This window comes from Lissotriton helveticus, chromosome 8, assembly GCF_964261635.1.
Source record: "Lissotriton helveticus chromosome 8, aLisHel1.1, whole genome shotgun sequence".
NCBI lineage: Eukaryota > Metazoa > Chordata > Amphibia > Caudata > Salamandridae > Lissotriton > Lissotriton helveticus.
In genome coordinates this window covers 585790819-585862907 of record NC_136069.1, presented here as the reverse complement: position 1 = coordinate 585862907, position 72089 = coordinate 585790819, and positions in this window count along the sequence as shown.

Genomic DNA, 72089 nt, shown 5'->3' with positions numbered 1-72089 from the left:
CTTAACCTCTCGCGGCCCCGCTGCGCGGGTGCCGCTCGCAGTGAGGATTCCTGCTCGCATTTGTTTCCTGACGCTACAGGAGTAGCTCACCGCCTAATCTTGCTCCAGCCCCTGGGGAAGAGGACCCACACCATCTGCGTGGCCGCAGAGGAGGCGCGAGGCGCGGCTCCGGGACTGCGAGGCTCAGCGTTAGTCACATCAGCTGTTGCCTCTTCCCGTGGAGCCGCGCCCCCTCCCAGTGCCCCGCCCCCATCAGGACTGCTCTTAACCTCTCGCGGCCCCGCTGCGCGGGTGCCGCTCGCAGTGAGGATTCCTGCTCGCATTTGTTTCCTGACGCTACAGGAGTAGCTCACCGCCTAATCTTGCTCCAGCCCCTGGGGAAGAGGACCCACACCATCTGCGTGGCCGCAGAGGAGGCGCGAGGCGCGGCTCCGGGACTGCGAGGCTCAGCGTTAGTCACATCAGCTGTTGCCTCTTCCCGTGGAGCCGCGCCCCCTCCCAGTGCCTCGCCCCCTTTCAACCCGCAGTCTTCATAACCAGGACCACAAACGCGCATCGCGGGACGCGCGCGGGTCGGAGCCCGGGGCGAAGCCCGGGCCAAGGGCGGGCCCGTTGTTGCCCGTTAGTGCCCGGTAGAGACCGGACCGGGCCACTCCTCTTTCATCTTTGAACCCGCATTCAGGTAATCACCATGCCAGCAAAAACAAGAAGTTCCACCAAGCCCAAATCCAAACACGCTCAAGAAGTAGCTCAAGTAACAGGCCCCATCGATTTATTCATCACACGGGTCAACGAGACAATAAATCAGAGTATAGCCCTGATGGAAAAGAGAGTATCACTTGATCTTATGAGTGCTAATGCGAAGCGCTCCTCTCTAGGCGCTATTGCAAATGTCACCAGCCCGATTCAACTAAACACGCAAAATTGTTCTCTTCCGGTGTCTCTGTCAGTACCAGACATAAACTTAGTTCCGTCGGTAGTAAACCTTTCTGTTACACAGTCCGAATCAGACCTCTCCATCATGTTTGATGATTTGGAAACAACCCCTGACCTAGCTATCTGTCATACACAAGGGGATGCCCAATCATCCGGTAACCAGTTTCAACAAGGGGAAAGGGAAGGAGCAATTCTTCACATGCATTCAGCAACCATCGAAGAAGTTCCAACTAATGCTCCTCGTCTAGAACAGGCGTTAACTCTCGGTAACCCTACAGTGTCTCCTACCTTACCATTATCCTTAGTAACTAATCAGCCTCATAAGGCAGTTTCCAATGATCATTTAGAAAATCAATGCAAAACCTGTAGAGTCACCTCACAAGTTCTCACTACAATAAAAGATTTGTTATTCCAACACCTAAAGCCCATTCAATTGAGTATTAGGAATCTCGAAGCTCAGCTTACCATCATCTCGGCTACCATCCTAGACTCAAACACCCGTATAGTAACAAAGGGTCAGCATAACATGTCACAGCCACCTAAAAAACAGCCACAAGCAAACACACAGAAAACAGTTAATCACACAAACCTTCCGACATTAGCACAGAAAAAATATCCACAAAACACTTCATTACTTACATCTGTTACCAAAACGCATCAACTCCAGAAAGAGAAACCTCCGGCTATAATACCTAAGCAAACAGTAAACGCAGATTCAGACATGATAGATACCCCAGATCCAGCGACAAACACTGATAGTAATAGCGCCAGCTCAGGAAAAAGGTCCGAAGTCCCCCTACCTAAATCACTGCCCCCTCAAACGACCCCGAAAACCATACCCAAAAAACCTACAGTAGTCAGACGTCCTGCTCACTTGCCTCCGGAAGCCACTCCTTACACAATAGTTCTCACAGGTGTACCAGAGCTAACAGATGACACGACCGAAACTGCATGGTCTCTTAAAAACAAAGCCATGCAGTGGTTAAGCATCAATAGGCCTCTCGAATCACATTTATCTGGAGGGATCACAACAGCCCGTAGGGTAGTCTGGATTGGTAAAACAACAAAGACAACCCGCGGAGACTGCATTATTGTAACGTGCAGAGACCCCTCAACAGTGGAGTACATCTGTGCCTGGCCCCAGCTTGATAAAAAAGGGGGGATTGACGCTCGTCATCTCTCCTTCTTTTATCCGCCAGCAAAACACCAACGTAACCCCATACCCTGGTCATGGCACGAGACGCCCAAAGAACCATGGAACCAGGAGCCATGGTACCAAGTGCCATGGAGACACTCGGAACACTCATATGACTATGTAGGAAGGGGTGGACCGAGAGAAATGCCCAGAGAACGTCAGAGGCCCTACTGGCAAGAAAGACCCTTCCAAACATATGAAGGATGGCAGGGCTTCCCAACACAAAACCGTTTCGATTCCCTGGAAATGGTCGATTGACCATTCAAGGACACAGTTAGACATCCTAAAATCGATGTCACATTCCAATTTCTGAATTTTAATCACTACTCAACATTCCAAGAGTCATCGCTAGGGAGCTATGAAATCATATCGCAGGAACATCACAATATTTCCCTTACCAAAACTGGAAAACCTCCCCATATCAGTCAGGGATTACCTAATGTCTCACAAGAGGCCCTAACTACCATCTGCTCAACAGAACCTGTCAATAACACGGGACTCTGTCTACAGCAACTGGTAGCTTTTAATAAGAACCCAAAAAAAACTTCACACACCGTCACGGAACCCTCAACCCTGACTTTGGCCATTGCTTATTGGAATGTCGCAGGCCTCATTACAAAAATAACCTCATCTATGTGGCTTGACACAGCAAAAAGCCACCAAATTCTGTGCCTACAAGAGACTTGGTGCATAACTCCCCTGCATATAGCGGGCTATAAAACCTTTTTCACTCAAGCAGTACCTAGTAGGATGGGCAGACCAAAAGGCGGGCTTACGACCTTTATTTCAAATACCCTACCACTTACAGTGAAATTGTTAAAGGAAACACCTTTCTTTCAAATCTTACAAATCACTCAGTTAACAACAATGAAAGGTGACCTATACATATATATTAACTACTATAACAATTCAGGTAATGTGGAATGCTGCTCACACCTAGATGAACTAGTTGCATACTTACTCTTATTTCAAAAAACACACAATAAAGTAACAATTTATTTCATCTGGGGTGGAGACTTTAATCTCACGCTGTGTCCAAAGCATAAAAATGGGAACTGTGGGCTTCATAACGAACATGGAAACCCCATCCCTCACTTTGAGCACACGCCAGGGGGCAATAAGCTAAATGAAATCCTCTATACCCTGGACCTTGACTTTGTTAACGAACTAGTCAACCCGGAGCAGGCCTTCGCACCCACCTTTCATGGGCGAGGCTTCATGTCAACCATCGACTATATTTTAGCTTCAAACTCTTGTAGAGGGCAAATAAGTGATTATAAAATTGGGACCAACCCAATCAGCGACCACTATCCACACAGTATGGAAATCAACATGAAACAAGCTGGGGTACCCTCTTTAAAGGCCAGTTCTTTAGACCAACAATCGCTTGCCATGAAGAAGCTGAATGGGTATGCAATTAAATGGACAAAGATCGATCCGGAGGAGATGACGCAGAGGCTCCTTGCAAAAACACAACCCTGGCTAGCCAACTGCCTGTCCCCCGAGGCATCCCCAGTATCAATAGTCACCTCTTTCCAAAACATCCAGGAAGTAATAAGGGATGAGCTATTCATTAACTCAAAAAACAAGCGAAAACTCCCTACCTCGAGATGGTTCGACACCGCATGCCGGAAGGCACTTACGTCTCTCAAAGAATCCTTACGACAGCAACCGAGAGACCCTCAAAAAATCTCCAAATTAAGGAAAATTTACAACAGTGCCCGGAAAAACCGTAAAAAACAGATAAAGCACGATCTATGGCTTCGACTACATGATAGCGCACTAAGGAAAGACAGTATTGTTTTTTGGCAGACCATAAGATCACCTCTCCTGGCCAACATCAGTGACCCTGACCATCTTGATGTGGCAATAACCGAGGATGCCTGGGTCTCCCATTTTTCTAAAATCTTCGGTATATCATCGGATGCCACACCAACAACCCAAGCACAGGAAGTTGAACGAGAAAAGACCAACATCTATCCAATCAACCTACGCTTTACCCTAAACGAGGTAAGAAAGGCGATCAAGGCTTCGAAACCAGGCAAGGCCCCTGGCCCAGACGGGGTCCCTATGGATCTGTTCCTACATGATGTCGACTATTGGTCGAAAATAATCACATGCGTCATGGCTGCAGTCGTTTCAATCGGTCTCTTCCCCTCGTGGTCAACATCGACACTATTGCCCATCTTTAAAAAAGGGGACCGAAATGACCCAGCGTGCTATAGGCCGATCTCCCTTCTGGACTCCATGGGCAAGATTGCAGGCCGAATACTCCTGGACCGATTACAATCTTGGGCCCGGGAGAAAAATGTCATCACAGACCTGCAATATGGCTTCCAGAAGGGGCTCGGAACGGTCGAACAGGCCCTAAATCTTGTCCTTCTGGCAGGAAAGTACGCACGCGCTAAAGGAGGTAACATCTTCCTGGTCTATGTAGACCTAAGCGCGGCGTTCGACTGCGTACAGCACCCAAAGCTATGGCAGATTCTAGAACTTCTTGGAGTGGACCCACCTATATTAGCCTTTTTAAGAGAGTTATATACTAACGCAGAAGGCCGAGTCCGATTTGGCATTGGCGGTGAACTATCACGACCCTTTAAAATCTCAAGAGGTGCAAGACAGGGATGTGTACTGGCTCCCTTCCTGTTCAACCTATACACAAATGGGCTTGAACAGGCCATGCTGGAAGGGAGCCAGGACCTCCCACAGATCGAACATCGCCCGATACTTATTCTCTTGTATGCCGACGACTCGGTCATTCTGGCACGGACTCCAAATCAACTCCAACGGCAACTAAACAAATATGTGACCTTTATGGATTCCCTAGGACTTAAAGTCAACATTAAAAAAACCTTTACAATGAACATCGGTCCAAGGCAAAGAGTCTTCAAGCCCATACTTATCAACAACAGCGTACTTGAAAAAACATCGGTGTATCCGTATCTGGGCATTCTAGTGGATGACACAATGACTTGGCGCAAGGCAGTGGAAGCCAGAAACCTTAACTTCCGCCGTGCCATATCAGCACTAATTACCTTTTCAAGGAAATTGGGCAAACCGGCTCCTGCGGAATTGATAACTATATATCACGCGAAATGCCACAGTGTGGCTACATATGGAGCAGGTATCTGGGGCTATGGATGTATTGACCAACTCCAGGTCTCTGAAAATGCTTTTATTAAATACGTCCTAGCCCTACCTCAAAGCTCCCCGACCCTAGCCTCACACCGGGAACTTGGTATGGAGTACATTACTGACACCATACGATGCCAGCCTATTCTACTCTGGCAGCGCATATGGTGTAACCCTGAAAGTCATATCACCCGGTCCCTCATCACAGACTGTCTTGGCCTAGCGTACTGGCGGAAAATTCCGTGGCTCGTCTACATTCACAAATTCTTCGTAGATATGGACTGTGAGCACTATTTTCTAGAACCACCCTCTATCGAAGACATCTCGAAGAGTCAGCTGAAGCAGACATGTATGAGCCATCTAAGGGAACTTCGTAATCAAGCAGAGATTACCAAAACACAAAACGAAAAAATTCGTATTCTCCAGTCAGGGAAACTCATTCAGCCCTACCTGACATACTTTCTATCGAATCATGAAAAATTCTTAATCACAAGATTCCGGTTTGACCTTTTTTATCGTTTGGTCTCATTTCCGGAAACGAATAACTGGTCCCGGAATTTAATGAGGTGTCCTTGTGAGGGAGTTTCTGAACAATCCACGATCCATGTCGCTCTTTTTTGCAAATACTACAGTCTAGCAAGAAAAACATGGATTCTTCCTATTTTACGATCCAGCGGAATAAGACATTCACACCTAGCACTTTCCCACTTACAATCTCCGAAATCCCCACATGAAGCGAAACTGATAGCTATTTTTCTTAAAACAGTAATATCAATCCGTCGAAAATCCTTTAGCTAAAACCTGTATATTCTCACTTTTACAGAAACAGCATTATCATTATTTTGAAACTCCTTTTCTCATAGTGATTTAAGTTTTGAGATTCTATGTATGACGCTTATAATGATTTTAATTTCATGTTTAAAAATCACCTTTTCTTCTTTTAAAAAAATGTACTTTTATGATTATATATATCTATAATCGAATAAAGTTGATGAAATGAAATGAATAAAGCACTCACGGGGGCCGTTTGAATCGTTTATTGAAACAAACCCAGCAACCTCAGCAAAACAGACGCGTTTCGGTCGTAACCTTTTTCTATGTTTACAAAAAGCGTCACTTCAAACCATTCATATACTCGATGTGCATGGAAACAAACAAGGGACATTAAAACTCTGGATAAGAGTCCACAACATAGGCGCCATATTGGCATGTCGTTCTGCAAATTGAAAACAGAAAACAATGTGGGTCAAACAAATGAATGCAGCGCTTCAAAATAAATATCATAAAGCGACACTTGAATACCAAAGGTAGCTCATAAAGCCCTCAAATGGGCATGACCTCACAAGTCCGTTTCCTAGCACAATAAACAGCGGTGAATCATCTACAATGTTAATAAGTGCACAAAATGCAAAAAACAAAATATCAAAATTTCAACAATCAAAAAGGGAAGAAACGTAAGTTAGTGTAGGACACAGATCAGAAAAATCACAGAATGCATTGGTCCCAATAACATTCTAAGGGAAACAGGAAGGTCCCCTAATCCTGAAGTATCTGGCAGGAGATTCTCATTCCCCCAGATGGACTGCAAGTTCTTCATGCATATTTAAACCCCCTGGTGTCTTGGTCTGTAAGTCAATGATGTATCTTGACTCTAGACGCCTCAATCTGATGAGTCTGTCCCCTCCTCTAGGATTGTTGGGAATGCAGTCCAAACCAAAATACCCAAGGAGGTCCCTGTTACGATGGTGTACTTGGTCAAAATGACGTGCTACTGGGTATCCCTCATCAAAATTAGCAATGGCACGCATGTGCTCTAGTATCCTGATTTTCATGGGATGGACACTACTCCCTATGTATCTAAGACCGCAGGGACAGTAGAGACAATAGACACTATAGGGCGTGGTGCATGTCAGAAATTTGTTGATTCTTTTTTGTAGGCCCACCCCTGGGATGTCATAGGTGAGGACCCTTTTGCTCGCTTTACAGGCCTTACATTTCCCACAGGGGAAAAAGCCCTTCATTGCCCCAAAGGGTGATTTGGGAATGTCCACTAGGTGACTTTGAACCAATTCATTTTTTATGGACCTTGCTTTCCTGAATGTTATTAGAGGGTTGATAGGGAGGTCAGCAGCCAAACTCTCATCTGTCTGAAGAATATGCCAACTTTTTCCTAGAGTTTTCTTTAGAAAAGAGGCATTCCGGGAATATGTAGTTATAAACCGGAACTTGTTTTTGGAATTTCTGTCAGTTTTTTCTTTTTCTTCTTTCTTTTTGAACAAATTCTCGCGCTTTGTGGCATTCACTCTCTTCAAAGCATTAGCGAGAATGTCATTGTTGTATCCCCTGACCTTAAAGCGTTCGACGCTTTGTTTAGCAGCAATTTGGAATTCCCCCTCATCCGTACAGTTACGCTTGATTCTAAGGAGCTCCCCATAGGGGATGCTCCGTGCCAGGTTGGAGGGGTGACAGCTGGATGCTACCAGAACAGAATTACCCGCAGTGGCTTTGCGGAATAGCCTTCTTTTGAGTTTACCTGACTCAACATAAATGTTGACATCAAGATAATTAACAGATGTCTCACTCACTTCTCCTGTGAATTCCAAATTAACATCATTCTGATTTAAGCACATCAATATATGCTCTTGCAGATTCCGTGGTACCATTCCAGATGATAAATAGGTCATCGATAAATCGATGCCAACCTATCACTTTCTCGGACCACGGGGCATTGATTGTCCCCCAGGCCACCTGCTCCTCCCACCAGCCAACAAAGAGATTCGCATAGCTGGGGGCGAAGCAGGTGCCCATCGCTGTGCCCGACATTTGCTTGTACAATTGGGTCTGGAATAAAAAAATGTTATTAGTTAGGCAGAATTTAGCAAATTCAAGTACAAGAGTGCTATGAGACATGAACTTCAAAGGTCGTCGGTCTAGGAAATATTTCATAGCTCTCAGACCGTCCTCATGATCTATCGAGGTATATAGGCTTGTGATGTCCAATACCAACATGGTATACCCAGGTTGCCATTCCACAGAGGATAGTTTGTCCAAAAAGTCTGTAGTGTCTCGTATATACGATTTCAATGTTTTCACAAAAGGTAAAAGAAAAGAATCAACATAAATGGATAAATGTTCCGTGAGGCAGCCCTGTGATGCCACAATAGGTCTACCTGGTGGCATCTCCTTATTTTTGTGCACCTTGGGGAGGTGATAAAAAGTTGGAATAGTTGGGTTCAAACGCCTCAGAATGATGTTAATTTGGAATTCACAGGAGAAGTGAGTGAGACATCTGTTAATTATCTTGATGTCAACATTTATGTTGAGTCAGGTAAACTCAAAAGTAGGCTATTCCGCAAAGCCACTGCGGGTAATTCTGTTCTGGTAGCATCCAGCTGTCACCCCTCCAACCTGGTACGGAGCATGCCCTATGGGGAGCTCCTTAGAATCAAGCGTAACTGTACGGATGAGGGGGAATTCCAAATTGCTGCTAAACAAAGCGTCGAACGCTTTAAGGTCAGGGGATACAACAATGACATTCTCGCTAATGCTTTGAAGAGAGTGAATGCCACAAAGCGCGAGAATTTGTTCAAAAAGAAAGAAGAAAAAGAAAAAACTGACAGAAATTCCAAAAACAAGTTCCGGTTTATAACTACATATTCCCGGAATGCCTCTTTTCTTAAGAAAACTCTAAGAAAAAGTTGGCATATTCTTCAGACAGATGAGAGTTTGGCTGCTGACCTCCCTATCAACCCTCTAATAACATTCAGGAAAGCAAGGTCCATAAAAAATGAATTGGTTCAAAGTCACCTAGTGGACATTCCCAAATAACCCTTTGGGGCAATGAAGGGCTTTTTCCCCTGTGGGAAATGTAAGGTCTGTAAAGCGAGCAAAAGGGTCCTCACCTATGACATCCCAGGGGTGGGCCTACAAAAAAGAATCAACACATTTCTGACATGCACCACGCCCTATAGTGTCTATTGTCTCTACTGTCCCTGCAGTCTTAGATACATAGGTTGTACTGTCCATCCCATGAAAATCAGGATACTAGAGCACATGCGTGCCATTGCTAATTTTGATGAGGGATACCCAGTAGCACGTCATTTTGACCAAGTACACCATCGTAACAGGGACCTCCTTGGGTATTTTGGTTTGGACTGCATTCCCAACAATCCTAGAGGAGGGGACAGACTCATCAGATTGAGGCGTCTAGAGTCAAGATACATCATTGACTTACAGACCAAGACACCAGGGGGTTTAAATATGCATGAAGAACTTGCAGTCCATCTGGGGGAATGAGAATCTCCTGCCAGATACTTCAGGATTAGGGGACCTTCCTGTTTCCCTTAGAATGTTATTGGGACCAATGCATTCTGTGATTTTTCTGATCTGTGTCCTACACTAACTTACGTTTCTTCCCTTTTTGATTGTTGAAATTTTGATATTTTGATTTTTGTATTTTGTGCACATATTAACATTGTAGATGATTCACCGCTGTTTATTGTGCTAGGAAACGGACTTGTGAGGTCATGCCCATTTGAGGGCTTTATGAGCTACCTTTGGTATTCAAGTGTCGCTTTATGATATTTATTTTGAAGCGCTGCATTCATTTGTTTGACCCACATTGTTTTCTGTTTTCAATTTGCAGAACGACATGCCACTATGGCGCCTATGTTGTGGACTCTTATCCAGAGTTTTAATGTCCCTTGTTTGTTTCCATGCACATCGAGTATATGAATGGTTTGAAGTGACGCTTTTTGTAAACATAGAAAAAGGTTACGACAGAAACGCGTCTGTTTTGCTGAGGTTGCTGGGTTTGTTTCAATAAACGATTCAAACGGCCCCCGTGAGTGCTTTATTCCTGTGGAGGAGAATCCACTTTTGGAGGAGAGAGCGGCAATAGACTTGCGAGAGCACCCTCGCGTGTCAGCACCCTCGCCTGTGAGTGCCGCGCACACCGGTGCGTGTGGAGCAGCAAATATATATATATATATATATATATATATATATATATATATATATATATATATATACCAACAGCATGAACAGCATAAAATCAATTAAACAACATTCTATTATAGATTAAAACATTAAACTATTTATAAACTTTAAACTTATATTTCCCACTTTAGTCAGTTCAACAGTAGGGAAAGTTTTGGACAGTGGAGGTGTAAGAATTACTATTCCCACTCCAATGAGTGCAACAGTAGGGAAAGTGTTGGATAGTGGAGCGGTAAAAATTACTATTTCCACTCCATTCAGTTCAACAGTAGGGAAAGTGTTGGATAGCGGAGGGATAAAATATACAATTCGCTCTAAAGTCAGTGCATCAATAGGGAAAGTGTTGGATTGCGGAGGGGTAAAATTCACTATTCCCACTACATTCAGTTCAAAATTACAAACAAACAAAATATCATAAAAAACATTAAACTATATATATTTTTAATTAAATACAAAATATAAAAATATGTTAAAAACTCAAATGGAAAAATATATTTATTATTAAAAAACTTAAAAAATTAAAACACATAGGGGTCGATTCCGATTCCGGAAAAAGCACTTCGATTAGCTGTACGGAGCGTTTTACCCGTACGAATCGTACACCTACAACGTCCCCGTACGTACGAGCAAGTACGATCCTAACCCAAAGCTCCACTCCATACGTCTTGTACCAAAACCGTACAACTTGAAAGTACATACGGATTGTATCCGTGTGACGCGGTACGCTACGTCCGAACGTAAATAGGACGCTCTTTCGGGACCAGGAAGTACGATCCGTGTTGACGACACTCCGTAAGGCCCTTTTGCTACGGGAGCTGAAAACAGCCGGAAAAACAGAGTACGCCCAAACCGCACCACGGTACGTGACAAACACGACATGAACCCCATCGGCCGTGTCATCCCTGTCCTGCACGCCTACGACCTCATACACAGAAACCGACGTCGGCGCAGACGGTGAGTACAACGTACCGCTACAGCGGAAGTATACCTGTACGGTGTGCCCCACGCTCACATCACCATTGCAATAGTGAAACGTGCTGCATATACGCCATTAATGTCGGGGTACGGAGCCCCACATGCACGCGCATATCACCATTGCAATAGTGATACGTGCAGCACATACGCCATTAATGTCGGGGTACGATGCGCCACACGCTAGCGCATATGACCCTTGCAATAGTGATACGTGCAGCACATACACCATTAATGTCGGGGTACGGTGCGCCACACGCTAGCGCATATGACCATTGCAATAGTGATACGTGCAGCACATACGCCATTAATGTCGGGGTACGGTGGGCCACACGCTAGCGCATAAAACCATTGCAATAGTGATAAGTGCCGCACACACGTCTGTAATGTATGTGTACGGTGCGTCACATCTGAGTGGTGGGTGGAAAAGACTCCCAGCAGTGCCCAACAGTATTGGGGGTGAGTGCAGAGGACTCCCAGCAGTGCCCAGACATAGGAGGGTGGGTGCAGAGGACTCCCAGCAGTGCCCTGACATAGGAGGGGTGAGTGCAGAGGACTCCCAGCAGTGCCCAGACATAGGAGGAGGGTGTGCGTAGGACTCCCAGCAGTGCCCAGACATAGGAGGGGGGTGTGCGTAGGACTCCCAGCAGTGCCCAGACATAGGAGGAGGGTGTGGATATGACTCGCAGCAGTGCCTAAACATAGGAGGGGGTGTGGATATGACTCCCAGCAGAGCCCAGACATTGGGGGGGTGGATATGACTCCCAGCAGTGCCCAGACATAGGAGGGGGTGTGGATATGACTCCCAGCAGTGCCCAGATATAGGAGGGGTGTGTGCGTAGGACTCCCAGCAGTGCTCAGATATAGGAGTGTGGTGTGGATATGATTCCCAGCAGTGCCCAGAAATAGGAGGGGTGAGTGCAGAGGACACCCAGCAGTGCTCAGACATAGGAGGGGTGAGTGCAGAGGACTCCCAGCAGTGCCCAGACATAGGAGGAGGGTGTGCGTAGGACTCCCAGCAGTGCCCAGACATAGGAGGGGTGAGTGCATAGGACTCCCAGCAGTGCCCAGACATAGGAGGAGGGTGTGGATATGAATCCCAGCAGTGCCCATACATAGGAGGGGGTGTGGATATTACTCCCAGCAGGGCCCAGATATAGGAGGGAGGTGTGGATATGACTCCCAGAAGTGCCCAGACATAGGAGGGGTGAGTGCAGAGGACTCCCAGCAGTGCCCAGACATAGGAGGGGGTTTGCGTAGGACTCCCAGCAGTGCCCAGACATAGGAGGGGGTGTGGATATGACTCCCAGCAGTGCCCAGACATAGGAGGGGTGAGTACCACGGACTCCCAGCAGTGCCCAGACATAGGAGGGGGGTGTGGATATGACTCCCAGCAGTGCCCAGACATAGGAGTGGGGTGTGGATATGACTCCCAGCAGTGCCCAGACATAGGAGGTGGTGTGGATATGACTCCCAGCAGTGCCCAGACATAGGAGGGGGGTGTGCGTAGGACTCCCAGCAGTGCCCAGACATAGAAGGGGGTGTGCGTAGGACTCCCAGCAGTGCCCAGACATAGGAGGGGGGGTGGATATGACTCCCAGCAGTGCACAGACATAGGAGGGGTGAGTGCAGAGTACTCCCAGCAGTGCCCAGACATAGGAGGGGGTGTGGATATGACTCCCAGCAGTGCCCAGACATAGGAGGGGGTGTGGATATGACTTCCAGCAGTGCCCAGACATAGGAGGGCATGTGCGTAGGACTCCCAGCAGTGCCCAGACATAGGAGGGGTGTGGATATGACTCCCAGCAGTGCCCAGACATAGGAAAGGGTGAGTGCAGAGGACTCCCAGCAGTGCCCAGACATAGGAGGAGGGTGTGCGTAGGACTCCCAGCAGTGCCCAGACATAGGAGGGGGGTGTGCGTAGGACTCCCAGCAGTGCCCAGACATAGGAGGGGTGAGTGCAGAGGACTCCCAGCAGTGCCCAGACATAGGAGGGTGTGTGCGTAGGACTCCCAGCAGTGCCCAGACATAGGAGGGGGGTGTTAATTTGACTCCCAGCAGTGCCCATACATAGGAGGGGTTAGTGCAAAGCACTCCCAGCAGTGCCCAGACGTAGGAGGGGGTGTGGATATGACTCCCAGCAGTGCCCAGACATTGGAGGGGGGTGTGGATATGACTCCCAGCACTGCCCAGACATAGGAGAGGGGTGGGCGTAGGACTCCCAGCAGTGTCCAGACATAGGAGGGGTGAGTGCAGAGGACTCCCAGCAGTGCCCAGACATAGGAGGAGGGTGTGGATATGACTCCCAGTAGTGCCCAGACAAAGGAGGGAGGTGTGAATATGACTCCCAGCAGTGCCCATACATAGGAGGGGTGAGTGCAGAGGACTCCCAGCAGAGCCCAGACATAGGAGGGGGTGTGGATATGACTCCCAGCAGTGCCCAGACATTGGAGGGGGTGTGGATATGACTCCCAGCACTGCCCAGACATAGGAGGGGTGTGTGGATATGACTCCCAGCAGTGCCCAGACATACATAGGAGGGGATGTGCATATGACTCCCAGCAGTGCCCAGACATAGGAGGGCGTGTGCGTAGGATTCGCAGCAGTGCCCAGACATAGGAGGGGGGTGTGGATATGACTCCCCGCAGTGCCCAGACATAGGAGGGGGGAGTGCAGAGGACTCTCAGCAGTGCCCAGACATAGGAGGAGGGTGTGCGTAGGACTCCCAACAGTGCCCAGACATAGAAGGGGGGTGTGGATATGACTCCCAGCAGTGCACAGACATGGGAATGGGTGAGTGCAGAGGACTCCCAGCAGTGCCCAGACATAGGAGGGGGGTGTGGATATGACTCCCAGCAGTGCCAAGACATAGGAGGGGGTGTGGATATGACTCCCAGCAGTGCCCAGACATAGGAGGGGGTGTGCGTAGGACTCCCAGCAGTGCCCAGACATAGGAGGGGGTGTGCATATGACTCCCAGCAGTGCCCAGACATAGGAGGGGTGAGTGCAGAGGCCTCCCAGCAGTGCCCAGACATAAGAGGGGGTTTGCGTAGGACTCCCAGCAGTGCCCAGACATACGAGGGGTTGTGGATATGACTCCCAGCAGTGCCCAGACATAGGTGGGGTGAGTGCAAAGGACTCCCAGCCGTGCCCAGGCATAGGAGGGGGGTTTGGATATGACTCCCAGTAGTGCCCAGACATAGGAGGGGGTGTGGATATGACTCTCAGCTGTGCCCAGACATAGGAGGGAGTGTGGATATGACTCCCAGCAGTGCCCAGACATAGGAGGGGGGTGTTTGTAGGACTCACAGCAGTGCCCAGACATAGGAGGGGGGTGTGCATAGGACTCCCAGCAGTTCCCTGACATAGCAGGGGGCTGTGGATATGACTTCCAGCAGTACACAGACATAGGAGGGGTGAGAGCAGAGGACTCCCAGCAGTGCCCAGACATAGGAGGGGGTGTCGATATGACTCCCAGCAGTGCCCAGACATAGGAGGGGGTGTGGATATGATTCCCAGCAGTGCCCAGACATAGGAGGGGTGAGTGCAGAGGACTCCCAGCAGTGCCCAGACATAGGAGGAGGGTGTGCGTAGGACTCCCAGCAGTGCCCAGACATAGGAGGGGTGTGTGCGTAGGACTCCCAGCAGTGCCCAGACATGGGAGGGGGGTGTGGATATGACTCCCAGCAGTGCCCAGACATAGGAGGAGTGAGTGCAAAGGACTCCCAGCAGTGCCCAGACATTGGAGGGGTGTGTGGATATGACTCCCAGCAGTGCCCATATGCGCAAGTGAATGTACTAATCAAAGGAAAATACATACTAAAGTCACCACAACAGTTGTGCAACTGTCTGTAGTGAAGATCCCATGTGTCACTGAGGAAGGGACACTCTTGGATAATGTCTGTATGCAAACTGCACACACACAAATCTAGATAATTAGCTGCAACATTGGGATAGCACAGAGATACCATGGTCCATCTCATTCCCATCTGAAAAATAGACATCTTTCACAATACCAAAACATTAACATTACACCAACTTGTAGGCACACAGCACCTAAAGCAATTCCCTGAAATGCAATAGTTCAGAATGAAAAATAAAATGCTTTATTCAGCGCCATAATGTAAAAGAATAAATCAATGAGTCCAGGCTCACAGAAGGCCAATGGCCAGTCCAAAATACTGTCCATAACAGTGGTGACTTTGTGGAGGTTGTCACCCCAAAACTTGCCTGCACATGGTGGACTTAGAGGTCTGTGGACCCATGGGGGGCATCATCGGAATCAGTGTCCGGCACCGCAGGGACAGGAGAGGGAAGGGTATGTGTAGTGGGTGCGGGTGGGGAGGATTCCTCCATAGTGGCAGGTGCAGCGCAGAAGGATGCAGCATATTCAGCGCTGCACACTGCTGCAAGTTCTGACAGGCTACCACCTAAACCCGGGGACACAATGGGAATGGAGGTAGAGGGCTCTGAGTCAGGTGTAGTGTGTCTGTGTGTGGGTGTGTGATGTATGTCCCCTGTCCCTGTGGGTGTGCGTACATCCCCCTTAGATTGGGTGCCTGGAGGTCTGCGCTTCGACTTACGTGTGGGTGTGCTGGGTGTCTCTGTTGGGGTGTGTGATCTGGTGCGTCTGCTTGTATGATGGACAGGTATGGGAGAGGAGGATGTGGATGGGTCAGAAGGAGTGGGGGGGATTGACGCTGCAGGATAGCAAGTGCTGCCCTCAGTGTTGAGTCCATGGACGCCAAACTCCGACGTTGATCAGACATGTCAGATGACATGCCCTCCATGAATGACAACAACTGTGTCATGATTTGTGTTTGGCCATGGAGGACAGTCAGTATCGACGCCTGACCAACTTGAATCTGCCAGAGTAGGTCCACAGACTCAGCACTGAGGGCAGCAGGGGAGACAGGGGCAGAGGCTACGGTGCCGGGACGAAGGAGACACGGGGGCAGCACGGACCGTAGGGGCCCTAGCAACTGGGAGGGTGAAAATGGGTCTGGAGGAGTAGGGTGTGCGTAGGACTCCCAGCAGCGCCCAGACATAGGAGGGGGTGTGGATATGACTCCCAGCAGTGCACAGACATGGGATGGGTGAGTGCATAGGACTCCCAGCAGTAGGAGGAGGGTGTGGATATGACTCCCAGTAGTGCCCAGACATAGGAGAGTGGTGTGGATATGACTCCCAGCAGTGCTCAGACATAGGAGGGGTGAGTGCAGAGGACTCCCAGCAGTGCCCAGACATAGGAGGGGGTGTGCGTAGGACTCCCAGCAGTGCCCAGACATAGGAGGGATGTGTGGATATGACTCCCAGCAGTGCCCAGCCATAGGAGGGGGCCCAGACATACACTACGATCTGTATGTACTTTGATATTTGAAATCCCTTTGAGTTGTTCAGATATCAGTCTTCCATCGCTGCTAAGGCACTCTCTTGTACATGGTTGTGAAGCGCTCTGATACCTTCGGGTCCAGCCAGCGCTATACAAAACTTTTAATAAATAAATATATATAAATAAATAAACATAGGAGGGGGTGTGGATATGACTCCCAGCAGTGCCCAGACATAGGAGGGGGTGTGCGTAGGACTCCCAGCAGTGCCCAGACATAGGAGGAGGTGTGGATATGACTCCCAGCAGTGCCCAGACATAGGAGGGGTGAGTGCAGAGGACTCTCAGCAGTGCCCAGACATAGGAGGAGGGTGTGCGTAGGACTCCCAGCAGTGCCCAGACATAGGAGGGGGGTGTGGATATGACTCCCAGCAGTGCCCAGACATATGAATGACAACAACTGTGTCATGATTTGTGTTTGGCCATGGAGGACAGTCAGTATCGACGCCTGACCAACTTGAATCTGCCGGAGTAGGTCCACAGACTCAGCACTGAGGGGAGCAGGGGAGACAGGGGCAGAGGCTAAGGTGCCGGGGACGAAGGAGACACGGGGGCAGCACGGACTGAAGGGGCCCTAGCAACTGGGAGGGTGAAAATGGGTCTGGAGGAGGAGGGGACAGACATAGTGGGTGCAGATACTGTTGCTGCGTATTCCCCCTCCTCCTGGGAGTCTGAAGCCGAGCCGTCCACATGATATGATGTGTCTTGCTCATGAGGTCCGGCCGCCTGGCTCCCTTCACCCTCTGTGCCACTGCCTCCCTCCGACACCTCAAAGCTGGTGGCACTGTGGCTGGGTTCCTCTGCCTGGTCCGTGCTTGTGTCTCCTCCACTTTCGGGTGATGATGCTGTTGGCAAGGGGAAAGAAAAAATATATATCAGTCACCTGTACACATCAGACATATGAGCAACAAATCATTTGGGGACATTTCTAATCATGGCATGCATCATGAGTCACATGCCACATAACTTAGTACATACTTAAGTCTAGTACTGCGCAATAGTAATAGACATAACGCTCCTTGTATACAAAGATACAAGTAACAGACCAGGCCACAACTTGAATGAGAGTCACAATGATGAGGCACTGTATGTCAACAGGCCCGTTGCCCACTCTGTCACCCCAGTCCAGACATGGTCATGTTCAAATCTGTCTGAGCCTGTGCCACATGGGAACAGTCCTGCCCGAACTGCCATGTAATGCCATCTCTGGACCTGAAACAAGCTTTCTATCACCTCTCACTGGCATCACAGCTGTCTACAGCCAGGCTTGCGTGAAACACAGATGTGTATACAAACAAGCATGGCAGAAGACGGCTGTAATGCCAGTAAGTGGTCCCAGGAACCTTGTTTCCAGTCCAGGGAAGGCATGGCTTGACATATTTGGCTGGACTGTTCCCATGAGGCACATGGACAGACAGATTTGCACATGACCATTTTGAACTTGGGGGGCAGAGTGTGCAAAAGAAAGGTGATGGATAAAACCCTGACCTGTTGACTGGGTGTGAGTATATGATTGGAACAGAGGCTCCCTCCATCACCACATACTATTGTGACACTCCTCACAGGGGCTTCTATCACCAGATCATACAGTTGCTAGCATATAACACACTCTGGCTGTCAAGTGAAGTGGCCCACATGTTCAAAATCCAGGAAATGCCTAAACTAATGTGCCTGGAATTGAGAATATTTAAAACATCACTACATTGTTGACACACCCTCAACCACATGGGAAATGTGAACACAGTAGTGTGCACACTAAGACAAAACGGCGTTGCACCACCAATACATACATGTAGCACAAATCTATGTGGAACAATCATCTCTGTGAGCCAACAACTTAGCCTCTAAATCCAACAATGACAGCATTGTCCAGCATCACAGGGTAAGTGCATAGTGATGAGTTCACATCAGAAATTACATACACAGCTCACCACTGACAAGGCTAAACAGCCAGGCCCATCACAGCTCTCCTGCACAACACCCCCATCACCCCTTCAATGTCAGTGATACAGCTCAAGTTGTGAAAACTCAGTATCAGGGTATCAATAACTGTGCAGCAATTTCAATAACCCAAGGTCACCTCGTGTGGCTGCCCATCCATATTAGTCACAAAAAACCAGCAACATATTCTTGTGAATAGGCACACACGCACTGCCCAATGTGAGTATGCACAAGCCAAACTTTGTATACATGGACAGTGTGCACATGTAGCTAACACATGAGAAATACAAAGTATACCAGGGACAAAGGCCACTGAGGCAGACCCGTGCTGAACTCCATGTTGAGACTCATGATCAGTGTCGACAATTCATGAAGGGCAAGCACAGTGCACAGGTCCTGGAACAGGTAAGGTACCAACACGTGTCACAGACCTCCCTCCAACATGATGATGTGCTAAGCACTATGCACACTAATACACTGCACCCTAGGAGTACATGCGCAAAAATGAAATACCCAAAGCAGGGGATACATGTGGTGGACGGGAAGGGATGTAAAAGAGCATCAGCTGAAAATGGGGCATTGAAATGACAATGCATAAATTGCCTGTCTGACCAGACCACCCCAACTGTGGGAGTGTTACCAGGCTTCTGAGCACTGCAGGTAGCATGTGACACACATGACAACAAACAGACATGTACCTACCCCCTCCTTGCTGCTGTCCCTCCTGCAACTGCCTATGGAGGTCAGGAAAAAACACTTCCAGGACCCGGAGCATGTGGGAGGTGAGGTGATGGGTGCCGCCATGCCGGCGTGGAGCTTCAAGCTTCAGCTGGACCCGGGCGATATGGCGGCTCCAGCACCGGATGTCCTGCCACCTCTTCCTGATGTTACGGATCCTTTTGCAAGGGCCCCCCACAGACCTGACCGCCCTCGCTATGTCCAGCCAGATCTCCCCCTTCTCATAGGCAGTTCCCTGTGAGGAAGACAAAGTGAAACAACATCAGTACACCTGCTCCATGTCCCAAAGACACACACTTGCACCACATTGACGATGACAACAGGGCATAGGATGCAGACAGGACTTGCATTATTGTCCATGTGAATGTGGCCTGTAAGCAAACACCAACCCACTACATGCCTTTGAAAGGAAACAGATGCCATAAAAGGGTGCAAACCACTAACTGAGCATGGCACACACTGAACAAGATATGCAACTTCAGGGTGGTGGACTGCATGTGACATGCTGTCACATATCACACTACACCTAAGAACCCTCAGCAGACCACACATGCACACCCTGGCACAGATCATTTGCTGTCATTGTCAACAGTGTATACAACCTCACTTGGCACATGTCACACTTTACAAAGATGTGACACAGGCGTCATGCTAACTGTCCAAGTCAAGCACACGGCACTGTATACTTGTGACATCAGATGGGTACAGCTGCGGCATACGCCATGCATCAGTGTTGCCAAACATCACATACACAAATAGCCAGATGACAAAGAACATTCACACTCTTCAATGTCCATGAATTCAAAGCATGCATTTGCCCAACATCCTCACAGGTCTCGAAAAACAATTAACAAGAGTGAGTACATTCATCTGTCACTCTGGGGGGAACACCGTTACACCTCAGTAACTCACGGCTAAAAAACCTGCAAGGTGTGGCACCGCAGTAAGTGTGATTCACATTGCATTGAATGTCAAAGTTAGCACAATGCAGGTAAGCAGTAAACACTATTTAACTACATCATACACTGCATGGGAGATACCACAATGTACACACCCGGCACTCACTACTAACAACATTGCATCCCTGTTACATAAATACACAATGGCTGTAGTGACACTCACACATTCATCACTCACCTGATCCCCTGGTTTCCCATAGAGCTTGCTGAAGTTTGGTAGGGGGGCATCCAGTAGGGCCTGGTTCTCCTCCTCACTGAATACAGGTGCCCTCTACATGGTGAGCAAAATCAGAGCCCAGGGAATGCAGAGACAGCAGTAGTGTTGTCCACTCCAATTTTGTGCAGGCAAGTGCCCTATCACAGCCACATGCAGCGTTAAATCAGTGCTGCTGAGGGGCTGTCAGTCCAAGGAGTACAGTAGTTTTGGTCAACTGAATTTTTCTGAACACCTGTAGAAAACACTCAAATTTCTGTTTCCTTGACAACTAACCTGCATTCTGGGCATTCTAAGCGTCCCCTAGAAGTTCCCTATGTATTTTCTGGGATCCCCACACAAGGAAGGTGCGTTTTCCGTCGCGAATGCCACTTTTTCAATAGTGAAACGTCCCGCACACGCAATGGCGGGGTAGGGTCCGCTCGCGTATGGCTCAAATGTAATGGTGAAACGACCCGTACACACGCGCGTACTATTGGGGTAGGGACCGCTCGCGTATGGCTCGAACGTAATGGTGAAACGAGCCGTACGCACGTACTATTGGGGTAGGGTCTGCTCGCGTATGGCTCGAACGTAATGGTGAAATGACCCGTACACACGCACGTACTATTGAGGTAGGGACCGCTCGCGTATGGCTCAAATGTAATGGTGAAACGACCCGTACACACGCACATACTATTGGGGTAGGGTCCGCTCGAGTATGGCTCGAATGTAATGGTGAAACGACCCGTACACACGCACATACTATTGGGGTAGGGACCGCTCACGTATGGCTCAAATGTAATGGTGAAACAAGTTGTACACACGCATGTACTCTTGTGGTAGGGTCCGCTCGCGTATGGCTCGAATGTAATGGTGAAACAACCCGTACACACGCACGTACTGTTTAGGTAGGGACCGCTCACGAATGGCTCGAATGTAATGGTGAAACGGCCCTTACACACGCACGTACTATTGGGGTAGGGACCACTCGTGTATGGCTCGAATGTAATGGTAAAACGACCCGTACACACGCACGTACTATTGGGGTAGGGACCGCTCGCGTATGGCTCGAATGTAATGCTGAAATGAGCCGTACACACACACGTACTATTGGGGTAGGGTCCGCTTGCATATGGCTCGAATGTAATAGTGAAATGACCAGTACACATGCACGTACTATTGGGGTAGGGACCGCTCGCGTATGACTCAAATGTAATGGTGAAACGACCCGTACACACGCACGTACTATTGGGGTAAGGTCCGCTCGCGTATGGCTCGAATGTAATGGTGAAACTACCCGTACACACGCACGGACTATTGGGGTAGGGACCGCTCGCATATGGCTCGAATCTAATGGTGAAACGACCCGTACACACGCATGGACTATAGGGGTAGGGTCCGCGCGCATATAGCTCGAATGTAATAGTGAAACGACCCGTACAAACACACGTACTATTGGGGTAGGGACCGCTCGCGTATGACTCAAATGTAATGGTGAAACGACCCGTACACACGCACGTACTATTGGGGTAGGGTCCGCTCGCGTATGGCTCGAATGTAATGGTGAAACAACCCGTACACACGCATGGACTATTGGGGTAGGGTCCGCTCGCGTATGGCTCGAATGTAATGCTGAAATGACCCGTACACACACACATACTATTGGGGTAGGGACCGCTCGCGTATGGCTCGAATGTAATGGTGAAGCGACCAGTACACACGCACGTACTATTGGGGTAGGGACCGCTCGCGTATGGCTCGAATGTAATGGTGAAACGACCCGTACACACGCACGTACTATTGGGGTAGGGACCGCTCGCGTATGGCTCGAACGTAATGGTGAAACGACCCGTACACAAGCACGTACTATTGGGGTAGGGACCGCTCGCGTATAGCTCAAATGTAATGGCGAAATGACCCGTACACACGCACGTACTATTGGGGTAAGGTCCGCTCGCGTATGGCTCGAATGTAATGGTGAAACTACCCGTACACACGCACGGACCATTGGGGTAGGGACCGCTCGCGTATGGCTCGAATGTAATGGTGAAACGACCCGTACACACGCACGGACTATTGGGGTAGGGTCCTCTCGCGTATGGCTCGAATGTAATGGTGAAACAACCCGTACACACGCATGGACTATTGAGGTAGGGTCCGCTCGCGTATGGCTCGAATGTAATGGTGAAACGACCCGTACACACACACGTACTATTGGGGTAGGGTCCGCGCGCATATAGCTCGAATGTAATAGTGAAACGACACGTACAAACACGCGTACTATTGGGGTAGGGACCGCTCGCGTTTGACTCAAATGTAATGGTGAAACGACCCGTACACACGCACGTACTATTGGGGTAGGGTCCTCTCGCGTATGGCTCGAATGTAATGGTGAAACAACCCGTACACACGCATGGACTATTGAGGTAGGGTCCGCTCGCGTATGGCTCGAATGTAATGGTGAAACGACCCGTACACACACACGTACTATTGGGGTAGGGACCGCTCGCGTATGGCTCGAATGTAATGGTGAAGCGACCCGTACACACGCACGTACTGTTGGGGTAGGGACCGCTCGCGTATGGCTCAACTGTAATGGTGAACCGACCTGTACACACGTACGTACTATTGGGGTAGGGACCGCTCGCGTATGGCTCGAATGTAATGGTGAAACGAGCTGTACACACGCACGTACTATTGGGGTACTGGGTGTTTGACACGCTCTAGTGAATGCATGTGTAGGTGCGTTTTACAAGCTCACGCATGGCACCATTACAATAGTGATACCAGGAAAACACATGGCAGGGATGTAGGTGTAAGTTCATAATGAGGATGTCGATGTATATATTGGCATGGCATCCTTACATCAGCAGGCCCTAGGTGTGGCAGATAGTGAAATAGCACAGGGCATGTGATCATGTGGCACAGTTGATGTTTGATGAGATGTTGAGACATGTCATTTGTGATGGGGCACTATGTGGTTCACATAACCTTTACACTTGTCACAATAGTAACATCATAAATATGTTGTGATGCACATCAACACTGGGATAGCACACTATTCAGTATGGGCATCTGTCACATGATGCCAGGGACAGGGGCACTGTCTCACTTGTCAAATTGACGCCCAGCATGACCCTGTGTGACAATGTCATGTGTGTGACATGTCAAATATTAGGCATGCTGTTTGTATCACGTTAACTTAATCTGCTGTAGGTGCATCTATGATGGGTCAGTGCTGTGATTGCAAGGGTTTCCCATGTACGCACACCATGCCACAGGGGCATTTCAACTGCTCATGTGTGTGATGGCATAATAGACCATTTGTCACCAAACATACAGGTCTGCATCCTGAGAGTGGCAGTGGTGTAGTTTAGTCAAATGCACACCTCATTCACAATGTTACAGATATGTGCAATCGATAGCACATGTGACGTGGGTGTGTGCCTTGCAGTCAGCTGTCTGGATGTGTTGACAACCTTCTCATGCAGGTCATGTGACGCGTGTCACTGACCTGATACATTGTTCTGCTCACTCAGACCAGGCCAGCAGATCATTTGTGTGCATGTCATGTCCATTTCACAGACAACAGGTGTTTCAGTTATAATGGAGGAGTGCCAGCTAGCTGGCATATGTGTCCTTGATGTACAGGCCATGCCAGACTTAATGGTGATTTGATGTGTTGAAGCAGTGCTGCTTCTGCTATGTACATTGTAATTGTCGTTGGCTGACAGTTGTACACCTTTTCCCCCAAATATGTCGTGCAGGGCAAAACCCTCTGCCGAGGCCGTTGACAGACTTGGATGCCATGCGGGTACATGATTGCATCCGCCGTTACAGATTCACTCAACAGTTGATTCAGGACTTGACGGACAGGCTGGAACCACATCTCCTACCACGACACAGGTATCCATCTGCGCTGACACCCAAGGTAAAGGTAATGGCAGCCCTACATTTCTTTGCCACAGGTACGTTCTTATTTAACATAGCTGATGAGGGGGAGATGTCAGAGACCATGTTCAGCCGTGTACTATGTGATGTGTTAGCTGCGATGTTGAGGCACATTGATGAATTCATTAAATTCCCTACTCCAGACGACTTGACAGTTGTCAAGGGTGATTTCTATGCCCTGGGTGGGATGCCACATGTAATTGGGTCCATTGATGGAACACATGTTTCTTTGGTGCCACCACAAGCTCAGGAAGTGAGAAGAAGAGGTCCCAGTAACATGGAAACATATAACCACACAAATGAAAAATAATCAAAGAAACATTAATTGAGTCCACTCTGTTTACTTCACAATGGGAATGCGTATTGAATATGCAAGATTAGTATACACAATAATAGATGAATGGTTTACAAGGTGCCCCAGAAATAGAAGCGGGAGGGGTGGTGTGGTGTTGGTGGGGAATTAGTGAGGGAGAGAGTGAAGATTCTTAAGTGACAGTAAAATCAGCAATTGTCGATCATTTGACAAAGTTACAAACTATGTACAAAAAAATGAGACCAAAATGTTCATTGGATTATTCAGAAAACGATCATACTCCAAGTAGTCCAATAAACTGACATTTCAACATGTCCGTGCATGTAAACTCTGTTTCTCATGTATGTCTCAATTTAATTTATTTCTCTCACGGCATCACAATACCCCCTCATTGCCATGATGCCAATTTGTAGGAGACGCAGGATATCCCAACATGCCATGACTCATGACTCCGCTCCGCAACCCCAGAACAGCTGCAGACCAGCGGTACAAAAATGCACACGGGCAGACCAGGCGAGTGATCGAGCGAACTTTTGGACTCCTGAAGAGCCGGTTCAGCTGCCTCGACAAGACTGGCGGATCCCTCCCATACGCCCCGCTCAAGGTGTGTGACATCTTCCCCGTGTGCTGCATGCTGCACAACATTATTTACAACAAGGGGTGGTGATGGACAGAGTCTCTGAATTAAGCAGAATACTCTCACCCAGTCAAGAGATCAGGGCTAGATCCAACACCGTTTTTTAGCTCATTGCACCATCCCAGTTTCAGAACCTGGCTGTATGCAAATTAGTCTGACCCTGGCCCAGTGCATCATGGGAACAGGGTAGACCAGACTACAAAAGCCAATTCTTACACTGGGAAGGAAACAAGCTTCCGGGGACCGGTTTCTGGCATTACAGCCGTCTTCGGCCCGGCTTGCTTGAATCCTGATGGTGCAATGAGCAAGGGACTCACATCTGAGTATACCCTTCCACGCTTAGGGTGGACAAAATTATTTACAACAAGGGGTGGTGATGGACAGAGTCTCTGAATTAAGCAGAATACTCTCACCCAGTCAAGAGATCAGGGCTAGATCCAACACCGTTTTTTAGCTCATTGCACCATCCCAGTTTCAGAACCTGGCTGTATGCAAATTAGTCTGTCCCTGGCCCAGTGCATCATGGGAACAGGGCAGACCAGACTACAAAAGCCAATTCTTACACTGGGAAGGAAACAAGCTTCCGGGGACCGGTTTCTGGCATTACAGCCGTCTTCGGCCCGGCTTGCTTGAATCCTGATGGTGCAATGAGCAAGGGACTCACATCTGAGTATACCCTTCCACGCTTAGGGTGGACAAAATTATTTACAACAAGGGGTGCTGATGGACAGAGTCTCTGAATTAAGCAGAATACTCTCACCCAGTCAAGAGATCAGGGCTAGATCCAACACCGTTTTTTAGCTCATTGCACCATCCCAGTTTCAGAACCTGGCTGTATGCAAATTAGTCTGTCCCTGGCCCAGTGCATCATGGGAACAGGGCAGACCAGACTACAAAAGCCAATTCTTACACTGGGAAGGAAACAAGCTTCCGGGGACCAGTTTCTGGCATTACAGCCGTCTTCGGCCCGGCTTGCTTGAATCCTGATGGTGCAATGAGCAAGGGACTCACATCTGAGTATACCCTTCCACGCTTAGGGTGGACAAAATTATTTACAACAAGGGGTGGTGATGGACAGAGTCTCTGAATTAAGCAGAATACTCTCACCCAGTCAAGAGATCAGGGCTAGATGCAACACCGTTTTTTAGCTCATTGCTTCATCCCAGTTTCAGAACCTGGCTGTATGCAAATTAGTCTGTCCCTGGCCCAGTGCATCATGGGAACAGGGCAGACCAGACTACAAAAGCCAATTCTTACACTGGGAAGGAAACAAGCTTCCGGGGACCGGTTCCTGGCATTACAGCCGTCTTCGGCCCGGCTTGCTTGAATCCTGATGGTGCAATGAGCAAGGGACTCACATCTGAGTATACCCTTCCACGCTTAGGGTGGACAAAATTATTTACAACAAGGGGTGGTGATGGACAGAGTCTCTGAATTAAGCAGAATACTCTCACCCAGTCAAGAGATCAGGGCTAGATCCAACACCGTTTTTTAGCTCATTGCACCATCCCAGTTTCAGAACCTGGCTGTATGCAAATTAGTCTGTCCCTGGCCCAGTGCATCATGGGAACAGGGCAGACCAGACTACAAAAGCCAATTCTTACACTGGGAAGGAAACAAGCTTCCGGGGACCGGTTTCTGGCATTACAGCCGTCTTCGGCCCGGCTTGCTTGAATCCTGATGGTGCAATGAGCAAGGGACTCACATCTCAGTATACCCTTCCACGCTTAGGGTGGACAAAATTATTTACAACAAGGGGTGGTGATGGACAGAGTCTCTGATATAAGCAGAATACTCTCACCCAGTCAAGAGATCAGGGCTAGATCCAACACCGTTTTTTAGCTCATTGCACCATCCCAGTTTCAGAACCTGGCTGTATGCAAATTAGTCTGTCCCTGGCCCAGTGCATCATGGGAACAGGGCAGACCAGACTACAAAAGCCAATTCTTACACTGGGAAGGAAACAAGCTTCCGGGGACCGGTTCCTGGCATTACAGCCGTCTTCGGCCCGGCTTGCTTGAATCCTGATGGTGCAATGAGCAAGGGACTCACATCTGAGTATACCCTTCCACGCTTAGGGTGGACAAAATTATTTACAACAAGGGGTGGTGATGGACAGAGTCTCTGAATTAAGCAGAATACTCTCACCCAGTCAAGAGATCAGGGCTAGATCCAACACCGTTTTTTAGCTCATTGCACCATCCCAGTTTCAGAACCTGGCTGTATGCAAATTAGTCTGTCCCTGGCCCAGTGCATCTTGGGAACAGGGCAGACCAGACTACAAAAGCCAATTCTTACACTGGGAAGGAAACAAGCTTCCGGGGACCGGTTTCTGGCATTACAGCCGTCTTCGGCCCGGCTTGCTTGAATCCTGATGGTGCAATGAGCAAGGGACTCACATCTCAGTATACCCTTCCACGCTTAGGGTGGACAAAATTATTTACAACAAGGGGTGGTGATGGACAGAGTCTCTGAATTAAGCAGAATACTCTCACCCAGTCAAGAGATCAGGGCTAGATCCAACACCGTTTTTTAGCTCATTGCACCATCCCAGTTTCAGAACCTGGCTGTATTCAAATTAGTCTGTCCCTGGCCCAGTGCATCATGGGAACAGGGCAGACCAGACTACAAAAGCCAATTCTTACACTGGGAAGGAAACAAGCTTCCGGGGACCGGTTTCTGGCATTACAGCCGTCTTCGGCCCGGCTTGCTTGAATCCTAATGGTGCAATGAGCAAGGGACTCACATCTGAGTATACCCTTCCACGCTTAGGGTGGACAAAATTATTTACAACAAGGGGTGGTGATGGACAGAGTCTCTGAATTAAGCAGAATACTCTCACCCAGTCAAGAGATCAGGGCTAGATCCAACACCGTTTTTTAGCTCATTGCACCATCCCAGTTTCAGAACCTGGCTGTATGCAAATTAGTCTGTCCCTGGCCCAGTGCATCATGGGAACAGGGCAGACCAGACTACAAAAGCCAATTCTTACACTGGGAAGGAAACAAGCTTCCGGGGACCGGTTCCTGGCATTACAGCCGTCTTCGGCCCGGCTTGCTTGAATCCTGATGGTGCAATGAGCAAGGGACTCACATCTGAGTATACCCTTCCACGCTTAGGGTGGACAAAATTATTTACAACAAGGGGTGGTGATGGACAGAGTCTCTGAATTAAGCAGAATACTCTCACCCAGTCAAGAGATCAGGGCTAGATCCAACACCGTTTTTTAGCTCATTGCACCATCCCAGTTTCAGAACCTGGCTGTATGCAAATTAGTCTGTCCCTGGCCCAGTGCATCATGGGAACAGGGCAGACCAGACTACAAAAGCCAATTCTTACACTGGGAAGGAAACAAGCTTCCGGGGACCGGTTTCTGGCATTACAGCCGTCTTCGGCCCGGCTTGCTTGAATCCTGATGGTGCAATGAGCAAGGGACTCACATCTGAGTATACCCTTCCACGCTTAGGGTGGACAAAATTATTTACAACAAGGGGTGGTGATGGACAGAGTCTCTGAATTAAGCAGAATACTCTCACCCAGTCAAGAGATCAGGGCTAGATCCAACACCGTTTTTTAGCTCATTGCACCATCCCAGTTTCAGAACCTGGCTGTATGCAAATTAGTCTGTCCCTGGCCCAGTGCATCATGGGAACAGGGCAGACCAGACTACAAAAGCCAATTCTTACACTGGGAAGGATCTGTTGACTGGGTAGGAGTGTTCTGATTAACTCATATACTCTGTCCATCACCACCCCCTTTTTGTAATTATGCTGCACAACATGGCATTTGAGGAGGCAGTCCCACTCATCCTGGATCCTGATGAGCTGGAAAATGCACCCGTGGAGGATGAAGGCCTTGGCCAGGATGCAAGCGATGAGGAGGAAGTGGATGATATCTGGAGTCAGCTCATACGCAACTTCTTCTCATAATGGTGAGTCCTAGGAAAATATAGTGCAAGCTTGTACCATACAGTAGCATGTGTAGCATACTGTGTGTCCAGCTGACTGTATGCAATGTCACTTTGATGTTTGTTGTTGCAGTGTCACACAAGTGCTGATGTAATGCCACACACATACGTGCAATGTGTGAACATGGAATGTACAAGTGTACTACATTCTTAGTGTATTATACCTGACCATATCAGAAAGAAATTATTCTGAATGTGACCCCTTGTGTGCCTGTCATTCCCAGGTCGCCCTGCCTGTTGTCCGTTGGTGTTATCTTGGTCCTCCTGCTATTCCTCATGAAGTTAGCAATGTCAGCCGAATCAGCGGTACATGCACGGACATGTTGAAATGTCAGTTTGGGTAAGGATTCCAAACAGGCTGTTTTGTGTTGGTATGGTTTTAATTGTGTGGTACATGTTCATGCGCATGTTGTCTGACCATAGATACATGTCACATTACCATGTCTCAAATTTTATGTTGCCCCACTCCCATGACAGGACAGTCACTCTTCTTGACAGTCATCTGTAGTTGAGTTTTGACTCTGGTGAATGCATCAATGTGTGTAAACCTTGACCCTGACACATTGCAGCTACCACAGTTTGACATTGTGTGGGACATCACAACCACAGCCACTGTGGGGAATTGCAGCCTCACTGTGTGCAGCAGGATGTGTCTGGATCATCCCCTCAACCTTGTGTGCCAGTACAGTTTGATTTCCCCAAAAACATGTTGTGTAGGTGTGGGCCAGTGTATGTCCCACATGTTCATTCAACTGTCCTGTGAGTCTGTTTGCATGGATGCATTGCCCCTTGTGCCAGTATGTCATGTCACTGTCATATCGTTACCTTAGTGCCGGTGGAGAACACTGCCTCGCTAGCCTTCTGTGTGAGTTGATGTTAACTTTCCATTCCCATGATGCCAGGTATGTTGCGCTGATGTCATCACATCTTTGTGCTGTAGCAAATGTTAAATCTCCGTGGCACCAGTCGAGTGAGGTAATTCACAGAATTAGCTTGTGCCGTGCAGCATCTCATGGTCACGGTAGGGTTTTTTTGTGGCTTTGTTCCTCATTACTCGCTGTTGAGTTTGGTTCCACCTGCTTGTCATGTTTAGCATAGTGGGGCACAGTTGCAAGAGCCAATGACTGGCTCCTGCGGGGCTTCCTTGTGTTTAGGTCAGTCCCTTCCTCATTGGAGGAGCTGCTTACGGCTCTTGCGGGTGATGTCTACTTTCCTGTCATGGCCCTTATGGAATCACAGGGCTAAATATGGATTGTTGGCTTTGTGTCAGTAGCACTGCTCTACATTACATTTTCACAGATTAGGACCCTCAATCATACACTGTGACTTAGTTGATGGCCGCATGGACCTAATTGCATAGTAGCAGCCTTGTGAGCGTTACACATGCTTTGTTTAGGTGACAAGCTTTGCTACCTTTTATGTGTCCGTGTTCAAACATCTGATCTTGTCTCATTGCAAAATCTGTGATCACAGTGGCAGCGGTTACACTTCACAGGTATGACTGGTACAGTGTAGGTCCAGAGGTATTCTGTGATTCTGTGACATAAGTATGGATTCCTTATGCTTGTTTTTCTTTGTTTCAGATCCCCCTCCCTGCAGTTCCCCTCCTCTCCTTCCCTCGCCTGATCTCCCTTTTGGGTCTGTCTTTTGTACTCAGACCAAGGGGCTGTTTGGAGATGGAACCCTTTCAGCATCGCACCACTCTGATGATCAAAGGTACAGACAGTCCCTGGCAGTCGTGTGGAGAATCTTTCACCAGCATTACAGGTAACATCATTGCATGACTGTGATTGTCTTCAGAGCAATGCCACTGGGCATGTACATTGGCTAATGCAACATGGCCTCACAAACAATGTTATCCTATTGTGTAGGAAGTGTGTTTCACACAGTACATTGTGCCTCATTGCTGTCAAAGCACATCTCTTGCCAGTCTGCATGCGTTCAATATGGCATTGTTTACGATGATTGTTCATATGTGTTTACGTGTACAGTGACAACATGCATGCTGTTGGTAATGGCAAATGTACCATATTGTGCCTGACGTACATGGTTGTGTATGTGTTGTTTAGCTTGCTACACACGACGCTCAGGCTACACCTGCTGACGCTGTGTGTCATGTGCCCCACTTGACCTTAGGGTGACTAATCCTGTACCCATGATCTTTGGCGATTGTACACCCATTTAGCTCGGGGTGACCCGTGGGTAACCAGAAACTCCTGCCTTCACATACACATGTCACTTTGTGCCCTGCAAGAATCCTTGGGTTTGTGTGCTTGTTTAGCATGTTGTCTCACTCATTCTGCCGTCATGTGTTCACTCATTCCTGCTGCTGCATCCCCAGCCACAACGCAGCACCGAGTGGCCAGATACTGCACCACACACGCCTACAAGATAATCCTCCATCCATCTATTCTTAAAGTATGCCTCAGCTTGTCTGTGCCACTGTTGCACAACCTCCATGACAAAGTCAGGTCCGTCTGCACCTGCAACAAGCACACTGCAAGACACTCAGCTCATTTCATGACTCATGTGACACAACAAACTCATGCTACAGCCACCCTCCACACAGTGAACACCAGACAATCATCCACCTGGTATCACGCTACCACAAACACACCCATGACAGCTTCTCTGCCTGTGTGTGCAACTCATACTGGCAACACATAACAGTGCGTCTGTGCCAGTGTTGCACAACCTCCATGACAAATTTAGGTCCGTCTGCACCTGCAAAAAGCACACTGCAAGACACTCAGCTCATTTCATGACCCATGTGACACAACAGACTCATGCTACAGCCACCCTCCACACAGTGAACACCAGACAATCATCCACCTGGTATCACACTACCACAAACACACCCATGACAGATTCTCTGCCTGTGTGTGCAACTCATACTGGCAACACATAACAGTGCGTCTACGTACAACCAGGTCATGTGCCTCGTACAGCTCACACACAACTTCCAGCAGCACCACATTTTACTGTGTTACCCCGTCAACACGACAGCACCACACATTGCCTTCATTACTGTAACGTGGTAGTACGCAACATCAGCACACCCAGTCTACATAGCCATCACAGACGGATATTCCAAAACCCACAGGGACCACACACCAAAAGCAGGATTATGATTGGTCTAACTTAAACGAGGTATACCCTCAGAGTCACATACAACACCAAGGACACACTCCGCATTGTCAAACATCTGCACATCCGGTATCACACCAACAGCCTGACCACCCTCATTGTGACTATCATCTACAGCTCTCCAATCCTACACACACAATTTGGCTAAGCCATCTATCAATCAATCAATCAATTCATTTGTTGAGCGCCCTACCTACCCGTGAGGGTGTCAATGCGCGGGGCGGCTGCTACAGATGGGAAATCCAGGTCTTGAGAAGTCTTCTGAAGGCCAGCAGGTCCTGGGTCTGTCGTAGCCTTGTAGGGAGGGTGTTTCAGGCCTCTGAGGCAAGGTAGGAGAAGGATCTGTCACTGACGGTGGTTTTCTGGATGTGAGGGACTGTGGCAAGTGCGAGGTTTGTAGAGCGGAGGCTGCGGGTGGGTGTGTAGAAGCTGAGTCGGTCGTTGTGGTATGCTGTTCTGGCGTGGTTAGGAGCTTTGTGTGCGTGGATGAGGAGTTTGAAGGTGATCCTGTTGTTGACAGGGAGCCAGTGCAGGCCTCTCAGGTGTGGTGTTATGTGGCCATGTTGGTGAAATCGACGATCATACGTGGCGAGGCGTTCTGGATGCGTTGCAGCCATCTCAGGAGTATGGTTGTTGTAGCTGCATAGGGGGCGTTCGCGTAATCCAGTGAGCTCGTGGAGAGGGCCCAGATGACTGTTTCTCACGTGTTTGTGGTGATCCATTTGAAGATCCTGCGGGGCATTCAGAGGGTGTTGAAGCAGGAAGCTGAGATGGCGTTGTCCATCTTGGTCATGGAGAGGGAGGATTTGAGGATGACCCACAGGTTGCGTGTGTGGTTGGTGGGTTCTGGGGCTGTTCCTAGCGATGTTGGCCACCTTGAGTCGTCACAGGCTGAGGTGGTGGGGCCGGGGATGAGGACCTCCGTTTAGTCAGAATTGTGCTTCAGCCTGCTGTCCTTCATCCATTTGGCAAAGGCCGTCATTCCTCTGTGGAGGTTTCCTTTGGCAGTGTGTGGTTCTTCGGTGAGGGATATGATCAGCTGGGTGTAATTGGCATAGGAGATGATGTTGAGGCTATGTTTTAGTGCAACATGGGTGAGTGGTGCCATGTGGATATTGATCAAGGTCGGGCTGAGGGATGATCCCTGTGGGACGCTGCGGATGGTCTCAGTGGTCTTGGAACGGAAGTGTGGGAGGCAGATGCTCTGGGCTCTGCCGGAGAGGAAGGATATGGCCCAGGCCAGGGCAATCTCTTGGATTCTGGCGTCATGGCTGCGTGCTGTTAGGGTGTCTTGGCAGACCGTGTGGAAGGCTGGTGATAGGTCCAGAAGGATGAGGGCGACTGTTTCTCCTTTGTTCATGAGGATGCTGATGTCGTCGTTGGCGGTGATGAGGGCGGTGTCCATGCTGTGGTTGCTGCGGAATCCAGACGGGGATGGTCCCATGATGTTGTTGTTATCAAGGTAGCGGCTGAGCAGTCAGTTGACGATCTTCTACGTGACCTTTTCTGTGAAGGGGAGATGGCCCTGAAGTTCTTGAGGTATTTGGGGTCCACCTTTTGTTTATTCACTAAGGCGTTGATCTCAGCATTCTCCCAGCTCCCACTGAAGGTAGCTGTCTCAAAGGAGATGTTGATTGTTTTTTGGAGAAGGGGTGCGCTGGCTTAGCTGGATTGTTTGAAAATGTTGAGAAGCCATGTGTCACATGTGGATCCGTAGTGGATGGAGTCAATGGTCCTGATGGTGTCTTCGTCGCTGACGTTGTACCAGGCGGTCAGGTTATTTTTGTGGGTGTTGGTCTAAGGGGGGGTGAACTCGTTTGTGGGTGTGGGGGGAGTGGAGTGGAAGCTGTTGGGGATGTCGATGATCTTACGGTGTAAGAAGGTGGAGAATGAGTCACACAGGTCTTGTGATGGTGGTATGTCATTGGTGTTGTAGGTGGGAGTTGTGAGTTCAATGACAATGTTGATGTGCTGTTTGCTGTTGTGTACATTGCTGTCTAGGCTGTCCTGTTGGCGGTCCTGATGAGTTGGTGGTGTCTGCGGGTGGCGCTCTTGTGTGCGGTGTAGCTGTCTGATGTTTGGTTGCGGAGCCACCTCCTCTACAGCTTCCGACAGGTGCACTTAGAGGTCCTGAGCTCTTTGGTGAACCATGCGGCTATCTTGTTGTTGTGATAGGTGGCAGAGGTCTTGAGTGTGGTGAGGGTGTCGGTGCAGTTGTTGATCCACTGTTTAAGGGTGATGGCAGCGGAGTCGGGGTAGGTGTGATCGGCGGGTTGTCCCAGGGCGAGGGTGGCGGTCAGTTAGTCCACGGTGGCCTTGCACCAGCAGGGGCGTGGCATGTGCTGTATGCGGGGTGGTGTGGTGGGTTTACTGAAGATGAAGTCAAGTCATCTGTGGTCTGTCCAGTGGTGTTCAGTGGTGTGGTTGAAGGAGATGTGTGGAGTTGCGGAGAAGATGGGGTCCTGTGTGTGTCTAGCGGTGTGGGTGGGTGTTGTCACAAGTACTTTAAATCCGAGGTTGATGAGGTTGTTGATCAGGGCAGTGGAGTTTGCGTTGTTGTTGTTCTCAAGCTGGAAATTCATGTCCCCAAGGAGGATGTATTCCGTGTAGCCAAGGGCGTGTGTGCTGATGAGGTCAGCAATGGTGTTGATGGATTGTGGTCGGGGTCCAGGTGGTCTGTCAATGAGTGTTCCTCTGAGGGTGTTGTTGGCGTCAGTGTGGATCTGTAAGTGCATGTGCTAGGCGGTGGGGAGAGTGTAGTTGGTGTTGGTAGTGACTCTGGGAGTGTTCATGTGGCTGATGGCGATTCCTCCTCCCACTATGTTGGTGCGGTGTCTGCGGGAGATATTATAGCCTTCTGGGATGGCTATGGCGATGTCTGTTTACGAGGTGGTGTTCAGCCTGGTCGCCGTCAACGGCACCAGCCAGCCCAACTACAGCAACAACCTCTACACAGGGACAAGAACCAGACTCCAGGAGTACTTGTGCAAATCCAGGGTGCATGAACACACCTCATCCTCAACATCCCCTGCTACTGCCACATGACCGTCCACCTGAGATACCTACAATACAAATTATTATTTTTTTTCACTAATATACCCTTTAGTTTACCATACTAACACACCCTTCGCCATTACATCATCACACCCACCACCCAGGGGTCCTTTATATCGTTCAGTAAACACGAGCGCCTTTTTTTCCCCGTAGATCAATACACACTTGAGTTTCATACCCGGTCCCCATAGGTTTATCACAACCCACGTGATCGTCAGCTTTACCTATCAGGCTTCTTCTTACATGCACAAATTCCTTAACTAACCATGTAAACGGTCAGATCGTTTAGACGATCATTCGCGCTACACGCGAGCAACGACACGATATGGATAAACAGAAACCACACCACACGCATTAACCAAGTAAGTTCTTCGAGTGCCCTGTGAACGCGATGCTCGACTTCATAACCATTGACGAAAATCGTACGCTTTTACTGTCTTTGATATGCCCGTTTATTTTTTCAGTTTCACATGCACAACGTTTCCAGAAGAACAACACGTGAGAATTTTCACATGTTTTTTCTTTTCGTATATTTAAGTTCTCGCATGCTTTGACACCTAGGCACATCACTCTTTGGGAAAGTCACAAATTTTTTTATGTTGATGCAGCACTTGAGATATGATTATTTGATAGTGAATACCACCTTGTTTGATCTTGCTTCTAGCTTTTTGTCCCGGATGAAGGGCGGAGAGCCCGAAATGCATTGGACACAATATTGGGTTATTTTCATTGAACAATGAATGAAACGTTTTTGGAATTGAACTGATGTCAATAGAAGTATACCTTTGATTTTGAATTAAACTATACATGAACTATTCATCGAAAATTGTATAATTTGATCATAAAGTGGAGCGCCAGGGGATGCCTGTAATGACCATTGCAGGCACTTCTTCATATTGTATTTCCCGACGTCCTTGACAGGAGACGCCACCCTGGCTGCATACCTTACAAAAAAAGAAATTTTTCTTCATTTAAAGAACTTTTCAAGCACCGCTGTGCGACTTCCCACCCTACCTTTAGTAACTGTTCCATTGCCCTTGTCATTGGGCGGTCTGCACGCAAACAAACTTTTCACAGAATTTGCAACACATTGTGATAATTGATATCATTTACCCAAGATGCAATACGAAGAGATAGGGAAAAGCACCGAAGCAAGAGCTGAAACTTTTGCCTTTGACGAAGGAGAAGCGTCCAGAATTTATTCTCTAATTGGGGAACAGATCGACCCTACGTCTTCTAACAAAACCAAAGAACAAAATTTGAAACAACTATTATATTTATCAAAAAGACACGTGAATCAAAAACTACATGCTAACACATTAATTAAGTACCACAGACTCCAACGCATACCGAGAGGACTTCGCATTGCCCTTAAGCCTTCTTTATGTAAGAATTCACAAAAGTTCCGAGACAAATGGTATGCAATACTCAACAAGTGCTCTCTTGACCTTATATTATTAATTATAGAAGAGTTATCTGGGATTTTGAATGAGTTGAAGAAAGAAATAGACGACACCATGGAGGACTTATCATCAATGCTTACAGAAGAAGAACTCAGTACTCTATTACAGGATCTGAAAGATCAAATCGACAAACATACACAGGATCTGAATGAAAGGAAGATACGCAAATTCAGGCGGGATACGCTTGACTACAAGCTTGGTGAAGTATACACGTGGGCAGACGTGTATGCCCAACGACGTAGGAACCGACCATACACCCCATATACAGATACCTCTTCCTCTGGAAGCGACATGTCGAATAAACCACCCACGAACAGACCACAACCTTCAACGAAGGGTTCTACTACTGCATCAAGAGAGCAACACAGAGAAGATGCACCAACAACATCCAACACCTCTAATATTCCGGAAGTCCTTTTTTTAGAACGAGGCCCCTTAGAAATCGAAGACTCAGGAGGGGAAAAAGAAGGACCACTCACTAGAAGCACATCCACCAAGGACAAGAACATTCCGAAAGAGAAGGAGAGCAAGAAACCGATGAAAAACAATTAGTCATCAACATATCTGACTACCATCTCAGAGAGGAAGAATTGAAATTATTACAAAAAGGTACCTCTTATGTTCCTACGACGACTACCAACACATTAGAGCTAGAAATTAGCTTCTTTAAACTAATGCGCAAATTAAGACTTAGACATTTTTTTGATAATGTGTCGAACAGACCTATCACACAAGATCAAGACCAATTAAAAGGACTGAGACCAAAAAGTACATTCATGGCTCCCATGAGCCACAAGTCACTGGATTTATTCGAAACTCTTGTCAAACAAGATCTGTTGAAAATCAATTGCCAGAAGAAACGACGTGATAACATGACCAAAAAAGACTTGAACATTCTAAAAAAACTGGCTAGCAACAAAGACATCATTTGTACCAAAGCTGATAAAGGCGGTGGATTAGTGATTATGAATTCCACTATGTACAAACGTAAAGTTCAAGAACATATCACTGATAAAGACACTTATGCACCCTTACCATGCAATCCGACAAATGAATTCCAACTGAAACTTAATGAATTAATTAACAAAGCCCAAAATGATGGAACGATTACTGAAAAAACAAGTAAGTTTCTAAAGACATCACACCCTAGAAGCCCGTCATTCTATATGATGCCGAAAGTTCACAAGAACTTATTGGATCCTCCGCTACGCCCAATCGTCTCTACAAGAAACAGCCTGCATGAACCAACTGGGCAGTTCATAGACCGTTTGATGCAACCTACAGTACAAGCAATGGTCACGTATATCCGTGACACCACAGATTTTCTGACAAAACTTAATGCTTTGGAACTCAACCAACAAGAAAGATTGATACTTTGTACAGCTGATATAAAATCTCTGTACACATCGATCCCGCATGGTCCAGGTATTGAAGCCATGGAAGAAGCCATACTATCGACAAACTATGATTCCAACCTTAAGACATTTTTGATGGAACTTACAATTTTTACCTTATACCACAGCTATTTTAAATATGAAAAGACATGGTACCAACAACTCATCGGTACGAGTATGGGCAACAGCGCAGCACCGGCATACGCGAATCTGTTCATGAAATCGTATGAAAATGAACACATCCTAAGTAACCCACGTTGGATAAACAACCTGAAGATGTTTGTGCGTTATATCGACGACTTGTTTATTTTATGGAAAGACTCAGTGGAATCACTTGAGCAGGCCCTCACGGAACTTAATTGTAAAGAGGAAAGAATACAATTCACGTGGGAGATATCCACAAAATCCATCTCATTCTTGGACGTCAGAGTGATTCTAAACGAAGGAAAAATAGAAACTGAAATGTTTCGAAAAAAGACCGACAGAAATAACACACTTCACTATGACAGTTTCCACCAAGAGTCTTTAAAACGGCATTTACCTTTATCACAAATGATGCGGGCAAAACGCATCACATCAAATCCGGAGAAAGCCAAAGAGTCACTCAAAACAATGGGAGATAGATTTCGCTCCAGAGGTTATTCAGAACCTTTAATAAGAGAAGCCGAACAAAAAGTTGATAATCTACCGAGGAGTGAACTGTTAACCATCAAAAAAAAATCTAAAGACGAAAGAACAACAGTAGTGTCAAAATACTCTACAGTGAGTCACAACTTCAAGAAAATCATTAGAAGCCATTGGAACATTCTTATGGCAGAACCAGATTTCAGACAATCTTTTGAAAAGCCTCCAATCTTTGCATTCACTAGAAACAAAAATTTCGGAGAAATGTTGAAACACACCCCTAGGGAAGTAAGACAATATCGTGGAACTCGACCATGCCTACAATGTGGCAATTGCAGCAACATCATAAGAGGAAACCAAATATTGCACCCAATGAAAGGCCACAAAATCAGCTTGAAAGTTAACGCCACCTGTGAGAGTTCAAATTTAATCTACATGCTAAAATGCCCTTGTGGTAAAGTGTACGTCGGAAAGACGGAACGAAAAATCAAGATCAGATTAAATGAACATAAGTCTAATATACGCACCAAAAACACAAAATCCTCAATAGCTACGCACTTTATGGAAGCTAACCACAACATTTCCCAATTGCAATATGTAGTACTGGAGACTGTTGATAAAATTGAAGGAAGAGACAATAATCGTTTCCTTTTACAAAAAGAAAATTACTGGATTTATTTATATAATTCCTGCAAGCCCAACGGTCACAATGACCGTATTGAATTTCTTTGCTATGTATAACATTGTGTATCTGCATGAACTTTAAACATTGTCCAATGATTGGCAGACATATGTACGGCCGACCTGCACCCACCTTTTTCCTTTTTTTTCACCGACATTAATATACCTTTTTTTTTTTTCACTAATATGCCCTTTAGTTTACCATACTAACACACCCTTCGCCATTACATCATCACACCCACCACCCAGGGGTCCTTTATATCGTTCAGTAAACACGAGCGCCTTTTTTTCCCCGTAGATCAATACACACTTGAGTTTCATACCCGGTCCCCATAAGTTTATCACAACCCACGTGATCGTCAGCTTTACCTATCAGGCTTCTTCTTACATGCACAAATTCCTTAACTAACCATGTAAACGGTCAGATCGTTTAGACGATCATTCGCGCTACACGCGAGCAACGACACGATATGGATAAACAGAAACCACACCACACGCATTAACCAAGTAAGTTCTTCGAGTGCCCTGTGAACGCGATGCTCGACTTCATAACCATTGACGAAAATCGTACGCTTTTACTGTCTTTGATATGCCCGTTTATTTTTTCAGTTTCACATGCACAATGTTTCCAGAAGAACAACACGTGAGAATTTTCACATGTTTTTTCTTTTCGTATATTTAAGTTCTCGCATGCTTTGACACCTAGGCACATCACTCTTTGGGAAAGTCACGAATTTTTTTATGTTGATGCAGCACTTGAGATATGATTATTTGATAGTGAATACCACCTTGTTTGATCTTGCTTCTAGCTTTTTGTCCCGGATGAAGGGCGGAGAGCCCGAAATGCATTGGACACAATATTGGGTTATTTTCATTGAACAATGAATGAAACGTTTTTGGAATTGAACTGATGTCAATAGAAGTATACCTTTGATTTTGAATTAAACTATACATGAACTATTCATCGAAAATTGTATAATTTGATCATAAAGTGGAGCGCCAGGGGATGCCTGTAATGACCATTGCAGGCACTTCTTCATACCTACAATAGTCCCACAGTCAACTGCAGGTTCACCTTCATACTCCTCAGCCACACTCAATAGGCACTCCACAGGCTCAGGCCAATAAACTGATATGGACGTCTACCATCCAACACCCCGTTGTCCACAGTCCGTCCTGCCACCCTTGGCCTGGGCACCATTCATTACATCCACAGTACAACTGCATGCGGCTGTTAGTTCTCATACCTCCGAACACAGATCCTGGTACTCCCTCCGTGGACACCTACATATTACCCATGATCTGTACACCTCCAAGTGACTCTTCTGTACCTGTCTGTAATTGCAGTATTGCAAGCCAACCCCCCCTTCAGAATTTTGTAACCATCCCGGGTGTGTATTGCCATCAATGTATGTAGTTGTTGGAATATTGTGACCTATGTGTGTCCTCAAACAGACTCAGATCCCAGTGTGTGGATGGCTGCAGTTTGTTCAACACTCTGGCATTTTATACATGTCCCCACACATATGTTTTTGACTCTGGGTACAAAACCTCTCCACAAATGCGTTTATGTTATTTAGATTTCTTTTCTGATCTTGTGGTGGAAACGTGAGTAGGTGCTGTACAAAAAGGGGGGAATCCAAAGTTCACAGCTGGAGATGTGATGCCTTACAGTTTGAGTCAACAGAGACCAGGCCACAGTGCTTGGCATCATTGTGCACACTGCGACCAGCAAGTCCATGTGGGAGAGTCAATAAGGTGATGCTGTTGCACACAAAGGCAAGATGCCAGACCAGGTGACCTGGGAGTTGGGCATAGCCCACTGCCTCTCTATGTCTTAGCCGTGGACGACCCACCTTCCTTGTGGGAGCCTCACGTGCAGGCCTTGACGATGCCTGGGATGCTCTGTCAGACAATTCCTCCTCCTCCTCCCTCCCTGTGGCTGGTGTTGGTCTTTGCCTTGATGTTTCTGGCCTGGTGACACAGGGCCCAATTCACAGAACTAACTTAAGACAACATCCTAAACTTACTACCATTTTGGTATACACAGAAGGCACTTACTCATTTTGGTATTCACAGAATGCACTTACTCATTTCGGTATTCACAGAAGTTAGGAGTCCTAACTTTAGGACTCTTAAATGCCTTTTGTGAATACCGAAAGTCTTAGAATTAGGATTTTTCTCAATTTAGTAGTAGTAAAGTTAGGACTCCTAACTTTAGGACTCCTAAATGCCTTCTGTGAATACCGAAAGTCTTAAAATTAGGATTTTTCTCAATTTAGTAGTAGTAAAGTTAGGACTCTTAACTTTTGGACTCCTAAATGCCTTCTGTGAATACCGAAAGTCTTAAAATGTTTTTTTTTCTCAGCTTAGTAGTGGTAAAGTTAGGACTCCTTACTTTAGAACTCCTAAATGCCTGCTGTGAATACCAAAAGTCTTTAAATTAGGATTTTTCTCAGCTTAGTAGTAGTAAAGTTAGGACTCCTTACTTTAGAACTCCTAAATGCCTGCTGTGAATACCAAAAGTCTTTAAATTAGGATTTTTCTCAATTTAGTAGTAGTAAAGTTAGGACTCCTAACTTTAGGACTCCTAAATGCCTGCTGTGAATAATGAAAGTCTTAAAATTAGGATTTTTCTCAATTTAGTAGTAGTAAAGTTAGGACTCCTAACTTTTGGACTCCTAAATGCCTTCTGTGAATACCGAAAGTCTTAAAATTGGGTTTTTTCTCAGTTTAGTAGTAGTAAAGTTAGGACTCCTTACTTTAGAACTCCTAAATGCCTGCTGTGAATACCAAAAGTCTTTAAATTAGGATTTTTCTCAATTTAGTAGTAGTAAAGTTAGGACTCCTAATTTTCGGAATCCTAAATGCCTTCTGTGAATACCGAAAGTATTTAAATTAGGATTTTTCTCAGTTTAGTAGTAGTAAAGTTGGGAAAAATCCAAATTTTAAGACTTTTGGTATTCACAGAAGGCATTTAGGAGTCTTTAAATTAGGATTTTTCTCAATTTAGTAGTAGTAAAGTTAGGACTCCTAACTTTAGGACTCCTAAATGCCTGCTGTGAATAATGAAAGTCTTAAAATTAGGATTTTTCCCAATTTAGTAGTAGTAAAGTTAGAACTCCTAACTTTTGGACTCCTAAATGCCTTCTGTGAATACCGAAAGTCTTAAAATGTTTTTTTTTCTCAGTTTAGTAGTAGTAAAGTTAGGACTCCTTACTTTAGAACTCCTAAATGCCTGCTGTGAATACCAAAAGTCTTTAAATTAGGATTTTTCTCAATTTAGTAGTAGTAAAGTTAGGACTCCTAAATGCCTGCTGTGAATAATGAAAGTCTTAAAATTAGGATTTTGCTCAATTTAGTAGTAGTAAAGTTAGGGCTCCTAACTTTTGGACTCCTAAATGCCTTCTGTGAATACCGAAAGTCTTAAAATTGGGTTTTTTCTCAGTTTAGTAGTAGTAAAGTTAGGACTCCTTACTTTAGAACTCCTAAATGCCTGCTGTGAATACCAAAAGTCTTTAAATTAGGATTGTTCTCAATTTAGTAGTAGTAAAGTTAGGACTCCTAATTTTCGGACTCCTAAATGCCTTCTGTGAATACCGAAAGTATTTAAATTAGGATTTTTCTCAGTTTAGACTACCTGGCTGAACCGCCTGGTGTCCCACCGGTATGCCTCCATGATGTTTCGGAGTTCTGACATGCCGGGCCCTGCAGATTGCTGGACAGGTTCTTGCCTCCGCCTTGTGCCACTCCCACCACCCCTGCCCACACAAGCCTGGCCTGCGCTTGTGGGCACATCGGATCGACGGGACCCATGAGTGATGGCAGTGGTGGTGTCGTCTGCCACCTCCTGGGTGCTCGGCGAACCTTGTCCCTCATTGTCAGACTGGCTCTGTTGTGGATTATGGGCAGGGCTCTGAGCTGTCTGCTGGGATGTGGCGGGAATGGGTGTGGTGGTTGGCACAAATGTATCTGATCCAGCTGCTGCATGGGTTTGGGATCCAGAGGGGGCAGGTTGGTTGGGGTCAGCCACGGTGTGTTGAGAGGTGCCACTGTCGGTGGGGTCAGGGTCCTGCTGAGCCTGGGACTGGGATCCATCTCCCCCCTGGTTGGGGGTAGTTTCCACACATTGCCCTGTGGGTGTGAGTGTCAGACACTGTTAATGCACTATCATGCAACATCCAATTTTGATATACATTGTTGTTAGCACTGTTCCACCTGCTTTGGATTGTTGTCATTGTTCACTTGTGTATGGGTATGTTATGGGATCAGATTGACATGTGCTCAGGGGTCATTGACATGTTCAGTACTGTTTACAATGACTGGCACAGCCATTGCTGTGGCTTGTGTCGCCAGCACGACACAGATCCAGCTGTGCTCTGTGTGGCCCAATCTGCACAATGTAGCGTCAATCCTTATGCCTGGTTCAAGCATGCACAGGGTTTAAATGCAGCATGTTTATGATAGAGACTGAGTGGAATTTTTCTGATTTCAGTCAGCAACTTTTGTGAGGTGTTGCTGTGCTGTGACGGCCACACACTGCCAACCCCCCTGGACCAGCACACCTACTTCTGGCACAGGGCTTTAGAACGTGGCACTTCTCCATGATGCATCACCTTGTCAATGCCCAGGTCCATGGTGTTACTTAAGTACATCCACAGTGTCCGAAAGCTGTGGCTACAGCATTGTGTGAGAGGCACAATGGACTTGTGATTCAGCACTGTGCATTTTCTGCTTGAATGCGTCATCAGATCAGTATTTGTTTTGTTGTGTTACATGATGATTGTGACAGTGGTGCACTCCATTGCCTATCCCCAGAGGCTCTGTTTCTGTAAGGGGTGTATGTGACAGGCCATGCTAGTAGTTTGAGTTTGATTTGCAAGTGGACGTCCCTCGTGGTATGTCTGTTCCCCCATGAAGCATGCTGCCATGACGGTGGTTGTGAGTTCCTGTGCAGGATATCTGACCTTGTCCTGGTGTTAGTATTTGCACTGGTCACAGGAGGATCTTGTGCTGCCTACACCAGGGCCCAGTGTCAGCTATCTTGTCAGTACATTCACACTCCATGTGCATTGGCATGGTGCATGGGTGTGTACCTGGGCCATATGAGATGAGTGCAGCCTCCTACCCTACACCTTGAACCCTCTCACCCTCCCCTTCTAGCCTTCTGGCACTCCCCATGCACCCACCCCCATACTGTTAGGCACTGCTGGGAGTCATAGCCACCCACCCGCATACCACCCCCATACTGTTAGGCACTGCTGTGAGTCATAACCACCCACCCACATGCCACCCCATACTGTTAGGCACTGCTGGGAGACATAGCCACCCACCCACATACCACCCCCATACTGTTAGGCACTGCTGGGAGTCATAGCCACCCACCCACATACTGTTAGCCAATGTTGGGAGTCATAGCCACTCACCCACATACCACCCCCATACTCTTAGGCACTGCTGGGAGTCATAGCCACCCACCCACATACCACCCCCATACTGTTAGGCACTGCTGGGAGTCATAGCCACCCACCCACATACCACCCCCATACTGTTAGGCACTGCTGGGAGTCATAGCCACCAACCCACATACCACCCCTATACTGTTAGACACTGCTGGGAGTTACAGCCACCCACCCACATACCACCCCCATACTGTTAGGCACTGTTGGGAGTCATAGCCACCCACCTACATACTGTTAGGCACTGCTGGGAGTCATAGCCACCCACCCACATACCACCCCCATACTGTTAGGCACTGTTGGGAGTCATAGCCACCCACCCACATACTGTTAGGCACTGCTGGTAGTCATAGCCACCCACCCACATACTGTTAGCCACTGCTGGGAGTCATAGACACCCACCCACATACCACCCCCATACTGTTAGGCACTGCTTGGAGTCATAGCCACCCACCCACATACCACCCTCATACTGTTAGGCACTGCTCGGAGTCATAGCCACCCACCCACATACTGTTGGCCACTGTTGGGAGTCATAGCCACCCACCCACATACTGTTAGGCACTGCTGGGAGTCATATCCACCCACCCACATACTGTTAGGCACTTCTGGGAGTCCCCCATGTTACATGAGTTGTTTGTATACTCACCAGGCTCCACGGCTCCTTGGATTCCATGAAGTCCCATCGGTGATAGCAGGGCCATGACTTTCTCCTCCCAGGGATGGTATTGTGCAGGTCTGCGGGGACCACCACCTCCAGTGTGGTGTGCATTGGTATAGTCTTCGTCCATCTTCCTCTTGACCATCCTCCGCAGATCGTACCACCTGGCCTGGCAATCCCTCTTGTTGCGCCTGATGGGTGCAACATCATTTACCTTATCGACGATCCTCTCCCACAGACGTGTTTTTTGAGATATGCTGGTCTGTCTGACCAATGCACCAAACAGCTGTGGCTCAACTCTGATGACTTCATCTGTAAGGATCTCCATCTCCAGGTTAGTGAACTTTGGATTCTTTGGTGTGGTCATGGTGTGGAGTGTATGTGATTGGTGGGGTGATGGTGTTTATGGATGAGGGTGTGTGGGTCTGATTGTGAAGGGGGTGGTGTGGGAGTGAATGAGATAGGGTGTATGTGTGAAGGTGTATGGGTGCAGTTGTTGGTGTCCTGTCAGTGCCTTTGAGCAAATAGGTATGTAGCAAAGGATGATGGGTTGTATGTGTGGGCCCTTTTATTAGTCCATTTGTGGGTGTGGCTTATTTTGAATTTTTGGTGGGTGTGTTATAAGGGGTGGGTGTGACTTGGGCCCTCTGTTTGGCTGTTTGGATGTGGCCAGGACATTGTTTTCCAATGGTGTGTACACAGGAGACATGTTTTGTGGTGTTGTGCGACTCGATTGCACCCTCCTTGTGCTGGTGTCGGGGTTCGCGTGCCCTCTATTATTGGGGGTGTGCGGTTCGCATTTGTTTGTGCTGCTTACTCATACGGGACGTTTTTTGATGTGTTCGCGTACGCTTTATTGAGTGGTGTGTGGTTCGTATTTGTTGGTGCGGCTGGCTGATAAGGTCCGTTTTCAGGGTGGGGGTTCGCGTACGCTTCATTGAGGCGTGTTCGGGTCGTATTTGTTGGTGTGGCTGGCTGATACGGGCCGTTTTCGGGGTGGGGGTTCGCGTACGCTTTATTGAAGGGTTTGCGGATTGCATTTGTTGGTGTGGCTGGCTGATACGTGCCGTTTTTGGGGTGGGGGTTCGCGTACGCTTTATTGAGGGGTGTGCGGGTCGTATTTGTTGGTGCGGCTGGCTGATGCGATCCGTTTTCAGGGTGGGGGTTCGCGTACGCTTTATTGAGGGGTGTGCGGGTCGTATTTGTTGGTGCGGCTGACTGATACGGGCCGTTTTCGGGGTGGGGTTTCGCATACGCTTTATTGAGGGGTGTGCGGGTCGTATTTGTCGGTGCGACTGACTGATACGGGCCGTTTTCGGGGTGGGGGTTCGCGTACGCTTTATTGAGGGGTGTGCGTTTTGTATTTGTTGCTGCAGCTGACTGATACGGGCCGTTTTCGGGGTGGGGGTTCGCGTGCTCTTTATTGAGTGGTGTGCGGTTCGTATTTGTTGGTGCGGCTGGCTGATACGGTCCGTTTTCGGGGTGGGGGTTCGCGTACGCTTTATTGAGGGGTGTGCGCGTCGTATTTGTTGGTGCGGCTGGCTGATACGGGCCATTTTCAGGGTGGGGGTTCGTGTCCGCTTTATTGAGGGGTGTGCGGATCGCATTTGTTGGTGCGGCTGGCTGATACGTGCCGTTTTCGGGGTGGGGGTTCGCGTACGCTTTATTGAGGGGTGTGCGGGTCATATTTGTTGGTGCGGCTGACTGATACGGGCCGTTTTCGGGGTGGGGTTTCGCATACGCTTTATTGAGGTGTGTGCGGGTCATATTTGTTGGTGCGGCTGACTGATACGGGCCGTTTTTGGGATGGGGGTTCACGTACGCTTTATTGAGGGGTGTGCGGGTTGTATTTGTTGGTGCGGCTAACTGATACGGGCCGTTTTCGGGATGGAGGTTCGCGTGCGCTTTATTGAGGGGTGTGCGCGTCGTATTTGTCGGTGCGGCTGGCTGATACGGTCCGTTTTCGGGGTGGGCGTTCGCGTACACTTTATTGAGGGGTGTGCGCGTCATATTTGTTGGTGCGGCTGGCTGATACGGTCCGTTTTCAGGGTGGGGGTTCACGTACGCTTTATTGAGGGGTGTGTGGTTTGTATTTGTTGGTGCGGCTCGCTCATACGCGATGTTTTCCGTACGAATCATGCTTCAAGCGCGACTACGTTTGTCCGTACAAATCACGTACTCGGTCCCCGGTCTGGATCGTACTTGTTTGGTCGTACGGCATGTTTGCAAATTGTACGGTTTGAGTTCCGACTCCATTTCGTACGGGTCTTCGATTATGGTTCGTACGGGTCGCTGATATTCGGACGTAATTTAGGGATATGGATCGTACTACGCAGTTCGGACGGTCTTTTTTCATTCATATGGACACGGCTACGAATACGATTCGTACGACGTTTTTTTCTCCCGAATCGTAATCGGCCCCCTAATGTGGAATACATATCACAAATACCTACAAATATTGTGTTAAATAAAATAAAGGATTATTTTCAAACAAATCAATATTTTTATTTAGAAATTATTTTCTAACAAAACATTAATTATTACATACATTTAGTCTATTTACTTCCTACCCTATAACACCACACAACTCACAACCCACATCTAAAATAAAAATGCCTTTGCATAATTAACATAATTAATGATCAATTCAACAATTACTATTGATTAAAAAAACTAATTAAAACACATAAAAATTAATTAACTTCCCCCCTTTATGCCTATAATCCCCACAACCCACACCTAAAATTAAACTGTAAAAAATTAATTCCACAGTAAAAAAAGTTTAAATTAAATAACTAATAGTATTTAACAATAAATGAAAAAGTAAGTAAAATTAATTTACTCTCTACCCCTATAAACCCAAAACAAACACAAAAAAATAACAATTACCAAAATTAATTATCAATTAATTACTCAAAATCAAGAATCAACTAATTATTAATTAATTAAAAATAAATGACTTCCCAACCCTTACCCCTAATAACTCCACACCCCACAACTAAAATTATCTATACAATTTTCATATGTAATTGTCAGTTAATTAATTAATATTATTTAGCAACTATTTATGAATTAATTCAAAATAAATGTCTTCCCACTCTAGTCCCCTATAACCTCACAGCCCGCTAAAGAACTATAAAATGCAAAATTGTATTAAAATAAAATCAATAACTACCCAAAATGTAACATATATATTAAAAAACATAAAAAATACAGCACATACTAAAACATCGAGATTTTAAACATCTATATGTTTGAAATTGATATTTCTTACCTTGAAGTCATTATTCGTTACCACGCTATTCGTCCTGTCAATATTTCTGTATCATGATATTTAAAACTCAATATTTGTGTAAGTCGACGTTTCCAACTCGATATTTTGACTGAATACCGTCTGACTCGCTGGATCCGGCTGATGAGAAAGAAGTGGATCCTGTCCAAGGGCTTGTTTTGGATTCCAGCGTTGTGGAGTCTGGTGAGTAGGGTGCTGTGGGAGACAGTGCTGCAGTTGGCCGAGAGGTCAAGTAGGATGAGGGCTTCAGTTTTGCCCCAATCAAGGAGGGAGCAGATGTCACCTGTGGGGGCGAGAAGTGAGATCTCTGTGCTGTGGTTGCTTCGGAAGTAGATTGGGAGGTGTCCAGGGCATGGTTCACTTAGATGAACTCGGAGAGCTGGGTGTTGATGGCCTTTCCGTGACCTTGTCTGGGAAGGGGAGGAGGGAGATTGATGTAAAGTTCTTCAGGTCTGTTGTGTCTGAAGATGGCTTTTTCAGCAGGGGACTGATGTCAGTGTCTTTCTAGCCATCAGGGAAAGTGGTGGTTTCAATAGAGCAGTTGATGGTGTGGCTGAGCTGGTGTGTGATGGTGGCGGCTACTTGGTGGAAGATGTGCAGGTATGTGTCCATTGGGGTTCCTGAGTGGATGCTGTTCATGGTCTGGAGCATGTTCTCTGTAGTGAGTGGGGTCAAGAAACATATTGTCTGATGATGGTTATGTGCAATGGTGCCAGGAATGGCAGCCAAATCTAGGGTGTCTAAGCTGCCATAGATGTTTCTGATCTTATGGTGGAAGGGGCTGGGTTTGTTGCTGACGTCTCGGGAGGGTGCAATGTCTGTAGTCTCGCTGATGGGCCTGACGAACTCCTTGATGATGGTGAAGATACTTTGCTTTTGTGTGGGTTGACATTGATTCTGTCTTGGAGCGCCATTTTCTTGGTGGTTTTCAGGAGAAGGTGATGTGCATTGATGGCAGATTTTAAGGTTGCATGGGGTTCTGAGATTTTGTTGCTTCTTTATAGCTTCTCGAGATGTCTGCAGGTGCATCTAGACTCATGAAAGGTGGGGTGAACCACCTGGCCATATTGGAGCTTTGTTTGCCTGGCCTGGGGTCAATCCACAAAATGTCCAAGCGACTGCGAGCACAATACCTGTACTGAATATGCTTTGGCCAGCACCAGCAGATAAGGTCAGTGTGTTTCCCATACTTCTGAACTCTTTTAAAAGACGAAGAAGTTTTGGCCGAGCAAAAAACAGAACGTGCATGCGCGGAACAGAGACTTTACCCCTTTTTTGCACACAGACCAATGAAAACGCAGCCATCAGGATATGCCTTCCCCCAGGCAGCCAGGCACCTTCTAGGAGGACACAGGAAACACACCTGTGCTCTCCAATTACCTCTCATTACCTCTTTTGCGCACACACCAATGAAAATGCAGCCATCAGGATACCCCCTCCCCCAGGTGGCCAGGTATCTTCTAGGAGGACACAGGAAACACACCTGTGCTCTCCAATTACCGCTCATTACCTGAACCAATTAACCATTTGAGCTCAGTATATATACCCCCAGCCTTCAAATCAGTGTCTATTGACATGGAGACCGAGGGGACGCCTAAGGGAAAGCTGCTGGAAGCACTGAAGATAGACAGTAAGACTATGCATGATGCTGTATTTTCCATATGTGTGCATGGGTGCTTCACTCTGCTGGAAAGAAACAATAGTTGTAGTTCTACTTTGTGAGTCGTTTTTAACAAACCAACAGGTTTTAAATCAGGATGTTGGAATCTGTACCACACATGATTGTGTTTTTGTGTTCTTTTTTTCAGAAAGTCTCAGTAGGTCCTTCCACCTCTGCCCTCCCATGGAGCAAGTAGGCTAGATTATAGGGTAAGGTAAAAAAAAAGTATTTTCTTTGGTTTGCAAGGATACACATGTATATGTCACGTGTCTCATATAGACCGAACCACTTGCGCAGTAGGCATGGCGCTGCATTAATGGTACAGTGTACTTGTTGTATTCATACTCACACTTTGGTGTGCATGCTTCTTTTCTTTTTTGTTTCCTTTTTCTCCAGAGTCACTCATTAGGTTACTACACCAAGAGGGGTACTTGTAATTCACAGCCCCTTAACACATTAGTAGCAGGTCCATTTTTCTGACACTAGGTGCCAGGAAGTGGACCTCTAGGTAATAACCTCCCCTTTGGTCCTGGAAAATGCTGCTTTCCCTTCGGGGACACTTTAGCAGAAACATGTCGACCCTTTATAACACGGTGAAGGGAGACTAATGTCTCATATCACCGACCACTTCTTTTAACTACCATACGTTTGATCCCTAAATAAACTTAGGATATGGACAAGGGTAATGGTTTTTAATACACTTTTTCACTCCCCCACGGCCATCACTTAGATTTAGAAGTGCATCCCTGTCTTCAGGTGTATGCTCACCCTCTATCAAACCAAGTTTTTAGAGGGCGAGGACAGCCGATGATGAAGCATGACACCGGGCGGTGTGTGAGGCTAGTCCATAACTTTTTATGAGATGCCCCCATTGGGAACTCATTTCTCCCTAACTCTGATAGATACTTTTAGGAACACAATCTAGGGGCAGTCTTCTTTTCTGGATTCATAGTAGAGTGGAGGCTGGCTTGCCCCTAAGCCCCGAGTCTCTGGTTCCCTCCCTTGGCATCTGCTGAGGTTAGTGTGTATGTATTCTCTTGAGGGGTGCCAGGGTGTCCGCGCAGTTGGAGATCCCTTGATGGAGGTTGCGGGCTGGGGAGTTGGCATCCGGAGGTGTTGGCTGAGTGGTTGTGTTGAGTGAGTTGATGAGGAAATCTTGATCCAGCTGTGGTTGGGGGGCAATGATGACAGTGGTGTACTATGGGCATGTCAAGGGCAAGGTGTACTCAGTGATGGTTAGTCCAGGAGAGTTTGGTGGTGTGATTATAGTTGATGTTCCTACTGGTGGAGAAGACAAAGTAAAGCATGTGTATGGCTTTGTGGGGTGGTGCAGTGCCTAGCTGCTTCAGTCTGATGTTGGCGAGGTTCTCTAAAAGAGAGGCAGTGTTCTGTTTACTGGGGTTGTCCAGGTCGAAGTTCAGGTCAAAGAGTAATATGTAGTCAGTGGATGAGAAAGCCTAGGGTACGATGAGGTCTACGATGAAGTCAGTGAAGTGGGGTTGGGGGGCATGTAGACGAGGGTGCTGAGAAGGGTGGTGTAAGGGTTGGTCCAGATCTGGAAATGGAGATATTCCATGGTCGTCGTTGGGTCGTTAGAATGCGTGGTTATTCGGAGTGGGCTACTGTGAACGATAGCAATGCCTCCTCCTGGGCAGTCGTGCAGTCCTTGTGGGCGATTTTGTAGCCATGGGAGAAGGAGATGGCGATGTCTGGTCCAGAGCAGGGGTTGGTGCAGGTTTTCTAGAAGAAAGCAATTTCAGGGGAGATTTCAGATTTCGGTGGCAAGTTTGTGGAGGGACTGCACATTGAGGAGGATTCAGTTGCGGCTGACAGGTGAGCTGCTTGTAAGCTGGGCGGGGGGAGCTGGAGTGATGGCGTGGGTGAAGATGCAGTTGCAGTTCTGGCACAGTGGCAATGAGGGAGAGGGCAACAAAAACAGGACAAAACAGGAGGAAAAGCAGAAAAGCAAAACGCTAGCGAAAGCAAGAGAATAAACAAGGCAAAGGCAGAAAAAGAATATACGGGTGAAAGTGAGAGAAGAGGTAGACGAGGGCAGTCAAGCAGCAGAGCAGTGACACTCTTCTACTGGACCACCAGGGATGAGGTGCAGGTAGGAGTCTGCAGGAGGAAGAGGGCCTCAATCTTCTGAACATTGAGTCAGTGGATCGCAGCAGCAGCTACCAGACGGTGCTGCTCTCTGGAAGGAGCAAGTCCACTAAGGATAATGGACTGCCGTATGCAAACCGGTCTTGACCTTGTTCCTGATGGGAACAGTCCAGCCTGACCTGCGAAACCACGTCCTTCCCGGATTGGAAACAAACATCATGCGAAAGGTTTCGGAAGGAACAGGATCAAGACTGATTTGATATATGGCTGGCTCCAAACTTGGGTGGGATGGTGAGCAAAAGAACAATGGATTTAACCCAGATCTCTTCACTGGGGGTGAATGTATGATTTATTCTGCATTCCATCCATTGTTTGTTTGTGTAGCACTTTCTAAAAGTGGCATTTTCAAACACAATTTAAAATCCACCTTCACTAAAAGATGTGTTTTTAAAATCTGAGCTCAGACAACTCAAACTCCAATTCTATAGCTCTTCCCAATTTAAGGTTTCACCTGTAAAATGTTACAAGGCAGCTCCAATTATAACCTATGGTGCACTTAACTAGGGACTTATCAATAAATCAAATATTTCAATCCTGGATAACAATCACAATTTACACAGGGAACATTTGCACTTCAGCACTGATCAGCAGTGGTAAAGTGCCCAGAGTACACTCACCAGCAAATCGAAGTCCAGCACACAAGCAAAACTACTGGAGGTAGAGGCAAAAGGACAGGGGAATCCACACCAAGAATGCCAGGTCTAACATGTAGTAATAAATCTTACCTTATCATGCAGCATGACTCCTGCTCAATTACTACAAAATTGGTGGCGGTCATCTAAGCTACGCTGTAGGACCCTGCATCGCATGCAGATGTCCTGCTGTTTGTATCTCTGTAGATCTGTAAGTGGGCTTCTGGGCTTCTGATTAAAGCAATGAGGAGCTCCTTTACAGAGCGCTACAGCTTAGCTTCCTGGTTTCTGGTGACAGAAGTGAGTTTTCTAGGGAGAGCGCACAGCTCAGTGGTCATACTGCTGCCTGTCGTCAGTTGCCTTTGCAGGGTTAACTCCTCATTGCAATTTCTCCTGAAGAGTCGGCGTGTCAGGCCCGAAATTCACATGCTGATTGCCTAAGTAGCTCTGTTTATTTAAGCATGTGCAATTTTGCCTGCTTTCTTTCTGGGTGTATCCTTCTGTTGATGCATCAATCGAGCGCTTCTCTCCCTGCTCTAGTCATTGAGCTGCTCAATCTTAGGATCAGGGCCGGCTTTAGCACTGATGGCGCCCTGTGCGACAATGTTTGGTGGCGCCCCCCTCAATGACCATCTCTGCCACGGATTCCCTCACTACCATCATTTGACAGTCCCCTCCCAAGTCTCCATAACCACTGTCTTTTAGATTTGTTTAGTTTTATAGTGCCACTCATACCTGTTTAAAGTGTCAGATTACTTTACATCACACATACAGTGAATGGAGACAGTCATACATGTGTAAATCAGTGTACAGGAAATGTTACATAAGACAGATGACAGCAAGGTGTAGCAGTCACATGTCATCCATACAGGTATATAGTATAGTTTAAGGGTCTTTGGTCTGGAAAAACACAAATTCAGGATTTAAAATGTAACACAATTGTTAGGGGTTTTCTTCAATATTCAGAATTGATTTATACCCACATGTTTTTGCAATATCAGCATAAGGAAAGACTAGGCAAAACAAAACGTAGCTTTAATATTTTCCTTGCAGTTTGCATGCAGCTCTTTGATGACAGTAAATAGCTTACTGGTCCGAGTATTTTAGTTAAAAAACTGGAAGCAACAAAAGAATCTCTCTTGACAAAAGCGATAACCTATTGACCTATTTATAGTATTTGCACTTTGTGATCTGAATGCAACACGTACATTGCAGTAGGTATATTATGATGAGTCAAAACTTCTACCAGACAAAGCTCTCTCTAGGAAGAACATTAATTACCTTGACATTTTTATTGATGCTTTAAAATTGCTGGGACAAGGAAGGTGATCTCGGGTGCTATTAAAACAATTAACATGGTGCCCCCACCTCAAGTCAGTGCCTGGTGCGGTGGCAGCGATCGCACCGCCCTAGAGCCGGCCCTGCTTAGGATGGTTTTGGGACATTTGTAGCAGTACACACTTCACATATTACACACCATCTGTTTGCGCTCCTGATTGATTCAGACAGAGACAGGGGACCATCTTGAAAGATTTTTTTTGCGCTGTCAAGCAACCTACATAAGAAGGCATCAGAACGGAATATGTTTTGCACTGTACATAAGTTGATGCAGTAACGTCTTTATGTATACAGTGGTGATGCGTATTTCTTTTGTATACAAAATTCTCACATTTCATCTTCCACATCAACATCTTAACTCCATCCTCTCTATATCTTTCATTCCCCATTCAACATACATACACACCTATAATTAACAATAATCCAAACATAACATTTTTTTTTGATAATTTGGAACAACAGCTATGGTGTACAATCTGATAAAAAATTACAAAATTCCCTACAATTGGACTAAGTTGTTTGAGACCTATAGCTGAGAAATGCTGACCAGTGGATGCACATAGGGGGGGCATAACATGTGCACGCCTGTGTGCATGCACATAGGATCCTGCATGGCATGGATTTTCGAGTCCATGCCATGTAGGAACCTTTTAGTGCAGTCCCATTGTGGTTCCATTGTTTAATGGCACCGGCAGCTTTAAAAGATGCACCACCATTGAATTGCCACGCCACGCCGCCCACCTGCCAGACTACTAAAAACTGGCGGGCAGGCAGAACGAGCTTTGGTTGAGTGGGGGCGATGCAGTTTGCACGGCTGCACCACCGCTCTGCCAAAAACCCGTAATCAGGGCTTTACTGTGTCATTTATAGTATTTTTTATGGTATTTTATTGTGAGATATTACTCTACACACATCATATGCTCATCTAGTAGCAAAAAAACCCAAATGATCCTCAGGAAGCTCAATGCCGAGGACAAGATGCCACGCCTAGTCCTAGAGCATGTATCTTGTGGTTTTGGATCATCCACCTTTTTTGAGATGCCTAAGAGTAGGCATCATTCCTCTGAATCTATGGGAAATTCATCGATTCTGCATGCCAGCCAGTTTGTAGCTCCATTTCTCAGCCTTATAAGCATCCGTTGTTCTGAGCAGGGTGTTTGCAAAAGTTAGGACCCCTAGTGCTGCCCTTCTAACGTTTAAAAGAACAGTTGTACTGGAGTAGTCCATTCTCTCTATTTCATGAGACATTCTTAGAAGTGTATACCCCTGATAGCTGAATTTGTCTACATATATGGGACATTATAAATGTACCTCCATGGAGATAATGTGGTTTTCCTGATTAAGGCGTGCTCGCCAAAACGCGTGTTGAATCATGTACCTTTGGATGTGAAAGTTAACTATACAAGTTATTATTTCTACTTTAAAATGTTTCCACTGGTCTCATTAATGAGTAGTATTGGGATATTTTTTATGTATTAGTTATGCTGGGGGTTTAAGTCTTAACATCTCTGTTCTGTTTTGATGCTTTCTTATGTAGGTTGCTTGACTGGTTGTATGAAGGCATGACTTTTGTTTTCTATGTTTTAAAAAAAGATTGACTATGTCTAAACCGTTTACAAAAAGTAATTTATGCTATTACTATTTTAAAAAATATATATTTTCATAAATTAATGTTTGCTTGGTCCTTCATGATACATTGTAAATCTTTATTTTTAAGTTACTTCTATGCACATTTCTCATGTATAAACATGTTTTAATTACTAATACTTGTACGTTTATCATATTTGTCGTATTATAGGTTGAAAGTGAGCCAATTGCTAATGCATTATGCTTCACTTTGAATTATAGTGCATGGCACATTTTAGAAATGCGCCAAAGATATATTATACCAATTCTTGGACTTGAAATCACAAGTCATGACCTCAGACCATTTCATAACAAGAAAAGAATATTAAAGTCTGATTCAAATCTGTTTTTGGAGAGAAAAATCTTCAATTTTCTCTGGGAGCTTTGAGCAAGCTGCATGCTACAGACATCTTAGCCTAAGGACAGGAAATGGTGCTGTCGGCCTTATCAGTACTTTTTTTGCAGCTCGGAACACCATAAAAGTGACAGCCTGTGACGTTCTAAAACAATTGCAGAAGATTAGAATCAACTTTATTAAACGACAAGGATATATGTGTTAGAGGCCATCTGGGAAAACCTCCATCAGCACTTAGGTGCTAAGAGAGACTTTGCTAGAGTTAAAAAAGGAGGGTTTTTTACCATAGGATGGTTTCATCACTTGGGGGGTCCATTAGGATGGTGGGCGGACTTCAGTCCGCCTGCCACTATAGCGGTGCTGGGATCGGCCGCCAGTGGTGCAGCGGTCCTGCACTGGCAATTAGGGTGCCACCGCCACAATGGCGGTGACAACCCTCATATATTACATTGGGGTGGGCGGTGCTACAAGCAGCACCCGCCCATAAATAAAACAAATTACATTGCGCACGCTGCATCGCAATTTGGCATTGCAACGTGCACAATGTAATTTGTTTTAACTTATTTATTTATGTACTTACCTGCATTCGGCCGTATGCCGGAGTTTACTACCCCCATCCTGCCCCTCCCCCAGCTGCTTCACCACCCTGCAGCACTCCCTCCAGGAGCCGCTACTGTATAAAAGACACATTTGGAAAGCTCATTCAATGAGAGAAAATACCTCTCATCTTCAGAAAAAAGTTTAGATATTCCTGCATTACAGAGTGTCAGATCATCAAGTTTCAAACCCTCCAGATGAGACTGAACATCATTCAAAAAGTGTAAGTGAGCGAAGGGATTAAGATACATGCTTAGGGACTCTTGTAATAATATAAAACTCTCAGTATACTCCTCATTCGGTGAAGAAGGCACTCAGACTGTTGTATCATTACTAAGGATTTATATGGCGCTTATTGAAGGGTAATTGTTTTACTCCAGCTTAGAGCGCACTTCGACAGCCCTTGTTGATGCAACACCTTTCCATATAAAACTAAGGAAGAAGTGACATCACAGTGACATAAAAAATAATATTACATTAAGTTAAAATTATTTAAAGTAGTTAAAATGTAAACAAATTTAATTTAATGTTAACAAAATTATATAAAAATAAAAATAACATGTATTGTAAAAGATTTTAATATTCTTTTTCGAATTTAAAAATGAGCGTTATATTATTTTTTATTAAACTATAATTAAATTGCTTTTAAGTACTTCAATATATCACTTTTGAAAAATTTGTAAATACATAATAGAAATATATTAAATTTGTAATTATCGGTGCAATGATTTTAGAATTTAACATTAGAAAAAAAGTAGAATTGAATTCAGTATATTCAAAATGCTCGGAAACATAACCTTCAAACTGAGTGTCTATGACCTAGAATCAAGTCTCCAATAACTGCTAGGATAGGAACACCTCTAGCTGCTCCCACACTATGATAAAAGACATATTTCACATATCTATGACTTCTCCCGGGGTGCTCATCTCAATTAGGCTTGTGTGCAGCCCTACACTGCTCCAGTTCTGGAAGGACCTCAAAACCTGGCTCTTCAGATGCCCCCAGAACCCTATGGATCCGCCTCCCCCTAGTGCCTTGAGACCCTCACGGGTGAGTAGATGCGCTATACAAAACTCCTGATTGATTAATTGATTGACTAATTGTATTATATTAGTAGGTTTTAGGCCTGCCAGCCTTAGGGTTGTCTTCCCCAAACAATTTAACTTTTCCCTTTTTTTATGATGATTGTATGGTTCTTGACCTCTCTGCAATAAACATGGTAGAATTGGCTTATATCCAATTGGCACATTTAATTTTCTTGTAAGTCCCTAGTAAAGTGGCCCCCCATGTGCCCAGGGCCTGTAACTTAAGTGCTGCTAGCGAGCCTACCGCACTTATTGTGCCAACCACTTAAGTAACCCTGTATCATATGTTGCAGGCCTGCCATTGCAGCCTGTATGTGCAGTTTTGCACTCCCAATTCAACCTAGCAAAATAAACCTTTTGTCAGGTCCAAACCTTTCGCTTTAATACATACAGGTCATCCGTAGGGTAGGCACTGCCCAGAGTGCAGTGTAATGAAAATGCAGGACATGTGCTTTTTAGTTTAGTCTCACTCATGTTAACATTGGGTTTCCATATTGGATTTATCTAGTGATACCTTTTAATTGGGAGCAGGTGGACATATTGAGTTTGGTGTTCAACGAATTGAAATTAAAAGCCCTTGGTAATGGTAAAATTAGATTTTAAGTCACAATTCTGAAAATGCCACTTTTAGATAAAACACAAGGGCTGGTGAAAATCAAGTTATAGGTATTTTTTGTTGAGCCATCTCAGAATTTAGGCAGCTAGGGCTTTTGTTAGGTTTTCACTTTTAGAAAGTTGGCATTTTCTTGTACTAACAATGTGGTATCTGCAGCCTGTCCCTGGGCCACGTCACTAGGTGTAGCTGGCAGTTGGCCTTTGTGTATTGCTCCCAGACAGTGAAACAAAGGCAGATAGGTGTTGGCTAGATGGGCCATCTTTGATCTGATGAGGAGAAGGAACTGTCATTTACCACACTTGAAAATCACAAAGGCTATGCCTGAGCACAATCTGTAAGGGTCTGACACTAGGGTATTATGACCCCAGACAATCTGGGTCCAGGGAAAGGAGGTCGAAAATTTTAAAAACATCTCGGTTTGGAGACCTCCAGAACCTTCTATTCCAAATGGGCACCAGGTATAAATACCAACTCTACCATACACATATGGACCTATGGGAGGCTAAGAAGGATTGCTGAGATGCCTTGGTGCAAAAAGGTCTGCTAACCTGCTGCCCCCTGCCTAAGTGAGAAGGACTGGACCTGCCTCTTGAACCCAGGACAGCTAGAGTGACTACAAGGGCTAGTTGGCTTGCCTTTTGATCAGACCCTCAGGGACACAACAGACTCCAAAAACTTTGAACCCAGACCTTGACTCTGCCACCTGTGAGTCCTTCCCTCCCAAGTGGTGCCTGGACCCTTGGAAGTGGGCTTTAATGTGTTCTGCTAGCCCAGCTGTGACCAGTACCAACGCATCGCCTCGCACAACTTCACATCAAAATCGTTGTGCAACACATCCCCACCGCAGGCCTTGGTTCGTAAGCCCTCCTCACCATTATCCTTTACGATGATGTTGGACTCCGCATTGCAAGCCCTGCACCTTCTTTGGAACCAGCCGGTGTGCAACGCATCTTCAACACAGAACAATGCATTGCATGCCTCTCATCAACGTCACTATTGAGACCAAGCAGGATCTCATATTGCAGTCCTGCAGCTTCCCTGAACCTTATTGCATGACGTATCTCAATCCCAGGACATCACATTACCTCTGCTGCACAACACATCCTTGATGCAGGATGCCACATTGCTCCACAACCAGGATTTATGGCACTTTGTTCAGTGGGCCAAACTCTGTCCCTGTAGCCAGCCTGCGCTCCATCGCAGTTGGCCTGAACTTGTGACTGTGTCCCGGTCTAACTTGATCAGATAAGCACAGTTGGATCTTTGTGCTTTTTGGCGCTATTTCCACACAAACATGTTTTATTGCATGTCACCAGTTATACTGATTGGATTTTTGTCAATTTGTTTTCAAGTGATTTATTATTTATAAATTGGTGTGGGATTTTTCTTGTTTTGTTTTTCACTTTATTACGATTTGCAGTGATGCATTAGTACTTTACACATTTCCTCCGTGCTAAACCTGACTGCTCTGTGCCAAGCTACCAGAGGATTGAGAACAGGTTAATTTGGATTTTGCTTCTGACTTTACCCTGACAAGGATTGTGTTTGGTACTTGAGTAGGGTTCCACACCAGTAAGTCAATTTCTTACAGTAGGCTTACTTGTTGAGTAAAACATGTCACAGCCACGTTCACAAGACCCGGATGGCAAACGAACCAAGCATTGAACCCTATTTCTGTTTCATTGCTGAACAACATGTTCAAGGTACTCATCCATACTAACTTCAGTTTCTGCCCACATCTCCTGAAAACAATATTTTGTCTAATAAATGTCAGAGCCTTTAGAACTTAGGCCAAATATTTTCAGCCTAATTATTCTCAGAGAATTGACTGACTTCCCACATTACTATCTCTTGTTTCTTTATTCCTACTCTGATAATCTTTAGACAGTTATATTATATTGCTATTTCTTCTCATTGCTCTCAAAAAGATTTGTAGTTCTGATATATTATCTACATCTTTAGGTAGCCCAGCCCAACATTTTTCTAGAGATATATACCATAATCATGTTGATTTTATGCCATAATCTTGTTGATTGTCCTCTGCCTTCAACCTGGACCAATCACAAACCAGCCTCTTGATGTCTTTCAAGTTACTACTCGCATCTTTTGTAACTTTTTGTGACAATCTATGGTAACCCACAAAACAAGAGTAAAACAAAGATACATGGTGGGACACCACAGGCATGCCCTGTTTAATATAGAACTACATATTTGTTACTGTCCACTAGCTGTTTATATTATCTATTTTATTACCTCTTACCAATCATAATGCATTAGTGGATGAAAAATCTAAACAATTGATAAGAGATAAATATTTATCATCACATATAGCACTTCAAAGATGGCTGTTTCTGAAAATATGTCAAGTAAATGTGATCTGTTCAGTGCTAAATTAGAAGATACATCAGGGAATAAATACCTCCATAAAATCCCGTAGGGGTGATTCATTATTACATTCATTATTACATCCTATAAACTTGATTGCAAGGTAAACATTCCAGGCCTTCCTTGTAGAGCCATCTTAAGTATCCATATAGCAGGGGGTCTGCAAGAAGATTTAATTGTATAGTTAATGTGAATGAAGCAGGTGATGAGGAGAAATGTAGCATTCTTGAGTAATATGTAACTGATCATATTCTAGATTTGTTGTGCAAGGTCAAACTCAAACTTGGCCCTACACACACCATTCTTGTTATTAGTAATCGGTTCAGCTACAGCACCTTTCTTTCTGAAAGAAAATATTGCGTAATATGGGATAACTGAAATGGAATATGAACTTTGTAAAAATTTATGTTGTGCTGCTTTAGCAAAACAGGCTTTGAACAACATTTGCTTCTCTAACCCCCTTGAGCTGTAATACACAATATTAACTGGGGGAGTTAACACCTCCAGTTCAGAAGATGATAGACTGCTCCGTGCTGAAGGATAAACAGGCTGGGGATAACTACAGGCCATATAGCAGTGATCCGCTATCTGAACAGGAATACTGGGTAGAACAAAAAAATTACTTAACACTTTTCATTTGAAGATGCTAAACATGGCTTCATTCCAGGAGCCTTGTAGACAGCCAGGTTCCTGTAACAGTTGGAGAAAGAACCAGTCTGGACCTTGTCAGACATGCAGAAATCTCATTTTAACAAGGTATTGACTAGAGCTGCATAAATGTTAGTCTTCTGTCAGAATGGTTCTGCCATATTTAAATGAACTCCTAGGTAATATTAACTGTGAGGCAAAGACAAACTGCTGCAAAAACAGGAGCATATCATGAGAAAGTAGCAAGGATTGAGTAGCAAAACGTTTCCAGTGATTGGTTAGTGCCCAGTGTACTTAAGGTATTCCTAACACCAATTTAAAGCTGAATCCTACTTTCCAGACTATGCCTTCATATTCTTACCTCAGACAAGGAGTAATCCTAGTTGGAAATGAGGCACGTTGGTTGAATCCATTAACCCTCCCTCAAACTATCACTGAAATTAACATTCCTAATTTCCAGATGGCACTCCTTTTTTGGATTATGATTGGATTCCGGTCAGATGATAATAGGTCATGTGGTTTGTTTAACTTTTCATGATTTCCATAACCTTCCATCTTTTATTTTACAAATGTTGTTCTGTTTTGTCTTCGTTTAAATGGGTTACCAAAACCCCAAGTCACTTAAAATGCAAATGTAACAAACAAGATGTAGGAGACATTTCCCTGATGTTGTCTTCACAATGCTTCCTTTTTTTTAAAAAAATCAATTTTTCAATCAGAGAGTGATCTCAGATTTTACCCTTTATGGGTAGATAGTAGTTTTTTTTCATTTATTCTTTTCCTTTGATGTTTTCTTTTTGTCTTTTCCACAAAAACATATTTCTATGTTTCTTCATATTCTTAAGAATGCAGTATGAAAATGCATTTCTCACCTTTCAAATAGAGAGCATTTTCCTAATTTATCATTAGGATATAGTTATTAAGATTAATATTAGAACTATTTTTGGAAGTCAAGGAGAGAGAAGGGTTTGCTCTAGATTGATCAGCATTTTCAAAATTATTTGTTTCCTTCCTTGCCTCAAGCTCAGCTGCATTTTTAATCTCCTTTCCTGTTATTATAAATGATTTGAGGCTATATGTATCAAGTCTTTTTCCCGTTTGCAAATGGGTAGATTCTCAGAATCGGCCCATTTGCGAAATGGAAAAAGCCTTTTGGGATGTATAGTACCAAAAGGCCATCGCAAAATAGAGAAGTGCAAAATTTGCGAGTCTCTATTTTGTGAATGCAATTCAGGAACTGCAAAAGTGATTCCTTTAATGCAATTCTGGAAGCACCAGAAATGTGCTATTTGGCCTTGAGGAATTTCAAATTATCACCAACTTCCATTTGGTGGTAATTTGCGATTTTCTTTAAAAAAGCACTTTTTTGATATTTTAAAAGTGCCATATGTCGCACATACATGTATGTGTGCAAAATGTGCGCACTTGCATAATTCAGGGGTGCAACAGGGTGTCCTTTTGGCGCCCTTGTAACCTTGGAATTGCATTTTTAAATTGCGATTCTCTAATTGGTAATCACAAATTGAGAATGTCTTCCCATTCATTCCTATGGACCTCCTAGCCCAAAGGAATGCATAAGAAGGTATTCCTTATTTGCAAATCTCAATTGGCGATTCACAAATAAGGAATATGTAGGATTCACAGAACTTTTAGCAAATCCTAAATACATTGCATTTTGCGATTCTTTAATTGTGATTCACAAAAAATCTCAATTTGTATCAGAGGACAGTGTAAAGCATTTGTTGTACACACTCAGTCAGTAAATAGTCTCACACACTCAAGAACTGAACTCTATACCAATTGATTTGTACATAAAAGTATATTTTTGTTTTATTGTAGAACCACAGTAGGTATCAAAAATACTTTATCACAATGAGATGTTGCAATTGAATACTTATAAATAGCACTAGACTTTGGAATGCAATATTTACAGTTGTTGCAATATGCAACACAAGTTTAAACACAAAATAACATTGAGCTAAAGGGGTAGTTTTTAGTAAATGCAAGAAAATCACTTTACAAATGTTTTTCTTACCCGGGCCTGGATCCTGGATTCAGCCCTTTTGCATTTCCTGTAAATAGTTGAAAGAAATCGTTTTTGTTACACAGGCGATTTTTAAGGAATATTTGTAGGTTTAGAAAATCGACACTTAGAAGAATTTCTGGTAAAAACCAAACAATGGGTTCCTATGGAGGAAAATTGAGTTAGCAATAAATCATGGTTATAATTACTTTTCAGGTTCAGTGCTGGGCTCAAAGATGCAGCACTATGACCTCTCCTGATTGGAGGTGAGTAAGTTCATTTTTGATACTCGGACGATTTTTAAGGAATATTTTAAGGTTGTGAAAACCGACACAGAAGAATTTCCAAGTGAAACCAGCCGATGTTACCCAATGGAGAAAATCAAGTTATCCGTCTTTGGGTAAGTGCTCGGCTGGCAGAGTTAAGATTCAAGGGGTAGACTCAGCGGTCTCCCAGGGTCAGGTAAGTACAATTGTTACACCCTCAGCGGCACAGGGGCAGCCGGGTGCAGAGTGAGTAGGCCCAATATTATCCTATAGAGGGCCTTTGGTTGGTGGCTGCTAGCAGGCAGACCATGCGGCTGTGGGAGCTGAGCTCCTGGTCACTTACAAAGGGCAAGTGCGGAAGTAGGATAGAGTAGTTGCTGCACTTACAGCGGCACTCGGGTGGCTCGGTGCAGGGTGCTTTTGGGCCTTCAGGCACCCAATATTAGTCAATGGGAAAGTTGGAGGCTGAACAAAGGCTGCAGGCTCGGGGACGGACATTCTTCAGGTGCGACCACCACTTCAAGATGTAAGTTGGGATCTTGGAGGATAGGTAGACACCCAGGAGTTGGGCACAGGGGCGGTGGGGCACCGGGTGCAGGGGTATCTTTTGGTGTCAGGAAATCTTATCCTCTGCTGGGAATATATGACGTTATCCCGCGGGATATTATCCCGCATACCATTAGTCCGCAATTTTGATACCACTAAGCATGGGCGGATTTTGCGAATTGGCAATCCGCGAACTTGCGTATTTACGGATTCGCAATCCGCAAAATCCGCGAACTCTTGCAATTTTTTTTTGTGTTCGCAAGGATTTCTGCCAGTTCGCGAGGGTTCTGTACCAGTTCGCAATTGCGAACTTACTTGTCGGCTCGCAACAGCCGCGACTATGTTGTTTCTACATCTGGTTCATCATCACAGGTTCACAGCATCCTCTGTTTCACCACTGCCACCCTGTGGTACACCCATGCCACCATCTGGTACATCACTGCCACCCTCTGGTTGGTTTATCACTGTAGAATATGGGGGTGAAAAAAAGCAAGCACACCTGCCCTGCTTCAACTGACATGAATTAATTTGGGGTTGATTAATGTGTCACTGAATTTAAACTTCCAGTCTGGCTGGCACCTGCTTCCTTATCTGTAATTTGCTTTCTGTTGCAGTGCAATTTTTTTTCACAGGACCTTTGTGGCCTATAGTTGCAAGTAGGCAACTGAACTCTGAAGGGGCCCCTCAGGAAGCACTACAGGGAATGGTTACTAATGATAAGATTGAAATTTTGCACCTGCTGAGTGCTTTCAGTTTTGTCTGTAATTGCTTTCTGTTGCAGTGTAATTTTTTTAACAGGACCTTTGTTGTATACTTGTAGCTATTCTCTGAGCCTGCTGTGAGGGTCAGAGCAGGGTCATAGAATAGTTACAAGTAGGCAGATGAACTCTGCAGAGGCCCCTCAGGAAGCACTACAGGGAATGGTTACTAATGATAAGATTGAACTTTTGCACCTGCTGAGTGCTTTCAGTTCTGCAAAAATCCAAATATCCAGCAGCATCCACAAAAAGTAATCCTTCCAGGTCAAGATCCAAATCAAAGTGACCAGCACATGAAGAAAGCACTGGGAGGAGCCTGGTGGACAGGAACAGGAAGTTGGAGACTGTGGGGCACTTCTTTCCTCCCACCCCCACCCCCCAAAATGGACTCCTTGCAAAGAAAAAGTGCAGGGAAATGTCAACCTGAGGTGTTATTCTGATAAAAATCATAATTTTCAAGGTTTATGCTGCCTGCTGGTGGATTTCTTGTGCGAAATAGCAAATTTTGCAATCTCACAATTGCGAGATTGTCGCTGCCCGCCGCATCTACGTGTTCGCAAGCGTTTACTCCCGCGAAATTGTATAGTATTCTAGTTGGCAAGTGCGACCAAGCAAAAAATCCGCTTCGCACGGATTTTAAGAATTTTCGGCAAGTTCGCGAGAGTTCGCGGATTGCGAATTTACCGAAAATCCACAAAATCCGCGAGCGGAACGGATTTTACGCCCATGCTTAGATACCACAAAAGCAATACAACGAAATACCATTATCCCGCAAACATTTACTCCCCATATGCCTTTACCACGCATGCCATCACAACGGCAATGCAAAGGCATGCGTGGTGAAGGCATATACTTTGTAAAAGTACATTATTTATATATATATATATATATATATATATATATATATATACATATATATATATATATTACCTACTGGCGGTCGCCAGTAGGTAGTTATAGTTAGGACCTAGTTTCCATAGGAAATCCGCAACATTCTATTGGGAATAACTTTGGCGCCAGTGGATGAATTTCGCAAATTTCTCAAATTAGATGGCCCGCTCCGCTCCTTCCCTGAAAGTTTGGGGGAGATTCCTTAAGCGGGGGCTGAGATAAAAGGGGGGTCCCAAAACGTGTTTTCCCCATGTTCATTTCCATAGGGCGGTTGGACTCACTTTTAGCCCGAACGGCTGAATGGATTCCCACGAAACTTGGCAAAATTGTAGGGACTGGTAGCCCGATGTGCCTTTGCTATGTCTCAAGATATGTGCTCCAGAGGATTTTGAGTAATTTAGGTTCAAAAAAATATATATATCTATAAGCGCGCCCCGGTACGCGCACCGGGGAGCGCACCCGGCGCATAACGCGAGTTCGCGCGCGGAAAGCTGATTGGCTCTTGGGTGTCTGTCAACATTCCAAACAGTCCGGAGTCGCCGCCATCTTGTGTCTCGGTAGGATCGAGACACAAGTGTTGGCAAAAACAAAGGGGGAAATAACCATAAGGGGGCAGGGTAGACCCCCCCGACCCCCTAGGTTTGATGTGGGGGCCATAAAAGGGCCCGCGGGGCAAAAAAAAATAATTTTTTTGATATTCGTGGGGGGAGGGCCCGGTACGCGCACCGGGGAGCGTACCAGGGAGCGTACCAAGGGGAAAACCCAGTGAAACAGTAAAATAATAATTTAAAGTGCTTAGAGGTAGGGTAGCTTTGCATAGAGTTGTTGTGTTGTGTGGGTGATTTAAGTACCAGCATGTAGATACCAATACAGAGTCTTAAATTCAATATACACTGTCTCCTCTGTAGATAATTTGCATGTTGTTACAGAAGTTATTGTGGTATATGGAATCCATACCATAGTCTGTCAGGAAAGCACAAACAACATGGAGGCAGGCGATGAAAAAGAGATGTCAAATACACATTGGAGATAATATAGTGGGAGAAAGGAAGTAACTATGAGCAAAATTACTATGTAACACAAAAAAGTTGCACAGTATACTATAAGTCTCACTTTATATTATATTCATTTTGGTACTATTTCATGAATTACATATAAAAAAGAATAATGACTCGAACAATTTTTAATTATTAAATAAAAATGTATTGCTGTGATTTTTCAAAATGTAAAAGAACTTCCAACAGTATATCATCAGGAATGTCCTCATTTTGAGTCCATGATTCCATTTCTTCCACACAATTAACTAACTCTTCGTCCAGAGACTGATCCATAAAGTCAAAGTCTTCCTCAGGATTGTTCTCCAGAACAATTTCAAAAGAAATATTAATTTTGTTTGGTACTCCTTCCATTTTCTTGCTGTAAATTGTATAAAAAATAACTATATCAGTAGAGTTAGGGCACTGTTGGGTTTGAGTTCAGAGAGGTACTTCTGAGTTTTTAACAGTGAAGTTATCTTTGGGCAGTGTATGGTATGAGGCAGGAAGTAGGAATATAAAAAAGTGTATGTGAAGAAGCCTAAGTAAATTCATAATTATACCAGAGAAGCCTAACTGAATCTATAACTATAACAGAGAAGCCTATCTCAATCTATAACTATAACAGAGGGACAGTAAATAACTATCAGCAAACGTTTTTACAAATTAACTTAAAGTGCCCCTTACAAATTAACAACTTACCTTATTAAAAGGTGATGAAGATAAATGGAGAAAATTCTTTCAAGATGTACCTCAGGTAGTTGTAGTCAAAATGGCCGTGTTTCCCTCTCATTTTTTATTTATATTCATGTACTTAACCAATCAAATGTCAGGAAAAAAAAGTAGAAAATGAAAGTAACATTTTAATTAGTTGCAAATCCTAACACTTCATATGTGTTTTTGTCATGTAATTTACCTCAGGATATTTAGACAGGGCTACAGCTCAAATGGCTCAATGGAATTCCACCAAATTTGGGGAAATGGTAGGGACTGGTATGTAGTAGGGCCTATTGTATATTTGGTGAAAGTCTCTCCAGTGGTTTTTATGTAAATTAACTTTTAACATTTTTTGGGAGCGCTTACCGGTGCGCGCCCCGGTACGCGCACCGGCAGCGCTACGCGAGTCCTCCATCTTGTATTTCGGAAGAATTGAGACACAAGATGGAGGATAAACAACGTTGGGAATGGGTAAAAGGGGGCACGGTAGACACTCCCTGACCCCCTAGGTTTTCTGAGGGGGGCTTAGGAGGCCCATATAGGCCCAAAAAACCCAATTTTTAAAAGAAATTTGCGGGGGGAGCGCCCGGTACGCGCACCGGGGAGCATACCGGGGAGCGTACTTTAGTGAAAAACAGTGAAAAAAGTTAGAGTAAAGTAATCATTTTGAGTGATCAGAGGTAGGGTAGCCCTGAAAAGAGCTTTTGGGTTCTGTGGCTGATTTAGGTACCTACAAGTAGGTTCCAATGCACAGTCTTAAATTCAGGAGGAATATTCTATTCCCCTCATCTGAGAAGTGCACACGATCTCCTCTGTAGATATCTTGCATGTTGTAACGCAAGTTATTGTTGTATATTGAACCCATTCCATAGTCTCTCATGTAAGCAGAAACAGATTTATTCACATGTTTCCGTGCTTTCTCAAATTGTGTACAAAATTTGTTGGACCACTTCCATTTCTGTCTTTGGCATTTATTGGAAAATACCAAGGCAGTTTGAGGAAAAAGTGCCATCAATTGCTCAAAGGTGTCCTTTAAAAGCATTTCCAGACCTACCCCAGTCAAAGTGCCTAAGTCATTTCCACCACAGTGCAGAATTATGAGGTGAGGGTGTGGCAGATGCAAAAAGGTTTTCACCAATGGTATCAATTGATGACATCTCAATCCTCTTTGGCCAATCCACTTGCTGTCTACATTTGGTAAATCAAGGTTGTGAAAATTTCTGGTAGCTACATACCTTTGAGCCCAGTGGAAGTAGCTATGTCCAATAATCCAGACAGAATACATGGTAAGAGGAGGTTCTGGTGCAGTCAGATGAAGTGTGGGAATGAAATGGCAGTTGGAACAGTAGGAGTTTGTAAAAAAAGAAAACTGTGGAGTTTCAGTGCTCTTGAATCACAAGCAATGATTGGTGGATTCAGATAGTTGAAAACTGGAAGTTAGGGTGCATGGGTCTGTTCTGTGAAAGAAGTAATTCGAATGGTTAAGAAAAAGTTGTTTAAAGAAACATTACACCGGATAAGCTGGTGTATTGAGAGGTCAAACATCCTTGCCAAGTTCATTTGCAACATTGTAGAATAAACTTTTAAACCTGAGAGCTCAGTGAGGAGGGAGTTGCTATGGTAACAGGTAGAAAGGGCTGAGGGGGGGAAGGGTGTTGGTTTGAAAATAGAGAGGGAAGAGTTTTGATTGGTTACCATGAGGAATATGTGTGTAGAATTAGAGGTTTTCTGAGCCTTTCATGGTTGCAGTGCTTGGAGTACATACCTTTTGCTCTGCTAAAGAAATATTGGTGTGTGTGTCTGACACTGTTCTCAATCTCCCAAAGCATTTGTAAAGGTGAGTAATGATTCATTTAATATAGATAGAGACTTGTATACTCTATAGAGAAGATTTGGAAGCAAATTGTGGTTTTTTAATGTTGCTTTGTGTCATGTTTTTTGATAATGCTTGGTAAAAAGTTTTTACTGCATAGAGGAATTGTATTTTGTAAAATTGTGAAGTTTCAGTAGTGACATGGAATGCTTGTACATAGGACCTGTGCTGTGTTTCTTAAATGTGATGTGAAAAACGATTTAGCGGAAAAAGAATGGCTTTTACATTTTTGAGGAGGAATAAATAGTGTCTGCATGCTTAAAGAAATATGTTTGAACTTTTCACAATGATGTCACCTGTGTTACCTCAGATTAGGAAGCACATTGAGCTTCTTTGCTGTTGGTTTGTGTCATGTTTTTGATAATGCTTGGTATCAACATTTGCAAGGTAGAGGATTTGTATTCTGTGAAATAGTGAGGTTTCAGTAGTGAAATTGAATGCTTGTACATAGGACCTGCGCTCTGTTTCTAAAATGTTATTTAAAAAACGATTTTGGGGCAAATCAATGGCTTTTACATTTTTGAGAAGGAATAAATAGTGTCTGCATGATGAAAAAAATATATTTGAACCTTTCGCAATGATGTCACCTGTGTTACCTCAGATTAGGAAGCACATTGAGCTTCTTTGCTGTTGGTTTGTGTCATGTTTTTTGATAATGCTTGGTATCAACATTTACAAGATAGAGGAATAGTATTTTGTGAAATAGTGACGTTTCAGTAGTGAAATTGAATGCTTGTACATAGGACCAGCGCTCTGTTTCTCAAATGTTATTTAAAAAACAATTTTGGGGCAAATGAATGAATTTTACATTTTTGAGAAGGAATAAATAGTGTCTGCATGATTAAAAAAATATATTTGAACCTTTCACAATGATGTCACCTGTGTTACCTCAGATTAGGAAGCACATTGAGCTTCTTTGCTGTTGGTTTGTGTCATGTTTTTTGATAATGCTTGGTATCAACATTTGCAAGATAGAGGATTTGTATTCTGTGAAATAGTGAGGTTTCAGTAGTGAAATTGAATGCTTGTACATAGGACCTGTGCTGTGTTTCTTAAATGTGATGTGAAAAACGATTTTGGGGCAAATCAATGGCTTTTACATTTTTGAGAAGGAATAAATGGTGTCTGCAGGTTAAAAAAAATATATTTGAACCTTTCACAATGATGTCACCTGTGTTACCTCAGATTAGGAAGCACATTGAGCTTCTTTGCTGTTGGTTTGTGTCATGTTTTTTGATAATGCTTGGTATCGACATTTGCAAGATAGAGGATTTGTATTTTGTGAAATTGTGAAGTTTCTGTAGTGAAATGGAATGCTTGTACATAGGACCTGTGCTCAGATTAGGAAGTAGATTGTGCAGATGAGGTGAGGCATGTCCAGAGGTACAGAGGAGGTGAGGCCTGTGTTCAAGACTGTAGTGGGAGAGAGGTCTGTCCAGGGGTACAAAAGAGGTGAGGCCTGTGGCTAAGAGTGCAGTGGGGGATAGGCCTTTCCTGGGGAGCATAGGTGGTGAGGCCTGTGTCTAAGAGTGCAGTGGACTAGACTTCATGAAGCCTATCCCCCAAAGCACTCTTAGACACAGGCCTCACCTCTTTCGTACCCCTGGACAGACCTCTATTCCACTATACTCTTCAACACAGACCTCACCTCCTCTGCACCCCTCGACAATCCTCACCTGATCTGCAATCCTGAATAGACCTCAACTCATCTGCGTCCATAGACAGGCCTCAGCTTATCTACACCACTGGACATGCCTCACCTCATCTGCACCC